Genomic DNA, 72089 nt, shown 5'->3' with positions numbered 1-72089 from the left:
CATGCCTGTGCCAGCTCCTTCAAAGAGTTCTCCAGTTAGTCCCATTCCTCTTGCTCTTTCTCCATAGCTCTGCAAACTGACCCCCTTCAAGAATTTATCCAATTTCCTTTTGAAAGTTGCTACTGAATTTGCTTTTATATGATCCCAGCTGATGTTACTACTGGACAAGTCAGATCCTAGAGTGCAACCCGGCTTGATAGATCCTAACTTTTACTTTTTGTTTAGATACATGGAGAGTGGCTACTGAACACGGGAATCAGCTGATGAACTTTTAACAAAAGAATAAAACATTTATTAAACAAAAAAAATGTACTACATTACAATGCTCCTTCACCCACAACCATAGTTTTACAGATATATACAGGTTTGTAAGGATAACACAAGTTACAAAAGCTATCTTAAACTCTAATGTTCACAGTAAGTACAGTCCATGTAAACTGATAGGCAACTTGTGGGTCAGACACATCACACTCTGGAACCAAATGACAGATGCCACCCCAGATGCTATGGATCTCTCATCAACTCCCCCCCCCAGACACTTGTCACTCTGTGAGCCAATCAGTCTCATTGAACTCCGTCCTTCACACGAGTTTCCTATCTCCACTCTCAAAGAACTCGCTTTGGAATCTTCTCCTAAACTGACGCTTTCTCTTAGACGCCTTCCGCAAGGGTTCACCTCCAGGGTTTCGAACTCTCCTTCCGATGTTCCTCTTCCCTGGGTTACCACATGCATTCATGCTTTCTTCTATGCACCCTCTCTCACTGACTCAGCCATGCCAACAAAACACCATTGCTTCACATACCCTTGATAAAGAGTTACAGACCTTCAGCTGTCCCCTTGGATCTCCTGGCTTCTCTCAAGCTGATATTGCTTTAAATTTGTGTCCTCTAGCTTTCTCTCTTTGAGCTTGAAGCTTGGAGCCTTCATCTCTGCTCCTCACTCTTAACTTTACTTAACAGGATCTTTTCCGGGTTCCTGTCTGTCCTTTGACTAGAAGGTCTTCTTGGGACTTTCTCCTGTTTCACTCTCTGGTTTTGGGGACTTTCTTCTTCTGTTCTTTGGGGAAATCTGCTTCCTCTGCAGTTCCCTCTCCTGTCCAGCCTCTCTGAAATCCTGGCTTCAACCCCAGTTTGGGACTTGCTATCTGTCACTCTGCTACACTGCTTCCAGCTGAACTCAAACTGCTTTCAACTGAACTAAAGCTACTTTTCTGTCTCTGCAACAGCACAGTTTTTTTTCTACCTTGTTTGTTTTATCTCCCCTTCAAGAGTCATAATATCTTCGATAAAATGCAAGCATCTTTTAAAGTGAAACTAAAACTGAATTTCTCATTTTCTTCACACACAAATACAGAAATACAAATTAAACTTAAACGTAAAGATATACCTTATTCCTAATGCACCCAAATACACATATAACTTACTTAAACTAACTCTATTTCCTAACAGCTTCCACCACCCTTTCAGGCAGCGTATCCCAGATCACAACAACTCACTGTGTAAAATAAATTCTCCTCTGCGCATCTATTCATCCATCATCCCTGTGTTCGCTGAACTATAATCATCATCCTGGTTTTCAAATCCCTCCATGGCCTTGCTCCTCCCTATCTCTGTAATCTCTGTTGCAGTATGTGCTTCATGCCACTATAATATATAATGTAAACGTGCTTGGCAGAGGTAATGGGGGACCTAGAGAATAGCACCATACACTGTAGGATGTATAGAGTCACATGGTAATAGACTGAGAGAACAGTCTAGCGAGAACACTCTGGAACCAGCCTGCATGGAGGTAACATCACCATGCATGACAGTAACCTGGGATCCATATACAGTTAAAGGTTAACAATAAATGGTTCATGTTTAAATACACAAGCCTCAAGATCTCATCATTGAGACATCTAAGGAACCCACAATACAACAACCTCCTCCAGCTCCCTAACCTTCTGCAAGGTATCAATACTCCTCCAATTCTTGAACACCCCTGATTTTAGTCGCTCCACCAATGGCAGCCATGTCTTCAGCTGCCTGAGCCCTAAGCTCTGGAATTCGCTCTTTAAACCTTTCTCTTTTCTCCTTTAAACTACTCGTTAAAACTTAACTCTTTCACCAAGCTTTAGGACACTTGCCCTGCTATCTCTCCTCATGTGGCTTGGCGTCAAATTGTGTTTTGATAACTCTCGTGTCAATTGCCTTGTCATGTTTTACTGTGTTAAAGGGGCTGTGTGAATGCTGTTGTTATTGTTCTGTAAGAGGAGTAAGGTCATAGATCTGCACTCCCATTACTGTCTACGGGAGAATTTTAACCCCCTAAATTGGTAGGATGTTAAAATGTTAAAAACCTCAAATCCAAACCCAGCTCACCTCAAACTTGCCCACTTTCAGTTTTGAGAGAGGTGGACCAGAAGGGAGTGTGACCAATCTACTCTCAGGAGGCAGGTCGCTCAACTAAGTGTCTAATGAAGCTAGGTGCCTTGGATTATATTTCCATTCTCAATCTGGCCAGCTGGATTTTCTAGGCCTTTGGAAATTCGACAGGGCCTGGGAGAAGTTGCCCCTCATACCTCACTCTCATCATGCCTGTCCAGGCATAGCAGGTAGCACTCTCACCTCTGAGTCAGAAATCTGTGGGTTCATGTCCCTCTCCAGAGATTTGAGGACAGCAGTCTAGGATTACACTCCAGAGCAGTAATGAGGGAATGCTGCACTGTCAGAGGTGATGTCCGAGACTTTAAACAGAGACCCGTCTGGCCTCTCATTGTGGATGCAAAAGATTCCGTGGCGCTATCTCAAAGAAGAGGAATGCAGTTATCCTAGTGTCCTGATCAATATCTACCCCTCAATCAGCATTACAAATAAAATAGATTATCTGGTAACCATCCCGTGCTGTTTATGTGATCTTGCTGTGAACAAATTGGCTGATGGGTTTCCTACATTACAACAGCGTCTAAGCTTCCAAAAATACTTAATTGACTGTAAAGCACTATGGGACACCTAGTGATTGTGGAAGGCGCTATATAAATGCAAGTCGTTCTCTTGTCTTTCTCCCTGGTCTCCCGGTAAATGTCAGATTCTTGGTGTATATCTGAGATGTGGCTGACTTTCGATCTTTTCCTGGTTACAGTGAGATTGCCCTCACCCAGTGGGTAACAGGGCTTGATCCAATAAACCGCACAGCTACGGACAGGAATAAAATCACTGACTTGTTCCATCCATACTATTCTTATTTAATTGCATGACAAACTGTCAGTGCTTAAATATCATTTTACAGTTTCAGAATGAAGCTTCTATACGCTCAAGTCAGTATAGTGGAACCTGAATTATGTATGATTATAGGGTCGACATTAAAGATGCATTTACATCTGGTAAGCTATTACAAGACAGGCTACCAAACAACACCATAGTGAGTTGGCACAGAAACCAGACCACAATATAAATCCTCTTGTACACTTATTATTTTGAATCTCGCTTATGATAAATTCGAGAAGAGTAAATCCTGCCTTTAGGAACACAGGAAAAGAGGGAGGCTATTTGTCCCCTTTAGCTTGGTTCACCATTTAATTAAACCTTGAATGATCTGAATTTTAACTCCATCTACCTACCTTGGTTCCATAACCCTTAAACCCCATTACCCAACAAAAATCTATCAATCTCAGTTTTGAAACTTCCAATTGACCTCCAGCCTCAACAGCACTTTTGTGGGGAGAGAGTTCTAAGTTTCTACTCCCCTTTGTGTGAAGAAGTGCCCCCTGACATCAGCGCTGAACGGCCTGGCTCAAACTTTAATGTTCTGCCCCCTTGTTCTGGTCTCTCCCACACCAGAGGTAATAGTTGCTCTCTACTTACCCTAGTGAATATCTTTAATCGTCTTAAAAACCCCAATTAGATCATCCCTTAATCTTCTATTCTTGATGAAATGTAAGCCTAGTCTATGCAAACTATCCTTAAAATTTAACCCTGCTGACCCTGAGGGTTAACAGGATTACAGGAGTTTTGTACTTCAGGCACATTCATCCAATCTATCCTAGGAACTAAACCTATCTAAAAATCCCCCTACAAGAAAGAGAAAAACGTTTTACATTTATATCGCACCTTTCACGATGTCAGGATGTGTCGAAGACTACTGGGTCAAAATCCTGGAACTCCCACCCTAACAGCACTGTGGCTGTACCTACACCACATGGACTGCAGCGGTTCAAGAAACATAGAAACATAGAAACTAGGAGCAGGAGTAGGCCATTCGGCCCTTCGAGCCTGCTCCGCCATTCATTATGATCATGGCTGATCATCCAACTCAATAGCCTGCTCCCGCTTTCTCCCCATATCCTTTGATCCCTTTCGCCCCAAGAGCTATATTCTAACTCCTTCTTGAAAACATACAATGTTTTGGCTTCAACTACTTTCTGTGGTAGTGAATTCCACAGACTCACCACTCTCTGGGTGAAGAAATTTCTCCTCATCTCAGTCCTAAATGGTCTACCCCGTATCCTCAGACTGTGACCCCTGGTTCTGGACTCCCCCACCATCGGGAACATCCTTCCTGCATCTACCCTGTCTGGTCCTGTTAGAATTTTATAGGTTTCTATGAGATCCCCCTTCATTCTTCTGAACTCCAGCGAATATAATCCTAATCGACTCAATCTCTCCTCATATGTCAGTCCCGCCATCCCAGGAATCAGTCGGGTAAACTTTCGCTGCACTCCCTCTATAGCAAGAACATCCTTCCTCAGATAAGGAGACCAAAACTGCACACAATATTCCAGGTGTGGTCTCACCAAGGCCCTGATTAATTGCAGCAAGACATCCCTGCTCCTGTACTCGAATCCTCTGGCTATGAAGGCCAACATACCATTTGCCATCTTTACTGCTGCACCTGCATGCTTACCTTCAGCGACTGGTGTACAAGGACACCCAGGTCTCGTTGCACATTCCCCTCTCTCAATTTATAGCCATTCAGATAATAATCTGCCTTCCTGTTTTTGCTACCAAAGTGGATAACCTCACATTTATCCACATTATACTGCATCTGCCATGCATTTTCCCACTCACTCAGCTTGTCCAAATCACACTGAAGCATCTCTGCATCCTCCTCACAGCTCACCCTCCCACCCAGCTTTGTGTCATCTGCAAATTTGGAGATATTACATTTAGTTCCCTCATCTAAATCATTAATATATATTGTGAATAGCTGCGGTCCCAGCATCAATCCCTGCGGTACCCCACTAATCACTGCCTGCCATTCGGAAAAAGACCCGTTTATTCCTACTCTTTGTTTCCTGTCTGCCAACCAGTTTTCTAATCATCTCAATACACTACCCCCAATCCCATGTGCTTTAATTTTACGCACTAATCTCTTATGTGGGACTTTGTTGAAAGTCTTCTGACAGTCCAAATAAACCACATCCACTGGCTCCCCCTCATCAACTCTACTAGTTACACCCTCGAAAATTCTAGTAGATTTGTCAAGCATGATTTCCCTTTCGTAAATCCATCCTGACTCTGTCCGATTCTGCCACTGTTTTCCAAGTACTCAGCTATTAAATCTTTTATAATGGACTCCAGAATTTTCCCCACTACCGACGTCAGGCTGACTGGTCTATAATTCCCTGTTTTCTTTCTACCTCCCTTTTAAAATAGTGGGGTTACATTAGCTACCCTCCAATCTGTAGGAACTGTTCCAGAGTCTATAGGATCTTGGAAGATGACCACCAATGCATCCACTATTTCTAGGGCCACTTCCTTAAGTACTCTGGGATGTAAATTATCAGGCCCTGGGGATCTATTGGCCTTCAATCCCATCAATTTCCCCAACACCATTTCCCTACTAATACTGATTTGATTCAGTTTCTCCCTCTCAATAAATCCTGTGTTCCCCAACGTTTCTGGTATGTTATTTGTGTCCTCCTTTGTGAAGACAGAACTAAAGTATGTATTTAGTTGATCAGCCATTTCTTTGTTCCCCATTATAAATTCTCCTGTTTCAGACTGTAAGGGACCTACATTTGTCTTCACCAATTTTTTTCTCTTCACATACCTATAGAAACTTTTAGTCAGTTTTTATGTTCCCCACAAGCTTACTCTCGTACTCTATTTTCCCTTCTTAATCAATCCCTTGGTCCTCCTTTGCTGAATTCTGAAGTGTTCCCAATCCTCAGGTCTGTTGTTTTTTCTGGCCAATTTGTACGCCTCTTCATTGGAACTAATACTATCTCTAATTTCCCTTGTAAGCCATGGTTTGGCCACCTTTCCTGTTTTACTTTTGCGCCAGACAGGAATAAACAATTGTTGCAGTTCACCCATGCGCTCTTTGAATGTTTGCCATTGCCCATTCACCATCATCCCTTTAAGTAACGTTTCCCAATCCACCATAGCCAACTTGCACCTCATATCATCGTAGTTTCCTTTATTAAGATTCAGGACCCTAGTCTCGGAATCAACTACGTCACTCTCCATCTTGATGAAGAATTCTATCATATTATGGTCGCTCATCCCCAAGGGGCCTCGCACAACTAGATTGCCAATTATTCCTTTCTCATTACACAATACCCAGTCTAGGATGACCTGTTCTCTAGTTGGTTCCTCAACGTATTGGTCCAGAAAACCATCTCGTATACACTCCGGGAATTCCTCCTCTACGGTATTGTTACTAATTTGATTTGCCCAATTTTTATGCAGATTAAAGTCACCCATAATTACAGATGTTCCTTTATTGCATACATCTCTAATTTCCTGTTTAATGCCATTCCCAACATCACCACAACAGTTTGGAGTCTATATACAACCCCCACTAACGTTTTTTGCCCCTTAGTGTTTCTCAGCTCTACCCATACAGATTCCACATCGTCGGAGCTAATATCTTTCTTCACTATTGCATTAATTTCCTCTCTAACCAGCAATGCAACTCCACCGCCTTTTCCCTTTTGTCTGTCCTTCCTAAATACTGAATACCCCTGGATGTTCAGTTCCCATCCCTGGTCACCCTGCAGCCATGTCTCTGTAATCCCGACTATATCATACCTGTTTACATCTATTTGCACGGTTAATTCATCCACTTTATTGCGAATGCTCCTCGCGTTAAGGCACAAAGCCTTAAGGCTTGTCTTTTTAACATTACTTGTCCTGTTCCCACTATTTTTCACTGAGGCCCTGTTTGATTCTTGCCTTTGATTTCTCTGCCTATCACTTTTCTTATTCCCCTTTCTGTCTTTTGTTCCTGCCCTTGATTCCCCTTCCTCTGATTCCTTGCATAGGTTCCCTGCCATTTTAGTTTAAACCCTCCCCAACCACTCTAGCAAATATTCCCCCTAGGACATCAGTCCTGGTCTTGCCCAGGTGTGTACTGGGTACATCCAGTTTGTACTGGTCCCACCTCCCCCAGAACCGGTCCCAATGTCCCAGGAATCTGAAACCCTCCCCCTATATTCTGCTTTTAGGACCTCATCCCTTTTTTTACCTATGTCGTTTGTACCAATGTGCACCACGACCACTGGCTGTTCACCCTCCCCCTTCAGAATGTCCTCTAGCCACTCTGAGACATCCCTGACCCTAGCACCAAGGAGGCAACATACCATCCTGGAGTCTCATTTGCAGCCACAGAAACGCCTATCTATTCCCCTTACAATCGAATCCCCTATAACTATTGCATTCCCACACTTTTTACTCCTCCCCTGTGCAGCAGTGCCAAACATGGTGCAACGAATTTGGCTGTTGCTGCTTTCTCCTGAGAGGCCATTCCCCTCAACAGTATCCAAAGCGGTATATCTGTTTTGCAGGGGAATAGCCACAGGAGATTCCTGCACTGCCTGCCTAGTCCTCTTGCTCTGCCTGGTGGTCACCCATTCCCTTCCTGCCTGTGGACTCTTAGCCTGTGGTGTGACCACCTTTCTATACGTGCTATCCACGATACTCTCCACCTCGCGGATACACCACAGTGTCCCGAGCCGCCGCCCCAGGCTTCCAGGAGCTGCAGCTGGAGACACTTCCCACACACATGCTGGCCTCAGGCACTGGGAATGTTCCCGGCTTCCCACATAGAGCAGGAGGAGCACACCACGGCTTTGAGCTCTCCTGCCATGACTTACCTCTTTAAATTAAATTAAACCCTTTGGAAGATACTTAATATCAAATAATATCAATTACTCTTGGGCCCTTCTTCCCTGCTCCTCGTTGTTACAGAATATAGCCCTTACAAATGATGAACCATAAAATAAGACCTTAAAAACTATAAGTGATAAAAGTAGTAAATACTTACCCGACCGTACTCACAGTACTCAAAGGATTACCTCATTCCCTCCTCACCAAAATCCCTCAGTCACCAAACTCCAACTTAAGCACTCTACTGCAGCCCAAAGCAGCACTCCAGTGCAGACAAAAAGAAGGCAGCTCACCACCACCTTCTCTAGGGCAATTAGGGATGGGCAATAAATGCTGGCCCAGCCAGCGACGCCCACATCTTGTGAATGAATAAAGAAAGTGCTTTACAGCCAGTGAAGTACTTTTGAAGTATAGTCATTGTTGTAAGTTGTGAAACACAGCTATCAATTTGCCCACAGCAAGCTCCACATATGATCAGATAATTCTGTTACAGTGGTGTTGGTTAAGGAATGGAATATCAGTCTGGATACTGGCGAGAAATACCCTGCCATTCTTCATAACGTCCACCCCAGGGGGCAAACGGGGCCTCGGTTTAACGTCTCATCTGTAGCACGGACGAAGTATTAAAGAATAAACTTTGAAACTTCCCACTGCCTTTTCATGTTTAAGAAATCTTGGAAAGAATGTTTTCCTTTTTTGACTGATTCAAGAAACTGCTCTCACATTTTGGCATGACATCTATCCAGAGCAGACATGAATTATTTATATTTTGCAATTAAAGAACTGTTCCTTTTTTATTAAAAGATGTTTAGAACAGGCTTTTGGCAGACAAGAGTCAGATAAAAGACCCAACATTGTCTGATGCTCTGCATCTCATATTAAAGTAGTCATTGTTATCAGCAGCAGAGCACAGTGTTGCTCTATGATATTATTGATAAACGGAACTATTGATTTTTTTCCCTGACATGTTCTCAACACTATCACCAGTCATCTGCCTTGTGAGGTTTAAGCAAGAGGCAACAAAACCTAACTAGTCCTTTGAAGTCAGGGGAAAATGGCACAATAATTAAAGACTCATTCTTCCCACGGATAACATATTTCTATGCTCTCTCCATCTGGACAACTCTTATTCTTAATCACAGACAGTTATCAGAGTTCTCTCGCTTAAAATTCTCTCGCCGAGAGATTTCATAGAATCAGAGAATCCTAGAACGGTTACAGAGCAGAAGAGGGCCATTTGGCCCATCTGGTCCAAGCTAGCTCTCTGCAAACCAATCTGGCTCCCCTAGCCTTTAGAATGCTCCAAGGGAAGCAAAATCTTTTATTTTAAAGGGTGGTTGAGTCATTGTCGGGCTAACAGAAAAATGTCATTTTTGTCAAAAAGTATGAAGATAAAGGCATAAAAAATATTCATTTTAATTGCTTTTCCAACCTACCATTCTTTTCAATATGTGAAATGAGTGTTTCTACCGAAACAATTGCTCACAAATGACTCAGTTATGATGGAAGGTGTCATCGACTGTGCTATCAAGCAGCACTTCCTCAGCTTTAACCCGCTCACAGATGCTCAGTTTGGAGCCTGCCAGGGCCACCCAGCTCCTGACCTTAGTACAGCCTTGGTGCAAACATGGACAAAAGAGCTAAATTCAAAAAGTGAGAGTGACTGCCCTTGACATCAAAGCAGCATTTGATCGAAAGTAGCATCAAGGAGCCCGAGTAAAACTGGAGTAAATGGGAATCAGGGGGAAAACTCTCCGCTGGTTGGAGTCATACCCAGCACAAAGGAAGATGGTTGTGGTTGTTGGAGGTCAATCATCGCAGTTCCAGGACATCACTGCAGGAGTTCCTCAGGGTAGTGTCCTCGGCCCAACCATCTTCAGCTGCTTCATCAATGACCTTCCTTCCATCGTAAGGTCAGAAGTGGGGATGTTCACTGATGAATGCACAATATTCAGCACCATTCCTAACTCCTCAGATACTGAAGCAGTATCCAACAAGAGAGAATCCAACCATCTCCCCTTGACAATCAATGGCATAACCATTGCTGAATGCCCCACTATCAACATCCTAGGGTTACTATTGAGCAGAAATGTCAAAAATGGATCATGTTCACAGGGACACAATGTATAAACTTACAGATAAAGGGGGAAAAAAACGTGCCCAACATCGCCCTCATACTGATACCACCTTTGTGTGCGGCTGCATCAAGCTGTGCGTAGACCCTCGGTACCCAAACACCAAGTGTCACTACGTGCTGAGGTTCTACCTGTCCCCGGTGTTGCGAAGGATGGGTCTGGCCACACTGCCGCGGAACGCTCCAAGTAGTTGACCCGTGCCGTACCACCTGTCCCTCGTGGAAAAATTTATGCAGAGAAGCACCTTTGACCACAAGTCCATCAGGCAGTGGTCGGCACGTAAGGTCTTAGAGGCCCTGCGGGAAAAGGAGAGGGTGGATCCTGTGGGATGGTTCCCCGAGCAGACTGTCAAAGTCATTTGGCAGAATGCCTCATCGCCAGAACTTTCCAACAAGCACCAAGACGTAGCTTGGCTGGTGGTGAGAAAGGCCCTCCCCGTCAGATCCTTCCAACACGCCAGGAGTCTCACCCCCTCTGCACGTTGCCCTCGAGGTGGCTGTGGTGGGGACGAGACCGTTGTTCACCTCCTTGTGGGTTGTGTCTTTGCGAAGAAGGTCTGGAGAGAGATGCAGTGGTTTCTGTCGAGGTTCATCCCGAGCAGTTCTGTGACACAGGACTCTGTGCTCCACGGGCTGTTCCCAGGGACACACACCGAGATAAACATCAAATGCAGCTGGAGGATCATCAACTCGGTGTGTGTGTGTGTGCCACATCTCCTACATTACACTCCCTCTGTGCTGAGGGAGTGCTGCACTGTCAGAGGGTCAGTACTGAGGGAGTGCTGCACTGTCAGAGGGTCAGTACTGAGGGAGTGCTGCATTGTCAGAGGGTCAGTATTGAGGGAGTGATGCACTGTCACAGGGTCAGTACTGAGGGAGTGCTGCACTGTCAGAGGGTCAGTACTGAGGGAGTGCTGCACTGACGGAGGGTCAGTACTGAGGGAGTGCTGCACTATCAGAGGGTCAGTACTGAGGGAGTGCTGCACTGTCAGAGGGTCAGTACTGAGGGAGTGCTGCACTGACGGACGGTCAGTACTGAGGGAGTGCTGCACTGTCAGAGGGTCAGTACTGAGGGAGTGCTGCACTGTCAGAGGGTCAGTACTGAGGGAGTGCTGCATTGTCAGAGGGTCAGTATTGAGGGAGTGCTGCACTGTCAGACAGTCAGTACTGAGGGAGTGCTGCATTGTTGGAGGTGGTGTCTTTGGGATGAGACCTTAAACTGAGGCCCTGTTTGCCCCTCAGGGCACTATTGGAATAAAAAATATAATGAAGTTCTCCCCTATATTTATCGCTAGAACAGGTTATCTGGTCATTATCATACTGCTGATTGTGGGAGCTTGCTTTACACAAATTAGCCTGTTACAAGAAGGTAAGAGCCAAGTGACATATCTCAGACATGTCCAGTTAAGTGCCTGAGTGGCAATTAATTTGGCGGACCTTCCCCTTAAAGAGGTGATGCAGAGTTCCCGCCGGCTCTCCAGTCAGGGGGTAAGACCCCCCATCACTCCCGTTAAATACCACTCAACACTTGCTCAATACCCAACAGGTTTTGAAGGAACTGTCACACACACATCGGAACTACACAGAACTGGAATAGACGGCAAGTTCTTGGGACTGATTTTCCTTCCCCATCACCTGGATGTTAAATCAGGTGTGATCCACAAAAAGTACACCCCCCACTAGCTTGACCACAACTTGCCCCCCCAGACTGATGGGCTTAGCTCATTTCAGTTGGCCCAATTTATAACCTTCGCCCAGGTCCATGTGTTGCGTTTGTCAATGGGAAGGATGAATCCTATCACAGTCCTGGCCGTTCCTGCATTACACGTGGCTACACTTCAAAAAGTCCTTCATCGGAGAAAAAGCACTTTGGGGCATCCTGAGGTCAGGGAAAGCGATATAAAGAAGTACGATCTTTCATGGTTTTACAGCCAATGAAGCACAGCAAGATCCCACAATCAGCAACATGATGATGACCAGATAATCTATGTTTGTGATGTTGATTGAGGGATAAATTCTGGCCCAGGACACCAGGTAGAAACCCCCTGCTCTCCTTCGAAATAGTGCCATGGGATCTTTCATATCCACCTGAAAATTAAGGCAGACAAGGCCTTGGTTTAATGTTTCACCCAGAAGATGGTTTCTCTGACAGTCCAGCACTCCCTCAGTGGGGGTGTCAGCCTGGTTTTTGTGGTTGAGTATCTTCTGACCCAGAAGTGACCTTGCTGTCCACTGAGCCACAGCTGACTCTGTGTAAATGCAACTCCTTTTTTCTTTCCTTCTTGGAGGCCTAGTGTTTACGCTTGTTAACAAACAGCCAGAGGTTAGGAGTTCAAGTCCCAGTATGACCAACTATGAAACTGAATTCAATAAACCTGATCATTTATGATCTGGTACCAGGAAAATGATCATGAGAATTGTAAAATTGTTATAAAAGTTAAGCTGGTTCAATAATGTCCCTCAGGGATTTGTTCAGCCATATGTCACTTGGATATCAGCTGTGGTTTATTGGACAACAGTCTCATCTCCGGCCTCAAGTTCCACTGGATTTGAGCACACAATCCAGGCTTCTTTCTCATTCATTCATGTGATTTGAGTGTCACTGGCTTACTGTTGTTGAAATGGTGTTGGTTACAGAATCTGTCTGTTAAACAAATCTTATAGCCTTCTGTATGTTGACAGCAAGTCTTTATTAACTGTTTGTAACTATATACATAAGTACAGTAAAGGGTACAGGCAAGGAGTTATCTCCATATCTAGGCCCTTGTGCAACACCACACTGCCCCTAGGTTTGGGTCATGTGCCCTCTTACATCATTGTGTGGGCAGTACTATACTCAGTCCCACATTAACCATGTATATGCCAGACCCTTATACTACATCTCCCACCAAGTCTTTATCCAATGAATTTGGAGTTACACTAGTTTACTTCATGTCTTACATTGTTAATGTCTTATGCATTTACCTTGCCACCGTCTTAATGATATTCAAACATCATTGCTATTACTGTATTAGCATTTTTACAACATTCTCACTACCCCACCTCGCCCTTTCAAGTCCTTGAAGTTAGAGCTTCAGGTGGTCTGGAGGCCTTATAACCCTTCCACATCTTGTTCGCTGTTCTGTTGGAGGAGGGGTAGGCTCTGTTGGATTTGGTTATTACTGTTGGTGGGGAGGTTGGACTGGCATTTGGGTATGCTTTCATTCCTTTCTTCCATTGCTTACTGCTGACCCACACCTGGTCAGTTCAGCTGTTGTGTTGAACCATGGTCACTGTTACTCTTGGTTGTTTCTTGCAGAGTAGATGAACATGGTATTTGTCTCCTTGGCACTGTTTTCTCGTCCTTCCCCTTATGGGCTGTCTCGATGCCCCCTAAGGCTGAGGAAGCGCGTTCCAGTGGTGAGAAGAATGCTCAGTGGTATGTTCATCTCTTCTTTTAGTTATCAATGGTGAGTGGCTGTTACCAGGTTCCAGCATCCCTTGTGGTTGTGGCATGCTGGCTGGAAGTTGCATTGTGTGCACAGTTGTTGCTGTGGTGACCAGCTGTACTATCATTGTAGTTGGAGGTAGAGGCTTCTCAGACTGTTATCATTCTCTGGTTTCGCTTCCACTAGAGGCAGCATTGTAGTCTCATGGGCAGTAGGTTGGTCTGACCATTGGGGACTTTGCAGGACCTGGAATGATAATGGACAAATTTGCTCCACAATAAGAGAAAAGAAATCAAAGGTGAAATCGAAGTCTGAACACTCTAGTGTTTGAGGACTCATGACCACCTGGCGGGCTAACAACAGTGGTAGTCTTGACATCCTCCACTGTCTGGACGAGATCCGGGGATTTGCAGGCATCCCTGCTCAGGAGAGGGAACGGCTGGTTGTAGATGACTACATCAGCTCAAAGATCTGTTTTCTACCATACCTCAGTGGTTCCAGGCATTTCTCACTACGTTTACTAGAGGAAACTGATGCTTGAAGCTCACCAAGTTTTAATTGAAGATCTCCTGTTGTTGATTTTGTTTGTACAAGTTCACCATTTAAGCATCTGAAGTCCTTTTTCAAGTGTTCTGCTTCCTGTGATCAACAGTCCAATGTTAACAAACATCTTTTGTACATGAAAGTTGATTCTCGACGCTGATCCTTCAAGCTTGCATCCTGTAAAAGGAAATCAAAGCAGGGAACTAAATATTCAGGGGCATGTGACTTTTCAAAAGTACAGGCAGGAAGGAAAGGTGGTGTAGCCTTGTTAGTACGAGGTGGAATAAGAACGACAATAAGAAAATATTCTTGGATTGGAAGATGTAGAATCCATATGAATGGAGATAAGAAATAACAAGGGAAGGAAGACACTGGTGGGAATAGTCCAAAGGCCCCGTAACAGTACCCATGCTGTAGGACAGAGAATAAATCAGGAGCTAATGAGGGCACGTGAAAAAGGTAGCGTATTAATTATGAGTGACTTTAATGTTCATGTAGATGGGGAAAATCAAATTGGCAGAGGTAGCCACGAGCAAGAATTCATTGAGTGTATTCAGGACAGTTTCCTAGAACAATGGATCCAACTAGGGATCAGGCTATTTTGGATTTGGTAATATGTAATAAGGCAGATTTAATAAATGATCTAAAGTAAAAGATCCCCTAGGAAACAGTGACCATAACATGATAGAGTTCAGCATTCAGTTTGAGAGTGAGAAACTTGGGTTGGAAACAACTGTGCTAAACTTAAATAAGGGTAATTACAAAGGAATGAGGGCAGAGTTGGCTGGAGTGGACTGGGAAAGGAGGTTAGCAGAAAAGACGGTTGAGGAACAATGGCAGATGTTTAAGAAAATAGTTCATGATTCACAGCAAAGATATACCCCAGTGAAGAAGAAGGATTCTAGGAAGGGGATAAACCAACCATGGTTAACCAAGGAAGATAAGTACAGTATCAAATTTAAAGAAAAAATATACAATGTGGCAAAGGTTAGTAGTAAACCAGAAGACTGGAAAAGTATTAAAAACCAACAGAAGATGACCAAAAAAATAATAAAGGGGGAGAAAATAAACTTTGAGGGTAAACTAGCAAGAATATAAAAATGGACAGTAAGAGCTTCTTTAAATATATAAAAAGGAAGAGAGAGGCCAAAGTCAATATAGGCCCCTTAGAGAATGAGGCTGGGGAAATAATAATGGGGAACCAGGAAATGGCAGAGGAGTTGAATAAATACTTTGCATCAGTCTTCACGGTAGAAGACACTAACAGCATTCCAAAAATACTAAATAATCAAGGGGCAAAAGGCAGTGGGGGGGGAGGAAATAAATTCAATTACTATCACCAGAGAAAAAGTACTAGGGAAACTAATGGGGCTAAAGGCCGATAAGTCCCTTGGCCCTGATGGGTTGCATCCTAGGATATTAAAGGAAGTAGCTGCAGAGATTGTAGATCACTGGTAGTAATCTTCCAAGAATCCTTAGATTCTTGATAAGTCCCAGAGGATTGGAAAACTGCCAATGTAACACCCCTATTCAAAAATGGAGGGAGGCAAAAAACAGGTAACTATAGGCCAGTTAGCTTAACATCAGTCATTGGGAAAATGTTAGAGTCTATTATAAAGGATGTAATAGCAGAGCATTTAGAAATGCATAATATAATCAAGCAGAGTCAGCATGGCTTCATGAAGGGGAAATCATGCCTGACAAATTTATTAGAATTCTTTGAGGAGGTAACAAGCAGGATAGATAAAGGGGAACCAGTAGATGTAATATATTTCGATTTCCAAAAGGTGTCTGATAAGGTACCGCACATAAGGCTTCCTAATAAGATAAGAGCCCATGGTGTTGGGGGTAGTATATTAGCATGGATAGAGGATTGGCTAACTAATAGAAGACAGAGAGTTGAGATAAGTGGGTGGGGGGTGCATTTTCGGGATGGCAACCTGTAACTAGTGGAGTACCACAGGGATCAGTGCTGAGGCCTCAATTATTTACAATATATATTAATGACTTAGATGAGGGAAATGAATGTACTTTCACCAAGTTTGCGGTTGACACAAAACAAAAACAGAATTACCTGGAAAAACTCAGCAGGTCTGGCAGCATCGGTGGAGGAGAAAAGAGGTAGGAAGGCAAGTGGTGAGGATGACACAAGGAGTCCACAGACGAATATAGTCAGGTTAAGTGAGTGGGCAAAAAACTTGGCAGATGGAATATAATGTGGGAAAATGTGAGATTTTGCACTTAGGCAGGAAGAATAGAGGAGCTGAATATTATTTAAATGGAGAAAGACTGCAGAAAGCTGCAGCACAGAGGGATTTGAGGGTCCTTGTGCATGAATCTGAAAAAGCTAACATACAAGTTCAGCAATAAAAAAGGCAAATGGAATGTTGGCCTTTATTTCAAAGAGAATTGAGCATAAAAATAAAGAAGTCTTGCTAAAACTATATAAGGCACTAGTTAGACCACACCTAGAATACTGTGAACAGTTTTGGTTCCCATATCTAAGGAAAGATGTATTGGCATTGGAGGCAGTCCAGAGAAGGTTCACTAGGTTGATCCTGGGGATGGAGGGATTTTCTTATGAGGAGAGGTTGAGTAGGTTGGGCCTGTACTCATTGGAGTTTAGAAGAATGAGAGGCGACCTTATTGAAACATATAAGATTCTTAGGGGGCTTGATGGAGTAGATGCTGAGAGGTTGTTTCCCCTTGTGGGAGAGTCTAGGACCAGAGGGCATAATCTCAGAGTAAGGGGGCGCCCATTTAAAACAGAGATGAGGAGGAATTTCTTCTCTCAGAGGATAGTTAAACTGTGGAATTCTTTACCGCAGAGGGCTGTAGCGGCTGGGTCATTAAATATATTCAAGGCTGAGATAGACAGATTTTTAATCAGTAAGGGAATCAAGGGTTATGGGGGAAAGGCAGGAAAGTGAAGTTGAGGATTATCAGGTCAGCCATGATCTCGTTGAATGGTGGAACAGACTTGATGGGCCGAATGGTCTTATGGTCTTATGCACTTCTGTCAATTGTTTTGAAAGACATCACGCTCTTTAGTGAGAACTTTTATCTTCGCTTGCCATTCCATGTTCTTGATTTTCATCTCTTCATGTATCTCTTTGAAAATGTAATGTGTTTTCTTCCAAATGTGCATCTGTTTCTTTCAGTGCTGCAGTCTCTTTCCTGGACCTCTCGTCTTCCTCCCAGAATAGTAAACATTCTTGAATCTTCTTTGAAAACTGGGTCATCGGTTATTTCAGAGTGGCATTAAATTCACTTTGTTTCACTTCGCAATTTTGACCTGAGGGATCCTTGTGGTGTGTGAAGGTCATTTAAAAAGGTTTTACTTTTCATTACAAAGCTCAATTACTTCACCTTGAGTTTTCTTGTAATTTAACAGGGTCTCATTGAGTTTATTCTGCTGTTCTGTCATTTGGCTGCTCAAAGTAGTCTTTATTCTGTCAAATTGCTGAAAGGTTATGTACTGGTTTTGAATTTGATTTTGAAGGATAAATAGCTGCTCTTTCAACTGATTATTTTCTTATTCAACTCGTGTCTTCTCACTCTGCATTTCAGTGTATTGCTTTGTCACTACTGATAGCTCCAACACAGCTTTTTCTGAATTAACATTCAACGTCTTTTTTAATTCCTTGTGTTTTTCTAGGGGTACATATTTGTTCTTCAAATAGTCTTTCAAGGCAATGACTTCTTTGACTGCATTTCTTGCCTGTACTTCAGGTTAAGTTCTTCCAACACAGCTCTGGTGCAAGCTGATTGTACTTCTGCCTTTTCTTGCTCCACCTGCCCCAGGGCTTTTCCCTTGTCGTTCACTACCGGCTGCTGGTACAGTTCTGAAAATATGTCCGAGTCATCAAAAAGGAATTCATTTGAGACTTCTATCTCAGGCTTCCCATAAAGATACATTACAGGGGCTTCCGGAGAGTTCTGTGCCTCTCTGGTGCTCTCGTATGGTTTATTCAGGTGCTGTCTTTTGCCACTTTGCTGGGGGGTTTCTGTGCGTTTTTCTTTTTAGCTCTGAACTCTTTTCAGCTTGGAGATTAAAATATTTGTCAAAGGCTATTAACAGTTCCCCGAGGCTGGTTGCAGATTCATCAGTGCCTTGCATCAGAACAACGTGATTTTCAGGATCACCAAACCATTAAAATAATTTGGTCTTCCTCTAATTTTTTACTGAGACATAATGTACTCAAAGTAATATGAAATGTTGCTTCTCAAGGGTGCCAACGTCCTGTTGGATTTGGCCTTTGTGTTGGTCCAAACCGATCTGGTAAGTTAGATTTTTGAACTATGGTAAAGATGTTTAAAGTGTGGGTACAGCTTTAAGAGCTTACTGGCTTTCGAGATGGCGTGGCTGGTTGCCTCAGAACAAAGGATTTCCCATATTTTCTGGTTTTGGCAGGCTTTGCAAAATGGAAACGGTGCATTTCGGGAAGCAAAGTTTTTAACACTGGCCGAGTAGGTCTGTCTGCCAATTTATTTCATTCATTGATTTACTCTTGCGAGTAGTGAGATGTTCAAATTCAATGCAGGCTTGCTGTTTTATGAATCGGAAAGAGGCTGAGTAATTTAATTAGTAACTTCCCCCTTCCTTTTCAAACTCAGAGGTCGCACGTTGAAGGTCAGAGTCAGGGATCGGGTTTAGCCACAGTTCTTGTTCAAACGATTTTTCTGACTCTGGATTTTAGTGAAAGGGGTTCTCGGGATTAGCCACTGCCTAGAACTTTAAAAAGATTTAGCTCACCCCTACGGGTTCTGTGGACTCTGCAAGCTGAAGCTGCTGCAGTAAGGAATTTTAAATCTCTGCCTTCAGCCCCCAGGGCTGTTCTCTGGAGCGTGTTCTGGTGATTTTTTTCACTCTGCACCCTCTCCTTCTTTCAGGTCAGAGAGCTTTACCGTTTTTCTTTTTCTTAGCCTTTCAGCATTTTTGAGAGGTTAGGTTTTTTGATCCTTAGCTGACACCATGTTGAGATGTTGTTCATTAAAGAATGTGCCTGTTAAAGGAGTCTTCATAGTCTTCTGTATGTTAACAGCAAGTCTTTCAGAACTATTTGCAACTATATACATATATACATTAAAGGGTAAAGGCAAGGAGCTATCTCCATATCTAGGTCTTAACATGTCCCTGCTCAGCACCACACTGCCAGTAGGTCTGGATCATGTGCCTTCTTACATCACTGTGTGGGCAGTACTGTACTCAGTCCCACATTAACCCTGCATGTGCCAGAACCTTATATTACAATTGCCCATCCCTAATTGCCCTTGAGAAGGTGGTGGTGAGCTGCCTTCTTGAACTGCTGCAGTCCATGTGATGTAGGTACACACACAGTGCTGTTAGGGAGAGACTCCCGGGATTTTGACCCAGCGACAATGAAGGAACGGGGATATATTTCCAAGTCAGGTTGGTCTGTGACTTGGAGGGGAACTTCCAGGTGGTGGTGTTCCCATGTGTCTGCTGCCCTTGTCCTTCTAGGTGGTAGAGGTCGCAGGTTTGGAAGGTGCTGTTAAAAGAGCCTTGGCGAGTTGTTACAGTACATTTTGTGGATGGCAGACACTGCAGCTACTATGCTACAATGGTGGAGGGAGTGAATGTTTGTGGATGGGGTGCCAATCAAGTGGACTGCTTTGTCCTGGATGGTGTCAAGCTCCTTGAGTGTTGTTGGAGCTGCACTCACCCAGGCAAGTGGAGAGTATTCCATCACACTCCTGACTTGTGCCTTGTGGTAGCTGGACAGGCTTTGGGGAGTCAGGATTCCCAGCCTCTGACCTACTCTTGTAGCCGCAGTATTTATACGGCTGCATGGTCCAGATAAGTTTCAATGCAACAGCCAAAAGCTATCAGCATCAGAGAAATCACATTACAATACTTTTACTAGTACAAACTTGGAGTTGGAGAATGTTCTATGCATTTTTAATATTCAGTGGTCTATTTGCATAATTTATTCATGTGCTAGAGGTTGGAAATATTTCCCTTTATTCCACTCTGTTCTCAGAGTTGCTTCAGTCAGTGTTTATTTTTAATAAAGTGCCATGGAATTAATTTAAATTTCTAGTTCTGTGACTCACTTTCTCTTTCTGTATTACAATAAATAGATTAGAGAATGATAAAGCACAGGAGGCCATTCAGCCCATCATGCCTGTGCTGCTTCTTTCAAAGACCTGACCAATTAGTCCCACTCCCATTGCTTATTGGGCTGCAATCTTTTTCCCTTTCAAGTATTTATCCAATTCCCTTACTGACTCTATTGCCAATGGAAACAGTTTCTCCTCATTTACTCCATCAAACCTTTCCTGCTTTTGAACGCCTCTGTTAAATCACTCTTTAACCTTCTCCGCTCTAAAGAGAACAATCCCAGCTCCTCCGGTCTCTCCACATAACTGAAGTCCCTCATCCCTGGAACTATTCTAGTAAATCCTCCTCTGCACCTTGTCCAGGTCCTGAAGTACAGTGCCCAGTATATTTGGTGACAAACTGATAGGAAAGCTTGCTACTATAATTAAATTGGATTATATTTAAGATTATTTACAGAAAAAAGCTCATTTGCATTTATGCAACACCTTATAGCATTTTGAAGTATCTCACATAAACTACTTTTTGAATTGAAAACAGAAAATGCAGGTCAGGCGACATCTGTGGAGTGAGAAACAGAGTTAACAGCAGTACTTAACGCAGGTGACAGGCTGGAAGGTGCGTTGAATTAAGTGCCCATCAGGCAGGCTTTCCCTGGATCAAGAGCCCTGCGGGTGGAAATCCCACCCCACGAGAGCTGCCGGCCTCTGTGCATTGCAGGTTTCACCAGCAGGAGTGGTGGCAGCTACTGGCAATGCACCCACCAGAGACCAGGGTCAGCGAGGGACCCAGGCCAGTGAAGGAGAGATGGAGGTTGTGGGATGGGGATCACAGGAGAGGGGAGGAAAGCTGGTTGGCAGCAGAAGTAGAGGTGTGGCTCTCAGTGGGTCCTCTCCCTTCCTGTTGCTGGGTCATTCCAGCAAGTGCCTTTGAACAAGGGCCTCTCTGGGATCCTGTAAGCAAACACAATAGGATTTTCTTTTTAGTTTTCTCCAGGGCATGACCCCTGTCCACCACTGGAATGAGGCCCTTAAGTGGGCTTTAATTGCTCACTTATGGGCCTTAATTGGCATTAGGGTGGGAAGGCTGTCCATGAGCCTTTCCAACCTGGACTTCATCGGGACAGTTGGCAGTCCCCACCCTCACCCTCCCACCCAATTAAATTTCCCCCACCACCAGGGGAGGGCATTAACTTCTACCAATGTTTCAAGTGAATGACCATTTGTCAGAACTGGGAGTGCGTAGATGTGTCATCCAATAGGCCAGACCATTTGGCCCAAAGGGTCAATGCTGGTGTTTGTACTCCACCCTCCATCTCACCCTTTAAACATATCCTTCTATTCCTTTCTCCAACACGTCTTCATCCAGTTTCCCCTTAAATGTCTCTATGCTATTCAACTCAACCATTCCCTGTGGCAGTGAGTTCCACCTTCTCACCTCTCTCTGGGTAAAGAAGTTTCTCCTGAGTTCCCTAATGGATTTATTAATGACTATCTTATATTTGTGGTCCCTAGTTCTGGGCTCACTCACAAATGGGAACATCTTCATTTTGCCTACCCTATCAAAATTCATTATTTAAAGACCGCTATCAGCTTTCTTTTTGGAGAGAAAAGAGCCCCAGTCTCTGCTCAGTCTTTCTGCTCAGTTCTGCTGTCATCCTTGTAAATCTTTATTTCCACAAACATTCTCCAGTGCCCCAATATCCTTTTTATAATATGGAGGCCAGGGGCCTGATTATAACTGACTCAAAACTCATCATCTTACACAGAGTTAAAATGGGGCCTCAGAACTGTGCATAGTACGCCGCATAGTCCACTGCCAAACTCCATGTTAATAACTGCTCACCCACTCAGTTTTTGCCCATCCGCTAGGTTTAACATCACCGCTGACACACATTGTGGATTTTGCTAGTTCCTTTTACAGCACAAAATGGTTTCTTTTATATCTTTGAAATCCATATTCGGGGGTTTGAGATAAAAATTAATTTGTCTTCTTAATGTCAAATGTGAGCAGTTAGAACAAAAAGTCTTCTTGTGGCAAAGATTTCCGTTTTGCTAATGATGGTATTTGGAGAGAAACTGTCGAGATTCTCTGTTCATTCTTTTGCAGTTTGACCCCAAGCTTGCTTGATTACATCAGTGCTCATAAGTAATGGGAACCATTGTCCTAATGAGGCTCTAACTGTAGACTGGCTACATTGGGATCGTCCTTTCAATGGTCAAAAATCTAAATGAATTTTATTCCGATGAGACACTGATGTATTATTTCCAGTCTGTAACCTGAGTTCAGATTCTGGAGAAGTTGTTCATTTAACAGCAATATCTTTATGGTACCTTTATGGTGCCAAGGCATTTCACTGAAACATTGTCTGAAAACCTCCACCTGGAGATATTAGGACAGGAAGGAGTGAGGGAGGGCAGGAGTTTAAGTAGTGTCTTTGAGGAGGAACGAGTGATAGACGGGTGGAGAGGTCTAGGGAGAAAATTCCTGAACTTAAGGTCCAGACAGCTGAAGACATGGCCACCAATAATGCAGCGATCAAAATCGGAGATGCACAGGAGGCCAGGGTTGGAGGGACGCAGATATCTCAGAGGACTGGAGGAGATTACAGAGAAAGAGGTAAGACTATGGAGAGATTTAAACACAACATAGGAACAGATGTAGACCATTCAATTGATCCCCAGCCTCAAGAGCTTTCTGGGGGGAGAGAGTTCCAGATTTGCACCCCCCTTGGTGTGAAGAAGTGCTTCCTGACATCGCCCCTGAACGGCCTGGTTCAAATTTTAAGGTTCTGTCCCCTTGTTCTGGATTCCTCCACAAAAGGAAATACTTCCTCTCTATATATCTACCCTATCAAATCATTTAGTTACACATGGTTGAGATTTTTCAATTTGAAGCATTGCCAGACCATGAGGCAATGTACGTTCATTCCTTAAAAGACACCTTGGTGCAGAATAGCAGGAATCTGAACCTATCCATGAATCGATGAGCTATTTAAACAAGAGTGAACAGCTGGACACTCAACAAAACTGATCCAGTACAACATGCAGAATCGAATGGAATTGAGTTACACTTTCCCAGTGCCAATAAAAAGAAAAGATTGTCAACATAAAACCTGAGATTTGTCAAACCCCGAACACAACAGCCAAAGTCAGCATGTAGGAGCCTGTAGGTGAGGCACACCCAATTGTAAGAAATTGATCGGTTTCTATTTGACACCGAGTTGAGTTCCTGACCCTGTATTCTCTCTGTCACTAAGACTGCCTATTTCTGCCTCTGTAGCATCACTCATCTCCGTTTCTATGGTTTTCCTTTAGACTCGATTATTCCAATGCTCTACTAGTTGGACTCCAACATTCCACCATCCATTAACCTCAGCTCACCCAAAACTCTGCTCCTTTTACCCAAACGCCCAGCAGGTCCTATTCGCCCATCACCCTGTCTGCTCGCTGGCCTACGCTGGCTCCCAGTCTAGTAATTCCAGGCAAGCAGTTGAGGATTGACTCCCTCTATCTCCATCAGCAGCCAGAAGACCTAGGGTAACAGGTGGGTCTGTAGCACTACCTACATTCATGACCCCACCCCACTCAACCTTCCAGCACAAGGCGCTGTCAGAGGTAAGAATTGTATTGGGGGGTGAGACCAGTATGGCAGTGATCCAACCCGCAGACCAGGGAGTGGGGGGAGCATGGCAGTCTTGTTAGGTGAAGCTCACTCTGCTTACCTTAGTCTGGGCAAGGGAGAAAAGGGAAAGAGCATCAGCGGCATTGGAGGATTTTGGACTGCTAAAGAAACAAAAAAAAAAGGCCTGAAACTTTGAATTAATTATCCAAAAAAGGAGCTGAGTTTGGTAAAAAGAAATATTAATTTGAAAAGGAATTGTTAAACTAACTATTCAAGAGGCATGCTGCAAAAGTTGACCAAATTGGAGAAATGTTATGCAGGCTGTCTGGAAGGACAAGGCTAAAGTGGCCTGGAGAGCACGGTGGGAAACAGTTCTAAACACTAGGTGTACTTTCTCGAGCAGCAGTCTGTGTAACCATGTAAAAATGAGAGAGGAAAGTTGCTGAACAATTCCATTTTTGCCAGCCGGTCTAAGATCATCCATTCTAAAGTGAAAGCTAGAAGGAGACCACAGAGACAGACCAGAAGAACGTCATGCAGGATGGCGATGGAGAATTTAATCTCTCAGACTCCCAAAGCAGGAGATTTGGACATTTTTGACTTTTGAGTTACATTGAATTTACAGTACAGAAACTGGTCATTTGGCTCGACTGGACCTTTCCAGTGTTTAGGCTCCATACTAGCCGCCGTCTACCCTGAGGCAGATTGGAATGTGATTGGAGAGGGTGAACAGGTTATGTGAGAGGAGAGATAGAATGGAAGCAGTTATAAAACACTGGTTAGGTGCCAGCTGGAGTATTCTGGCCAGTTCTGGGCTCCACACTTTGGGAAGGACATCAAGGCTTTTTGAAAGGGTGCACAGGGGATTTACTGGAATGGCGCCAGAGATAACAGTTTATATGGAGATGCTGGGATTGTTCTTCCTGGAGCAGAGAAGATTAAGTGGAGATTTGTTAGGAGTTTTCAAAACTTCAAGAGTAAGTAAAGAGAAACTGTTTCTAGTTGCAGAGGGGTTGGTAACCAGATTTAACAATAATTAGCAAAATAACCACAGGAGAGGTGAGGGGAATTATCTTTTCTGGAATGTGCAGCCTGAAAGGGTGATGGAAGCAGATACAAAAGTAATTTTCAAAAGTGAATTGGATAAATACTTGAAAGGCAAGAAATTGCAGGACTTATGGGCAAAGATCAGGAAGAGTGGAACTAAAACAAAAACAGAAAATGCTGGAAAAACTCAGCAGGTCTGACAGCATCTGTAGAGAGAGAAACAGAGAGTTGATGTTTCGAGTCCTTATGACCCTTCTTCAGGGTAGGAAGAGTGGAACTAATTGGATAGCTCTTTCAAAGAGCTGGCAGAGGCATAAAGGGCTGAATGGCCTCCTTGTGTATTGAATTGTTCTATGACTTTATGTGAGTAGACTGGGACATATGAGAAGAGATGATATTCTAATTAAGGTTAAGAATCTTTAAACTTGTATTTTAATGTTAATAAAACCAACTAGTTAGAAAAGTTTAAAGCTTTGGTTTGATCCTTGCTCTAAAGGGAATTGAAAGCCCTAAATTGTCACTTAACAGCTATGGAAACTTTTCTATTTTCCACATAAACAACCAAAATTCTGGAGCAAGATGAACAGTAACTTAAGATATCTTGCAGGTAGCATTGAAAAATTAATGTCAATGCATATTGATGCTAAAATAACAGCAGTGATGAAACAATAAATAAAACAACTGAGTTAGGAAAAATATCCACTGTTGACCAAACATTGAGGTCACTCTCGCATGCACAGCTTAGTCACAGATCCATCGGAAAGTTAGGTTAATGACAGCAAAGAGCTGAAATTACTAATTCATGCTCCAGGTTTTGAGCCTTACTGACAAGAGCACATAGTTTGCTACTTGGATTCCCAGTCAAACTATGGACTATATAATCAGTCTTAGCTGCACACTTTACTGGTTCAGACTTCACAGAATCATAAAACAGTGCAGCACTGAAGGAGGCCATTCAACCCATCAAATCTGTGATCAGTAATACAGTAGACACCCTTAACAATATAACATACATCCTATAACATAAACTGTAATACACCAAATACTATACAGCATGAACTTATTAGTCATACTAGCTCAAATATATATTCAGTAGTTACAATGAACCCACTAACAAGCCTGAAGGAGTGGTTCAAGTGAATAGCATTGATGCATCCGTGGAGAAGTTGGATAAACACGAGGGAGAAAGAAGTAGAAGGTTATGTCCAGCCTCTCTTCCCACAGCACCTGCACTTATAAACACAGGGGATACAATACTTGCCCTTTCACTTCCTCCTGTCCCACTGTCTAGGATCCCAAACACTCTTTCCAGATGAAAGCCATTTACATGTCCTTCCTTCAGTTTAGATTATACTGTGCATCCTGCTCATGATGCTGTTTGCTCTGCAATGAGGAGATCAAACACATTGGGAGATTTGTTTCATCACTTCCATTTAGTCAGTAAGGCTGACCCTCAGCTTCAGATCACCTGTTGTTTTAATTCTCTGTCCCACTCTCACTCTGACCTCTCTGTCCTTAGCCTCCTACACTGTTTCAATAAAGTTCAAAAGAAACTGTAGGAACAGTTACTCATCTTCTAATGAGGCACCTACAACCTTCCAGACTTGACACTATGTTCAATAATTTTAGATCATAACTTGCACTCTAATTTTTTTCAAACAGCAGCTTTTGATAAAGGACTGATTGCCATTTACACCTCCTCTCGCCCGATCATTTGTTTCTTTATTTGTCTCATTACCATCTCCTTCTGCCTTGCACCATCATCCTTTTGTCATTTAATCTTTCCTGCCTTCCACCCAATCACACACCTGGAAAAACTCAGCAGGCCTGGAGCATTTGCGGAGACAGAAACTGGGTTAATGTTTCGAGTCCATATGACTCTTCTTCAGAACTACACACCCCTTCTGTTCTTTCTTTTCCTCACCCCTTTCCCTGTCTCTGTATTTGTTTACAACCTGTCACTTCCCTAACTTTTTTCAGCTCTGATGAGAGGTCATTAACTTGAAATGTTAATTCTTGGTTCTCTCTTGACAGATGCTGCCAGACCTGCTGAGTATTTCCAACATTCCTGTCCTATTGGAATGTACATATTCCTGGTTCCCTGAACACTGACAGAATAACTTCGCACTAACTGTTACGATCAGGTGAAGAGGGTCCCCTTTTTTTCTTACTCCCCCATTGACTGTAACAGGGTTTTTTGTGAAAAGGATAGAGGTGCCAATTCAGTGAGTGTTTAACTGTTTACACGCTGTGATCATAAAAGACACAATCAGGCAAGTGTTCTTGAGTTTTAACAAAATAAGAGGTTAGCTTTATTATATTTAACCCTAAGTAAAATAATAAAATATGCTCTGACTTTCATGCGCGCACACACACAACTAGATTACAGGATGAGGAGGATAAATTGAGTAAGTAAGGGTTCATTGTATACGCTTTTTATTTGCGTGTGTGGAGGCTAGTGACTTGGCAGGCTTCAGGATGATTTTGGTGGTCCTGCTGTTCCCCTCATCATCGCAATTTAAAGATGTACAGCTGATTTGGCTGTTCTTCCGCAGACAGTAGTGCGGGCTTGATTTCCTTCAAGAAGTCTCTGTCTACAGCAGGGGCGTCCCTGGGTGCTCATGGTCAGCAAACAGGGTTCGAAAGCTTGCAAGATGGATGGGAGAGAGAGGGAGGAAGGAGGGACTTCACTTGGGTCTTCTCGCATCAACATCTCAAATGCGTGTCCTCCTACTGCAGAGAAAGCAGTGGGTGGGCCTGTCACATGACCATCTGTTGTAGGGTGGCTGAGTTGTACTATTAACGACAGAGTTGATCAGCAGACACTTCTTGGGTGGAAACATTATGTTTATTTACAATATACTCAGCAGCAATGACACGTGTGCTTTTAACTCCAACTCTATCTCTACACTGACTGCTGAGGTAGCCAGCGCTACTCTCCCATTGGTGACGACAGATCATGTGATCTTCCTTATAAGTACTATTCTTAAAGGTACATTACACTAAATAAAACCATAATTACTACATTCCTCCCTCTTTAACTCAGCTATATGTATTATATTTACAAGTACATATTTTTCAAGGCAACATAATATTTACACTGGGTAAGGAATTTACAAGTTCAGTCTTTCAGGTGGTTTCCTGGTATGTGTGGAACTCCGCAGCTCCACAACTTCAGATGCTTTGTCAGGAACCTCCTTTTGCGGAGTTACCTGAACATCAGGTGCTTCAGGATGGGCACTCGCAGTTCTGTATCCTCAACTCTTACAGGAACATCAGACATGTCAGTCCTGGGTTGAGAATCCTCAACAGGAAACGCAGACCCGGTCACGGTCACTGGTGGAACCAAATCTTGATGATTTGTCTCTATCTTCCTTAAATGGTCCATATGTTTAAAGATGATCTGGCCTTCCACCTCCACGTGGTAGGTTAGAGGTCCAGTCACCACACTTATTTCACCTGGTAACCACTTTGGTCCTTCCCTGAAATTTTTCACGTCTCCCATGGTAAATTTCCTCTCATGACTGTGCCAGTTGTGTCTAGTTTTCTGGCTTCCCTGACTCCTTTCCACCTTCCCCTCTAAATTTGACATTATTAAGCTCAATCTCATCCTGAGATGGCATTTCAACAATAACTCCGCAGGTGTGACACCTATTGTTGTGTGAGGGGTGGTCCTGTAATGAAAAAGCACACTAGCTTGGTTACCAAGGAAACGCCAGCTGTTTTCTCATGCCTGCCCTTTGAACATTTGAACCACCCTTTCAGCTAATCCATTTGAGTAGGGGTGGTACGGTACAGTTTTCATGAGTGATACTGTTGAGGCTGATAAAACATTGAAACTCAGCACTCGTAAATGCTGTGTTGTTATCGGAAAAACTACTTCTGGTGGTCCGTAAATGGCAAAACACTGACCTAGTTTCTCAATTGTAGCGGCCGACGTTGGTGACTTCACCTCATATACGTCCAACCATTTTGAATGGGCATCAACAATGAGCAGAAACATTGTTCCCAGGAAAGGTCCAACGTAGTCAATGTGTAACCGCACCCAGGGTCTACCTGGCCACTCCCATGGGTGTAATGGGGCTGTCACTGGCAACTTTTGCAGTTGCTGACATTGCACACGTCTTTACTAAACTCTCTATTTCACCATCCATCCCAGGCCACCATAGATAGCTGCGTGCTATGGTTTTCATTTAGGAAATTCCTGGGTGGGCACTGTGTAGTTCAATTAAAAGTGGCTCCCTTCCCTTTGGAGGAACTATCACTCATGCACCCCACAATAAGATGGCATCCTGGCTGGTTATTTCATGTCTTCTGTTGAAGTACGGTTTCATTTCGTCAGATACGAGCTCCTGTGACCAGCCATGCAGCACTTGTTCTCGTACCTGAGATAGGACTGGGTCCCGACTTGTCCAGTCTCTGATCTGTTGAGCACATACCGGCGCGGAACCTAAGAAATTTAACAGTAAAACAAGTTCCTCTGGAACTGGGGCGTGTTCATCATTTTCTTGTAAAGGCAAACGACTAAGGATATTGGCATTTGTGATCTGATTGCCAGGTCTATGTATGAAAGTTTATTCGTATGCTGCCAGAATTAAAGCCCATTATTGCTGAGGCTATGGGTGGTATAGCCTTGTTCTCACTAAGCAATCCTAGCAATGGTTTGTGGTCTGAAACGATTGTAAAATGGTGGCCGTTTACGTACTGGTGAAATTTCTTGACACCAAATATGATGGACAGGCTTTCTTCTTCTATCTGCGAGTATCACTTTTCCACTTTGGTGAGAGTTCTTGATAGGTAACCTATTGGCCGTTCCATGCCATCATCCATCCAATGAGAGAGCTCTGTTCCCACTCTGTAGGGAGATGCGACACAGTCAGCATCAATTCTTTCATCTGGTCATGATGCACTAATAGATTGGACAAGTGCAACAATTATTTCACTTTTATGAAAGCTTCTTTCTGGGGTGAAATACAAGACCAACGTTGGTTCTTTTTGAGTAAAGAATGCAGGGGGAGGGCAGCACTGTAGACAAATTGGGCAAGAACTGCCATAATAGTTAATCATTCCTAGGAATGATTTGAGCTCTGAGATGTTCTTGGCGCAGGTGCCTCTCTTACGGCTCTCACTTTCTCCTCAACCGGGTAGAGGCCATGAATCTACTCGGTGACCCAAACAGATTACCTCCCTCGCTTGGAACGTGCACTTTTCTTTTTCCTAGCACAGGCTTTAATCTCGGCCTTCTTTTTGACTTCACTACTGGTCAGATTTCTCTCAGCTGCAAGCTCAACTTGTCTGAGCTCAGTGGCTGAATCTCCCAAAATATCATTATCTGTCTGCTTCTTGGAAAATTCTGCGACTTTTGCTTCCAAAGCCTCTTTAGCTTCATTTAGCTGATTCTTCAGCACTTCCATCTCTTCTTCACATTTGTTTGCTGCCTCCTAGAAAATTGAGCATTGTTGTGTCTTCTCTACCAACTCATTCTTCAGTTTATTCACGGAGGTGCTGAATTCTTTCTGTTTCTCTTCATACTTTTCCAGAGGTACAAACTCCGACCTGAGGGAATCTTGTCGTGTGTGAAGGTCTTTCAACAGGTTTTCTTTTTCCCTGCAAAGGATGCTCACCTCGTCTCAAACTCTGTCATCAAGCAGGGTCTCTTCGAGTTTCTTCTGCTGTTCTTCCAGGTTTTGGTTTAAGGCAGCCTGGACTTCTTCAGGTTGTTGAGTCCTTACACACTCGTGTTCCAAACCAGGAATGCTTCCAGCTTCCTTTTGGAATCTCAGTGGCCAATCAAGGTTGATTTCCTTTAGTCAATTTCGCCCCAGAAGGCTTGGTCCTCTGCCTCACAATATCAACACTGGTAGCTTTGCCGATTGGCTTCCATAATGGACAGTTACTCCGCTTATGCCTTTTACTTGAATGTCTTCACTCGTATATGTTTTTAGCTTGGCAGCTGTTTCTTCTAAACTTTAACTGATGTTCATTATTATTCAGGTATCTGAAGGTATGTTCCCCAATTACTGTAGTGGAAGCTCCCGTGTCCACTTCCATTCTAACAGGTCTGCCATTTATTTTCACTGTGACAAATATTGGTTCTGTCTTTCCAACTTTCAGCTAAAACATTGTCTGAATTTGTTGTTTCAGGCTCTTCTACATTGTAGATTTCATTGGGCTTCTTCTTTTGTTTACAAGCCGGCCTGAATCTTTCCTTGAACTGCCTCATTATATGTCCATTTCTGTGACAATAGTAGCATTCAATTTTATTAAACTGCCAATTGGTAAAAGACTGATTGTTTCTATCTCTATTAAAATTATTCTTCAATTTCGCTACCAAGTTATTTTTCTTTATTCTTCGGCTAGCGGGGGTTGTTTCCCGCTTCTCGGCAGAGTCTCACTTTTTCGTAAGGGATGACCTGAAGTGCAACTGTGGCCATGAGTCCTAGACCATGGAACGCATCACATCAACCTTCCCAATGAGATCAACTGTGTGAGGCGCCTAATTTCCCCACTAGGCATTTCAATGAGCCTTCGAATGGATTACCAAACCAGACATCTGATTATAAACTTTTCCAATCATACTAAAGTTGTAGTACTTGCTCGTAAAAACACCAAAAGCGTTATAAGTTTTAAGATGCTGCATTCAAGCTTTTTCCAACATTATTTTCACATTTGAGCAACCCAATGGAGCCTGGACAAAAACAAAAATAAAAATAAAAATACCTGGTAAAACTCAGCAGGTCTGACAGCATCTGCAGAGAGGAACACAGTTAACGTTTCGAGTCCGTATGACTCTTCAACAGAACTAAGGAAAAATAGAAGGGAGTGAAATATTAGCTGGTTTAAGGGGGGGGGGGAGGGGGGGACAGGTAGAGCTGGATAGAGGGTCTGTGATAGGCGGAGATTGCCAAAAGATGTCATAGACAAAAGGACAAAGAGGTGTTGACGGTGGTGATATTAGCTAAGAAATGTGCTAATAGGTGACATTAAGGGTAGAAAGCAGGACGAGCAAGGTACAGATAGCCCTAGTGGGGGTGGGGTGGGGGGAGGGGATCGAAATAGGCTAAAAGGTAGAGATAAAACAATGGATGGAAATACATTTAAAAATAATGGAAATAAGTGGGAAAAGGAAAATCTATATAAATTAATGTAAAAAGGGGGGATCGGAAAGTGGGTGGGGATGGAGGAGAGAGTTCATGATCTAAAATTGTTGAACTCAATATTCAGTCCAGAAGGCTGTAAAGTGCCTAGTCGGAAGATGAGGTGCTGTTCCTCCAGTTTGCGTTGAGCTTCACTGGAACAATGCAGCAGGCCAAGGATGGACATGTGGGCATGAGAGCAGGGTGGAGTGTTAAAATGGCAAGCGACAGGGAGGTCTGGGTCATGCTTGCGGACAGAAGAGGCCTGTAGCTTTGATTTTCTATATTACTGTAATCTCCTCCAGCCCAATAGGCCTCCAAGATCTCCACACTCCTCTCATTCTGATTTTCACCAGTGTATGCTGTACTTCCAGCTATCCTGGCCCCAAGCTCTGGAATTCCCCCCCTCAACTTCTCTGCCTCTCTCTTCCCTTCTAACATGCTCCTTAAAACCCACCACTTTGCCCAAGATTTTGATCACCTGTCCTAATATCCCTTATCTGGCTGGGTGCCAAATTTTGTTTGCTAATATTCCATCAGCGCAGCACTCCTTCAGTACTGCACTCAGTGTGTCAATCTAGACTTTGTGCTGAAATCTCTGGAGCGAGACTTGAACTGACAAGCTTTTGACTTGCAGGCAAGAAAGCTACCTCGTGAGCCTGGAAGGCAAGAGATGTAAAACATTGAGAGTTCTGCCCTTGGGTTTTCACTGGGACACTGAACTAGGGTAGAGCGGGTAGGACGAAGTGATAAAGAAGTGAACATATCACCACGAACCTTAAACATTAAACCCTTTCTCTCTCCACAGATGCTGAGTTTTCCCGGCATTTTCTATTCTTATCTCAGATTTCCAGCAGCAGCAGTATTTTGCTTTTGTATCAGCTTACAGATGCTGCCCTTTCTCATTCACTACTTTCATTTCACAAGAAATGAAAGTTTCCTTTTCAACAGAATATGAAATCCAATGGGTGTGTACTGTATCGGTTTTCTGGTTCTGCCCCGTAAAGGGCGTATATTAGTCATTCCCTGACCTTCCTGTTACAATTTCACAATTAAAACATGTCAATCACTCAGGATTGTAGATTATAATAATGAGGTCAGTATTGTAGCTTTGTCATTGATATAACTAAACAAATAGCTTTCATCTCTTATCTCAGTTGCACTACAACAGCTCCAGAATCCTTCAGGATCTGGTTACCCAGCTGTGTCCTCATCTAAGTTTTCTTCTGAACTGATCCAAGGCGGGAACAAAGGCTTCAGGCAAGCAGGGGCAAGCTGCAATATAACCAGCAACCCATTTGGCTTCTGATGCTATGCAATGCTGTGATGTTGTCACAAAGAGGGTGCAAGAGGAGATTTACCAGAACAGTGCCAGGGATGTGGGGCCTCAGTTAACGTGAAGAGACCGGAGAAGCTGGATTTGTTCTCCTAAGGATGCAGAAGGTTGAGGGGAGATTTAATGGGGGTGTTCAAAACAATGAAAGCATTTCCACCTCTGCCACATCACCCGCTCCACCTCACCCTCAGCTCTCCTGCTGCTGTAAGCCACATCCACGCTTTTGTTACCCCCAACACAATTCTAGCCAGCCTCCCTCTATCCTCCAGAAACCCGACATTATCCAAAACTCCATTCCTACCCATGGTCCTAGCTTGCACCAAGTTCCATTGCCCTATCACCCCTGTGCTTGCTGACCTACATTGGCTACTGGTTAAGCAACGCCTTGATTTTAAAATTCTCATTCTTGTTTTCAAAGCCATCCACGGCCTCACACTTCTGCATCTCTGGAACCTTCTCCAGCCCCACAACACCCAAGATGGCTGCTCTCCTCAATTCTGGCCTCTTGAGCAACCCTCCATGATTAATTACTCCTCCACCATTGATGACTTCAGCTGCCTGTGCCTTAAGCTTTGGAATTGCCTCCCTAAACCTCTCTACATTTGCTTCCTTTACGACGCTGAAGAGCTACCACTTTGACCAAGTTTTTGGTTGCCTGTCCTAATGTCGCATTTGGTTTGCTGGACATACCTTGTTTGATTATACCCTTGTGAAGCACCTTAGGTTTATTATGTTAAAGGCACTTTACAAACGCAAGCTGCTGTTGTAAATAAGAGACAGGGCTTCCACTGACAGGAAGGTCAGTAGCCAGAGGACACAAATTTAAGGTAACTGGTAAAAGAGCCAGGCGGGAGATGATGATCTGGAATGCACTGCCTGAAAGGGTGGTGGAATCAAATTCAATAGTAACCGGATAAAAAATTTGCAGGGGAGTGGGATTAATTGGATGGCTCTTTCAAGGAGCCAACACAGACACAGTGGACCCAATGCCTCCTTCTGTGCTGTTTGATTCCATGAGGTGATTTTGTGGCACAATGGCCGACCAGTCGAGAAAGGGAGTTGGGAGTCAGGAGTTGGGGGGCGAGGAGTGGGGGGAGAGGGGCGGGGAGTGGGGGGGGCGAGGAGCGGGGGGCGCGGAGTGGTAGTGAAGAGACAAACAGAAAGGAGGCTTGGGAAATTAACTCCTACAGGATAAAGTGGGTAGCAAAAAGAAAGTCTTGCATTTATATAGTGCCTTTTATGACTATCAGAGGCCTCAAAGTGCTTTACAGCCAATGAAGTGCTTTTGAAATGTACTGAAAAATAGGTTTCATACAAGGTTAGTTCAACTGCAATATAGAACTTATAGCACAGAAACAGGCCATTCAGCCCAACTGGTATAGGCCAAATCCACATGATCTGCTATGCTTTGTCCTTATCTCACCCTATTAACACAACCTTCTTTTCTTTTCCTTTCCTCTCATCTATTCATCTAGCTTCCCCTTAAGTGTATCGATACTATTCGCCTCCACCACACCCTGTGATAGTGAGTTCCACATTCTCACCACTCTCTGGGTAAAGAAGTTTCTCCTGAATTCTCGGTTGGATTTATTAGTGACTATCTTATATTTATGACCTCCCCCCCGCCCTGCCCAAGTGGAAACATCTTCTCTATATCTAGCCTATCAAACCCTTTCATAATGTTAAAAAGCTGTATAAAATCACCCTACTCTTTTCTAAAGAGTCCCAGTCCATTTGGCCTTTCCTGATAAGTATATGAGAAAAAGACAATGACTAAGTGAGTAATTCCCAAAGAGAAAGTGAGCACTGCAAAGGATCGCAATGCCACAACACACAGAATCATGTCGTGTTCATGTTTCAAAACAATAAGTGAATGCAGAATCTTGCCAGCAAATAGTTGATTACATATTGGAAACTTGACCTTGTTAAGCTACACTGCAATCCTTGACATTGGAGGTAGCTCTGTATTGTCAGAAAACAAGCCCAGTTAATACTGAGATTATGCAACTTAAAGCTATTTTCGTGCCTGTTAATAATTTAGGCTTGTCAGCTAATTATATACACCTCAGTACTTTGTGTGTTCCTCAATGTTTAAGCTCATCATATTACTATGCTGTCATAACTTCTAAGCACTGTTAGTTAATATGTCCATGTATATCAGGTTTATCATTAATAACTTGACACACTGTCACGCTCCATCCATGGGGTGATTCATTTAGACTTTGCACCTTTTTAAATATAGTTTGGAGTGGTGTAAGATGGTTTAACAGAGGCTATCGTTTCAAGCCCGTATGACTCTTCTTCAGAGCAAGGCTTCAGACTCTGAAGAGGAGTCATACGGACTCGAACCATTAACTGTCTTTCTCTCCACAGGTGCTGTTAGACCTGCTGAGTTTTTCCAGCATTTTTTGTTTTGGTTACTAATGGACCTTGTTTAACTGTTAACCAGAGACTTATTTTAACACGTGCAGTGATAATATGGGAATATAGGCCACAAAAATTGAGATATTCACCATGCAAAAAATTAACTGTTTATAAACTTAATTCGAGTGCAATTGCAAAATTCAAATTCCACATATGTCCAACCAACAATACAACTCTGGTCTTCCAAATTGGAATATTAAGCATAAGATAAAGAATCAGCTGCAAAGTTGTGAGAAATCTATAAAATATGCACATATGTAACTTAGAAATCAGGTTTTTAAATTAGAATACATAGATTATTAAACATTGAAATGATTTTTCTAAATTGTAAAGAAACAATTTCAGTGTAAGTGAATACAACCTACTACACTTTAAATATGTTGCAAAATAAAATCTATCCTGTCTTTAAAGTTTGACTAATATAAGCTGTTTAGTCAAACATGCCACCTTACTCAAGTTTAATAGAAAAGTTATCATTTATAGACAAACAGCTCACAAAATACCCAAATTCACTCCAGCAACAAAAGGTCAATTCATTTCCCAATCAGATCGTTCAATTTTGATATTTTTTTAATGTTTATTCCTGAAGCCAGTAGACTATATATGCCTCAAATGTAAGATTTAACATAATACATAAAAACACAATTTAAAAAATGTTAAACGTACCCATAGATATTCCTTTCTTGAAATCTGCCCAATCAGATTTTGTTCCCAGAGGCTTAAGATGAGTTTTGCTCCATTCCTAGACTTTGAATTCTTCACCAAGGCCTTCCCTTTCTGGCCACTGTGCATTCCTGATCTTACAGGACTCTGCACACACATGCCCTCAATGCCCACAACATCACTCTTTAGCCTCTGCGTCAGGCCCAACTCTCCAGTTCCAGTTTCGTAACTAGTCTAAAGCCTCTGCTCCTGCTATTACTTGTGACAATACATTGCCATTAAGCTTTGCTCAACTTCCTTGCTCACTTCAGTTGAACTCCTGGTTCAGGTATTATAGTGCCAGCTCCTGGTAATTCTGGTATTATAGCAGAGTTGATAACAATTCAGAGCCAACTTCTCAGTATAATAGAGAAAAAAGACAAATCCAAAATATCAAATAATGAATACTTAAATACTGAAAAAAAGGTTCAATAAAATCAAATGCTCAATGGGGAATAACGTTTTATTCATTTGTGGGATGTGGGAGTCACTGATAAGGCCAGCATTTATTGCCCATCATGAACTGTCCAAGAGGTTGGTGGCAAACCCTCTTACTGAACTGCTGCTGCTCACGTGGAGCTTATTCTACTTTGTTATCATGGTTTGGTATATCTGAATGGCTTGCTAGGCCATTTCAGAGGGCAGTTAAAAGTCAACCATAGTGCTGTGGGGTCTGGAATCACGTGGGCCAGACCGGGTGAGCATAGCAGGTTTCCTTCCCTAAAAGACATCAGTGAACCAGATGGGTTTTTACAACAATCCAAAAGTTTCATGGTCATCATCACTGATAATAACATAAGAAATTCGGAGTAGACCATGCGGCACTTTGTGCCTACCCTGCCATTTAGTGTGATCATAGCTGATCTTTTGCCTCAATTCGTTACTCACCTACTCCCCATATTCCTCAATTTCCTGAGACACCAAAAATCTGTCTATCCCAGCCTTAAATCTATTCAACAATGGAACATCCACATACCTCTGGAGTGGACAATTTCAAAGATTCACAACTCTCTGAATGAAGAAATTTCTCATCACAGTCCTAAATGATTGAACCCTTATCCTGAGACTGTACCTCCATGTTCTAGATTTCCCCAGCCAGGGGAAACAGCCTCTCAGTATCTACGCTGTCAAGCGCCTTCAGAATCTTGAATGTTTCAAGGAGATCACCTCTCTCTCTTTACAGAGAGTATAGACCCAACTTACTCAGCCTCTCATTATAGGACAATCCTCTCATCTCAGGGACCAATCTAGTGAACCTTTGCTATCCCATCTCCAAGGCAAGTACATCTTTCCTCAGATATGGAGACCAAAGCTGCGCACAGCATTCCAGATGTGGTTTCACCAAAGCCCGCTACAATTGTAGCAACACTTCCTCATTCATGTATTTCAATCAGTTTGAATTCTTCTCCAGGGCCTTCCTTTTCAGGGCTCTGCACATTAGCTATTGATACTAGCTTGCTGAAGTAAAGATACAAACGCTAGAGGTCATGAAAAGACAATTACAGGTAGAAAAAGTCAGGGCAAAACAATTTGTTGTCCTGGGTTTTATGTACAGTTGCATTGAATGAAATTCAGAGAGATTATGATCAGTCTACATTGGAAATCGGTTAAGTCACAGTTTGAGTACCTTGTGCATTCATATCAAATTTCACCGTTATCATGAGTGAATAAACAGCATCTAATCAGCGACTGGAGTGTCGTACGTTTTTTAAACCCAGACTGAGCCTAAGAATGACCACTATGTTGCCAGGATATAAACATTTGCCACATGTGGTACCTAAGCACCCACAGGCATAGCAAAAAAAGAGAATTGCAATTTTATAGTGCTGTTCATGAGTTCAGGGCAAGCCAAAATGCTTTACCGTCTCGAACTGAATGACGTACCTTTTACAATGAAGTACTTGTAAAGTGTAGTAACTGTTGAAAAGCAGGAAAAGTGACAGAAATTTGCACACAGCAATCTCCCACAATCAGAAATACAAAAACGATCAGGTAATTTGATTTAGGTTGGTTAATGGATAAATATTGGCCAGGACTGGGGAGAACTCCCCTGCTCTTCTTTGAAATAGTGCCATGAGATCTTTCACGTCAACATCAGACAGCTCAGTTCAAGGTCTCATTTGAAAGACAGCACCTCCAACAGTGCAGCACTCCCTCAGTACTGCCAGCCTAGACTACGTAATCAAGTCTCTGGAGTTGGGATCGAACACACAGCCTTGTGATTTAGAGATGAAAGTGCTACCTATTCAGTCACAGTTGACACATGCTAAACAGGGAAAACATTGCGGGTGGGTAACCTATGATTTTCTTGGGTTGTGCTCAATGCAAACTCATTGCCAATGGGGGTGTCGCAGGACAAAAAGACCCATTTAGAATTAAAGGACAAAAAGATACCAAAAAATTAAGACATCACATAACGAAATACTAAAAGTCATAAATATGTTCCTGGAACAATGATGTTGAAAACTGTAGAAATCAGTTAAAGAGTCAAGCGAGGGTGCGGACACAAATGCCAATGCAAACACTGTCCACAAACTACCATTATTTTATACCTTTATAGGGCTTGAATGATACTTTAAGAATGTACGATGTGTACTGATACAGCATTCATGTTTGTTGCAGTGAGCTGTTGGACGTTATACATCTTGCACAAACACACAATCCTCAACATTGTTTCTTTAAGCAACAATCGACTGTCTGAGGCAAGAATGACTTATAGGATCAGATAAAACCTGAAGACAGTTCTAAACACAGAACTCACCCAGAGCATGGATTCAAAGAATGTATTACAGGTATTACCATTGGCTCTTAGCTGGAGCTATTGATGAAAGAATTCAGTGTGTTACTGAATAGTGAAATCAAGAAATTCCATTTAAGGTTTTGAGCTACAAGATACACACTGTTTTCCAATAACCATGATTGCAGGGCATATAGATGTGCAGCCACATCAAGAAGTAACCTAGCTTCTCCCAGTGCACTAAGCTGAATTGAAAGGTCAGTTATTCTAGATATAAGACAATGGCCAGATTCAATGCCCTAGCACAAGCTAGGAAACCATTTCAACTTTACCTGGCATGTACATAGCAACTGAGGAAAAACGCAACAAACAAATCCAAGGATTTAAGTGGGTTATTGGCCCCCAAAACTATCGAGTTACATCATATGATTGACAATTATGGATGTTTTCAGCTTGCTAGTTGGAAAACTGTCAAAAGGAAGTTTGTGAACCAGGTATTTCAAATCCATTTTCAAGAGGTTTAATTGAGAATCCTACAGGGTGGCAGGCTGTGCATCATTGCTGTCCCTATGGTGTGATCAGCCCTCCATCTTGGGCAGTGTTGTAAGACCCACATCCGCTGCACTTCAGACCCAACACATGGAACGGTGTGGTGCTATGGAGCTGGCAGTCATTACACATGATCTGTGGAAGAAATCGCACAATCACACACACATTCCAGATGGATGACGGAATGCACTACACACGCTGGAAAGGAACGATTTATAAGTATTTACTGGCTTTTGTGACCTTGGGATTCTCCAAAGTGCCTTACAGCCAATGGGGTACCATTTGAAGTGTAATCACTTCTGTAATGCAGGAAACATGGCCACCAATTTGTGCAGAGCAAGATCCCACAAACACCAGTGTGACAGTCAATCTGTTTTTAGTAATGTTGGTTGAGGGATAAATATTTCCCAGGAAACTGTGGAGAGCGCAGCTGCTTTTCTTCAGGTTAATGTAATAGGGTCTATGCCCACCTGTGAAGCCTTGGTTTAATGTCTTATTTGAAACACGCTATCTCCAACAGTGCAGCACTCCTTCAGTCATGACATCAGAAATATCATCCTCAATTATGTGCTCAAGTCTCTGGAGTGGAACTTGAACCCACAACTTTCTGGCTCAGAGGAGAAACGACCTGACTCTACTTTCAGAACTGGAGTGTCATCACATACATGACCAGCTAAACAGTCATACACACAGCAGAATTCAAGTTACTGGTTTGCAGGATTCTGAGTGAAAACGGCAAGGCCTTATTTAATTACCTCAGCCGTAGAAACTCAATGTCTCGTTAGGCCACTTCAGAAGGTGTCACAAGTCAAGCATGTGGGGTCTGCATGGGACTGCAGTCACATGTAGATCAGACCAGGTAGGAGCAGCAGATCTCTCTCCTCCTTTAAGATGCTCCTGACTCATGACTATGGTCAACGGCCCTAATTTCTCCTTATGTAGCTTGGTGCCAAATTTTGTCTGTTAATGTGTCTGTGTAGGGGTGGGATGTTTATTAAAGGTGAAATATAAATACAAGTTTTGTTTGCTTGCAGATTGCTTGTGCAAATCAACATCCATCTGAAAGGAATAAATGCTCTGAACTGAAATACCTTTGCAATACCGGGAACAGCTCCTTGCACGTGTGAATGTTTCACAGTGACATTAGTAAATTAGTTCAACCTTACAGAGGTGCAAGGCCTTAACAGGGCTTTTACTGCAGTTTAATCCTAGGCATAAAATGTACACTTTTAAATATCTCTTGAGGACTATTGCTAGTACACTGGCCGTTAAATATGTGAAGTAAAAGTCAGCTTTTACCTTAACAATCATATTCTGATAGTCTGATGGCATAGTAGTCTGGGCTATTTCTGTATCTAGTTCCTCCCAGTATTTTGTCATGTCAACAGCCGACCGCATACACAAAGGACACCGGTAGGCTCTGAAAAAACAGGGTTACACAGATCAATTTGTACAAAGGAGAGTCAAAACATAATGGATGGATTTTGGTGTAAGAATAACCGAGAGGCTAATGGCACTCACTGTTATTTATGCACAAAGGGCACAGCAACTTGCTATGGGCGCACATACACAGTTAAACCAGAAATGCAGGCGGGCTGTGTGAAAATGGTATCTCCCCATCTGGCTCCCCTTTCACAAACATTGAATGGTATGAGCTTCTGGCACTGAACTAGTAGCTACAGACTAAACTTGCTGCAGAGTATCAGGGTTTATCCATTCCAGTCTATGTACCCTTTTTGGCGTAATCAGTCTGAATTACTACCAAACAACCCCTAACACTGAAAATGAACTTTTACATGTATAGAGTTTCATTCCATTGTCATTCAATTGTTGGAACTTTTTAAAGATTAACTAAATTTCTTACTTATTCTTCCAGCGTTTTTTATATGTTTCTTGTTCTTTCTTTCCCTCTGTATTTCACTTTCTGTACACAACTTGACACTGAATTCTAATTTACATGTCCTGGTTTACATTTTGGTGCTCATCAACGATTCTTCAATCTGATTAGTTAAGATGATCATTTTCTTAAAATGCTGAAGGAATGAGTCCACATTGTTCAGTGTTAATGTTCAGTGCCAGAAAAACTGGTTGACAGTAATTATCATTGATCACACTGTTAAAAATTCACTTACAACCAAATATATCAGCCCCAACTTTTTCTGGCATGTTTAGTAGATAACTAACAGGTAAGCACTAGAACTTCACACCCTTAGAAGGATTTCTGCATTTAACCATGCACATGCAGAGTCCAGTAGTTGATGTCCAATTTACTCCACAGTAACAGTGAGGGTTGATAGCCTCAACACTGATATTCCAAAGCACAATGCAGGCCAGTTTCCTGCCCTGTTCACACAGGCCCCAGATACTCTGTAGAGTGTGTCACGCTGACAGCAATGTGCAAAATCCCATTGAAAGCCAGTGGGCAAGAACAGGTCTCATAAATCAGCAGCTGTTGCTCATTCACCACTCAAAGCAAAATCTGGCCCAATATTAAAAAAAATTAAAATTCCGAATTGTTAATTGCATAAAACTTTGTTACTGTATCGGTAAAAACGATTCCAAATATTTGCTATAAACAACGCGTTAACAATTGTACTCTAGGTGTTTTCGGTTTACTACTTAGCTGTACAACACAAAAGATATTTTGATAACTGGCAGTGGCAGCCTTCTGTCTCATTAGACGATGGTTTGCACCGTGGTGGTCAATTCTGTGTTAAGAATCGCCTGCTGTGGCTCAGGACTCCACTCTGGTCTGGAAGTCTCTGCCATATTCGCCAGAGGAAGACAGTGGGGCTGAGAAGGTGCACAATTCACTGGCCTCTGTTTTCTCTCAGCCCTCTCCTCAGTCAGCTGAGCTTTTCATTTCTGCTCACCTCTTCCAATGCCCTTCCAAACAGTCAGTTCCAGAGGTCATGGCTGTCAGCGGCTGTCTCCAATTGTCAGTGTCAACGTCCCCATCTTCATATCTCGCTTGCAGGTGTCCTTGAAACTCAGGTATGGACGCTAAGAAGGTCAGCACCCAGAGGCCAGTTCACTGTACAGAAGGTCTCTGGGTATACTGCTATCATCCATCCGATGACCAAGCCAGCACAGGCATCGTTGACTCAGCAATGAGTGTATGCTGATGACCGAGCACGTTCCAAGACCTCAGAGTTGGTGACCCGGAGTTGCTGCCAGGAGATGCCGAGGATTCATCTGAGACTGCAAACGTGGAAACTGTTCAGCCTTTTCTCCTGCCTGGCATATGTTGTCCAGGTATCGCTGTAGAGGAGTGCGCTGAGGATACAGGCTTGGTAGACTCTCAGTTTGGTGTTCTCAGTCAGGTTGCTGTTGTTCCACACTCTTACTCAGCTTACATTGTGTGTGTTGATTTCAACATCAAGGGATGGATTGCTGGTGATTGTGGAGCCTAGATATGTGAAGCTATCAACAGCCTCCAGTGTCACATTGTCAATGCTGATAGATGGTAGTATGGCAACATCCTGGATCATGACATGTGTCTTTCTGATGTCGATGGTCAAACCAAACTCTCTACAAGTGTGGAAGAGTCTGTCCATTAGGTGTTCCTCAGTTTGGAATATTAGTGCAACTCTCTGATCAGGACTTGGTGCAATTTTGACTTGGATTTCAGGTGAATGAGGCTGAACAGCTTTCCCTCAGTTCTGGTATGTGTGTAGACCCCTTTGTAGATGTCCTGAAGGCATATGACAGAAGCAAAGAGAAGAATATGCCACAGTGTTGGTGTCAGACACAACCCTGTTTGATCCTGCTGCACATCTTAAGGGTTCCGATGTTGCCCCATCATAGCTGACCTTACCCATCATATTGTCTTGAAAAGAGATCACATCAAGCAGTTCCAAAGATCACATCTCCTCAAAATGTTAACTGTTTCTCTCTCCACAGATGCTGCCAGACCTGCTGTGTTTTTCCAGCACTTTTTGTTTTAATTTCACATTGTCCAGCTTCAGCAGACAGCCAATTTTCTCCAGTAGCTTAAATAGGCTGCCTCTGCTCGCATAGACAGTAATAGATCGGTTGTAACTTTTTTTTCCCTTGAACTAACTTGTATTGTTTTTGTTTGATGTTTACATCAGGTTAAACATGGTATCATTCTTAGTTGAAGGGTTAATCATTATCAGAATGAGAGACACCAAGCTCTCATTTCTCTATGTTAATTTATCAACATGTTTTAAAATATCGTTCCAAATTCTGTGGTGTTGATTCCCCACATTGTGGTGTTGATTAATACATGGATGAAGCATATTTATAATAAATCACCAAATGGCACCAATGTCATAACTCGAAGTGTATGTGTTATGGCAGCCGTGACACAACAGGTTTACTTCTCATAAACTGCCTAACCCCAGTCTTGAATCACAGTGTGAATGATTAATATTTTTAATTTAAGTTGTAAGAAGTAGCTTAAATTGTAATTTTCAGACATTGCTATTGACTTCAGTGACCTTGTGAGACCAGACAGTTTCAGATGTTAAAAGTGGAGTTGTAGGTGAGTTGGGCTACAGTTTTTTTTCCCAGGTTTGCAGAACGGCAGGGGGATTGCTGTTGGGGAGGATTGTGGGGGGGGTGGGGGGGGGCGTTGGTGGTAGTTCCAGAATTTTGACCCAGCAGCAGTGGAGGAACGCTGATACAGTTCCAGGTCAGGATGGTGCGTGACGAAGGAGAACTTACAGGTGGTGGTGTTCCCATGTGTCTGCTGCCCTTGTCCTTCCAGGTGGTAGAGATCATGGGTTTGGAAAGTGTTGCTGCAGGTCATCTTGTAGATGGTGGACATTGCTGGATGATGTCAATCTTGAGTGCTGCTGGAACTGTACTCATTCAGGCAAGTGGAGAGTGACTTGTGCCTTGTAGATGACGGACAGACTTTGGGATGTCAGGGAGTGAGTTACTTGCCGCAGATTTCCTGGCCTCTGAGCTGCACTTCGAGCCACAGTGTGTATGTGGCTGGTCCAGTTCAGTTGGTAACTCTCCGAATGGTGATGGTGGGGATGCAGCGATAATAATGCCATTGATTGTCAAGGGGAATTTATCAGATTCTCTCTTGTTGGAGATGGCCATTACCTGCCATGAATGTCACTTGCCACTTAACAACCCAAACCTAAATGTTGTCAAGGTCTTACTGCATTTGGGCACGGACTGCTTCTTTATCTGAGGAGTTTCTAATGGTGCTGAAGGGAATACATACTGAGTATTAGACATCGCCGCGCAATTGCTTTTGTGTGATGTTGTTATCATGCAATTAGCAGTATCTGATGACATCACCACACCACAGGCAACAAGTAATGGCACTAGTGAATAGGTTAATGGGTGAGTTCCAATGACTTAATCAGTGGGAAAAATTGCACGCATGGGCGAACATAGTGTGATGCGAGTGCACGTGCACAGAGATGCCTTCCAATCGACATCATGGATTTATGAAGGGAAATCATGTTTGACAAACCTACTGAAGTTCTTCGAGGATGTAACTAGCAGATTAGATAAGGGAGAACCAGTGGATGTGGTGTATTTGGATTTTCAGAAAGCTTTTGATAAAGTCCCACATAAGAGGTTAGTGTGTAAAATTAAAGCACATGAGATTGGGGGTAATATACTGGCATGAATTGAGAATTAGTTAGCAGACAGGAAACAGAGAGTAGGAGTAAATGGGCCTTTTTCAGAGAGGCAGGCAGTGATGAGTGGGGTACCAGTGCTTGGGCCCCAGCTGTTCACAATATATATCAATGATTTGGACGAGGGAACCAAATGTAATATTTCCAAGTTTGCTGACGACATGAAACTTGGTGGGAATGTGAGCGATGATGAGTGTGTAAAGAGGCTTCAAGGCGATTTAGACAGGTTGAGTGAGTGGACATATACATGGCAGATGCAGTATAATGTGGATAAGTGTGAAGTTTTCCACTTCAGCAGGAAAAACAAAACGGTAGAGTATTATTTAAATGGCGATAGATTGGGAAATGTTGATGTATGAAGGGATCTTGGTGTCCTTGTACACTAGTCACTGAAAGCAAGCATGCAGATGCAGCAAGCAGTTAAGAAGACAAATGGTATGTTGGCCTTCATTGCGAGAGGACTTGAGTACAGGAGCAAGGATGTCTTGCTGCAGCTGTACAGGGCCTTGGTGAAACCATACCTGGAGTATTGTGCGCAGTTTTGGTCTCCTTACTTAAGAAAGGATATATTTGCCATTGAGGGAGTGCAGCAAAGGTTCACCAGGCTGATTCCTGGGATGGCAGGGTTGTCGTATGAGGAGAGATTGGGCTGACAAGGCCCTGTATTCACTGGAGTTTAGAAGAATGAGAGGGAATCTCATTGAAACACAAAATTCTGACAGGGGCGGACAGACTGTATGCAGGGGTGATGGGGTGATATTTCCTCTAGCTGGGTGTGGGTGGTGGGGGGGGAGAGCAGGTGGTGGTGTCTAGAACGAGAGGGTCACAGTCTCAGGATACGGGGTAGACCATTTAGGACTGAGATGGTGAGAAACTTCTTCATTCAGAGGGTGGTGAACCTGTGGAATTCTCTACCACAGAAGGCTGTGGAGGCCAAGTCACTGAATATATTTATGGGAATAGATAAGATTTCTGGATGTCATGGGTAAGGGGAGAGCGCAGGGGTATGGTGTTAAGATAGAGGATCAGCCATGATCATATTGAATGGCAGAGCAGGCTCAGAAGGGCCCAATGACCTACTCCTGCTCCTATTTTCTATGTTTCTGTGTTTCTACATGGTCTAATGCCTTGGTGAGATCGATTAAGACAATATATTTGTTCACGGCATTTCTGTTGCAGCTGCCAGGCTGAGATGGCCATGTCAATTATAAATCTTCCAGTTCTGAAACCACACTGTGACTTGGGGTAAATATGACAGGATCATCAGCCAGGATCTGTAGTCTGACAAGTCTGTTAATACATTACTTATATTCCTTCCATGACCATACCCAATACTACTCACGCTTCAAAACACTTACCCTTTGCTAAACAGCGTTTCATAGCATGTCCTGGGGAGAGATTAAAGAGAAATCAAATGATTTTAGGTTAACATTTAGATCTTCCAACTTTCATTTGTTACCCCTGCCATCCAGTCAAATGATTGGGTGAAGTCTGTGAGTAAATACACACCTTTTCAGAATAAAACATAAAAGTTTTGTAATCGGAAAACTTCAGGTATATTCAGCAGATCAATTTCAGAACTGGTAAGATATTCTAAATTAATGTTTGCAAATATCCAGGGATAATGCTAAAAGCAGCTGAGTATATCTCAAAGCTTTCTCTCCCCCCGCTCACAACCAACCCCTCCTGTGAAACTTCATTCAGTCACCCATGGATAACACAGGTAACTGAAAGTCCCACTCAGCAATGTGGAGAGATGGGGAAAATCTGTCTGTGTTAAAACAGAGAAAACGCCTGTGAGTGAGCGTCAAACAGCAATAAAAGCCAATGCTGATGTTTTGAGGTTGTTTCAGGTTTAATCCTAATTTTGGAAATCCCTTTTATTTGACGTTATGGGGGCCCCAAGCCCAAATTCAGAACTCTCATTATCAAAATAACTGTTAAAAGGAGAGAAGGCCTGCATGTCTGCACTGGCGCATGGAGCATATCTGTCTTAACCACAGTCCAATTTTGAGTAATTATTTGGTAAACACTTAAGCTGACTTTGTTGCAGTGTATTATATAATCAAATCATGGCATGAAGGAAACACCAGGGAACAAAGGAATGATGAAGCAAAGAGGGAGGCCATTCGGTCCATCAAGCCTGTGCTGGCTCTTTCCAATTAGTCCCACTCCTCCCTGTTCTTTTCCCATAGTCCTGCAAATTTTTTCTCTTTCACATATTTATTGGATTGCGTATTATTGAATCTGCTTCCACCACCCTTTCATGCTGCACATTCCAGGTCACAACATCTCACTGTGTAATTTTTCTTTTACCCTTATGTTGCCTCTAGCTCTTTTGCCAACTATATTAAATCTGGTCACTGAGCTTTCTGCCGCTGAAAACAGTATCTCCCTATTTATTCTAGCAAAATCCTTCGTGATTTTGAACACTTCCATTAAATCTCACCTTAACCTTCTCTGCTTGAAGGAGAAAAATCCCAGCTTCTCTGGATTCTCCAGGTAACTGAAGTACCTCATCCCTGGTATCATCCTAGTAAATTTGTTCTGCAAACCTCTCCAAAGTCTGCACATCATTTCTAAAGTACCCAGAATTGGCCACAATACCCTGGCTGGGCCTAGCCAGTTTTATAAATGTTTACCATAGTTTTTGCAGATGTAATTATTCAGAATCACAGAATCACGGTGCAGAAGAGGCCCTTCGGCCCATCGAGTCTGCACCGACATGTGAGAAACACCTGACCTACCTACCTAATCCCATTTACCAGCACTTGGCCCATAGCCTTGAATGTTATGACGTGCCAAATGCTCATCCAGGTACTTTTTAAAGGATGTGAGGCAATCCGCCTCCACCACCCTCCCAGGCAGTGCATTCCAGACCGTCACCACCCTCTGGGTAAAAAAGCTTTTCCTCACATCCCCCCTAAACCTCCTGCCCCTCACCTTGAACATATGCCCCCTTGTGGCTGACCCTTCACCTAAGGGGAACAGCTGCTCCCTATCCACCCTGTCCATGCCCCTCATAAACTTGTACACCTCGATCAGGTCGCCCCTCAGTCTTCTCTGGTCCAATGAAAACAACCCAAGTCTATCCAACCTCTCTTCATAACTTAAATGTTTCATCCCAGGAAACATCCTGGTGAATCTCCTCTGCACTCCCTCCAGTGCAATCACATCCTTCCTATAATGTGGTGACCAGAACTGCACACAGTACTCCAGCTGTGGCCTCACCAAGGTTCTATACAACTCCAACATGACCTCCCTACTTTTGTAATCTATGCCTCGATTGATGAAGGCAAGTGTCCTATATGCCTTTTTCACCACCCCACTAACATGCCCCTCCACATTCAGAGATCTGTGGGCACACACGCCAAGGTCCCTTTGTTCCTCAGAACTTCCTAGTGCCATGCCGTTCATTGAATAATTCCTTGTCAAATTACTCCTTCCAAAGTGTATCACCTCACACTTCTCAGGGTTAAATTCCATCTGCCACTTATCTGCCCATTTGACCATCCCGTCTATATCTTCCTGTAGCCCAAGACACTCAACCTCACTGTTAACCACCCGGCCAATCTTTGTGTCATCCGCAAACTTACTAATCCTACCCCCCACGCAGTCATCTATGTCGTTTATATAAATGACAAATAATAGGGGACTGAGCACAGATCCCTGTGGAACGCCACTGGACACTGGGCTTCTTTCTTTCCCCAATGGTTAAGGGAGGGTTCTAATAGAGGTTTCAACATTATAAAAGGATTAGGAAAAATGGACAGTGAAAGGTAGCTTTCACTGGTTAGCAAATTGGCAAGGGAAGCACAGACTCAGGAAAAAAAGGGTGAAGTTAGAAGAATCTTACCGCACAGATTGACATTAAAACACAGGTTGCTTCAACAGAAGTGGTTATAGGTGTCAGCTGCCTCAAACTCAAAAGGTTCACTCCACTCCAGAGATCGGGGGATAAAATCTAGGCTGACACGCTGATGATGACCATGATTGTTGTAAAACCCCATCTGGTTCACTAATGTCCTTTAGGGAACCATCCCTCTTGAAGAGAATGTAAAAGACTTTGAAAAATAGCAGGGGGGTTTTGTCAGTCTTCTGGCCAACTGACATTTACCTGATTTCTTTTTTCTTATTATTATTCATTAATGGAATGTGGGTGTCACTGGGCAAGTGTTTATTGCCCATCCCGAATTGTTCAAAGGGGCATTTAAGAGAGTCAAGCACACTGCTGTGGGTCTGGAGTCACATGTAGGCCAGACAGGCCTATTTCCTTCCATGCAGATGGGTTTTTACAACAATCATGGTCATCATTAGGCTTCTAATTCCAGATTTTTATTGAATTCAAATTCCACCATCTGCCGTGGTGGGATTTGAACCCAGGTCTCCAGAGCATTACCCTGGGTCTCTGGATTACTAGTCCAGCGACAACACCACTACATCATTGCCTCGTGTTGCTCTTTATGGGACCTTGTTGTGTGCAAACTGACTTGCCTGTTTCATACATTAATACAGTGGCCAGGCTTTTAAAACAACTTCATCTGTAGGATGCTTTGGGGAGTTTGGAGGTTGTAAAAGGCACTGTATAAATGCAAGTTTCTCTTTTATCGAGACTATAACTATCCCATTAAACAGGATGGGTATTGAAATTGAAGCTACGTGGTTACAGGGAAAGAGCGGAGAAATGGGATTAATGTAGATAGACCAGTAGTTTGAATAGGTAGAGTGTAAATTCTAACATGGAAAGATGTGACTACAAAATAGATGGTGTGAAACTTTCAGACTGTTACTGGTCTGTATAGTTATTGAGGGGAGGCAAAAGACATCCAATATTGGAATATCAATAGGGCTAATGACACAGGTTAGGATTTATAATGTAAACAGGCCATTCAGCCCAACTGGTCTCTGCTGGTGTTTATGTTCCACACCAGCCTCCTCGCATGTCAATTTAAGGCGACTCGCATAATTCTCCCCAACTGTCAATCTTTGAAAAGCGTTGCTGGCAATTAAAGCATCTGAAATGAAGCTATCAGCAGATATCCTCCAGTTTGGACCGACTAGTCCATAGGTGTCCAGTACATTCTAACCCTAACCTGAACATTTCTCTCTCTTAATCCAGCCTGTACCTCTTTAATTGTCCTTCTGACCTGAATTTGACTCCAATTCCCCCCAGTTGCCTTCACCATTATTCCTCTGTCTCTTTCTCAATCCTTACATCTCACTGATTAAGGAGACAGACTATTGATCCTGTCATTCACCAAGATCCCAGATGCCCCTTTACCCATGCTGCGCAATTTGCACTTCCAGAACCATGAAGGGCAAAACATTTGAACATAGCAAGATGTCACACTCCAGTAAACTCTGGGCCTTTTTATTCCTCTCCAAACTATTTTGCTCCCTCCCGCCACTGGACAGATCATTAACTTTTGCATGGTTCACTAATAGCCTGGCCTAAACTCAATCAGCTGAGCTCAGATTCATGTCATGAGCAGCCTTGTGACTCCAACTCATGATCCTCAGTTGGCTAAGCAGAAAAGCTCCTAGAAACTCAATTCATACATCTCATTCGTAACATACTGCCAGCTCAAATAATGAGAGAAAAATAACAAGGCATTTCAGCTTTAGACACGCCAACAAAACATGTCTCTAAAGCTTTAATGTATTGTGAGTTGCCTCTATATTCACGTGAGGTATTTTCTTTAGGAGCAAGGGAAGACTGGAGTGTAAAAACAAGTTGCCAATTTGTTATTCTCCCTTTTGTGTTCCTACAGACGATGAATTTCACCCCAGAGCACCTACAGGACCCTGATCAAGAGCCTGGTTGTGATCATTCATCTTACATCCAACCCTCTTCAAAATCTCAAACACACTGCTCCAGGCATTGACTTTGCTCATCAATACCTGGAGGGCTCTTATGCACACATGCCTGGAACTTTAGTGTTGCTGCAAATCAATTTCTGCTTCACACTGATGTTCATGTTACAGTGTAAACCTGAAGACAGGGCCTAGCCCTAAAGTTAGGATAGAGAGACTGCTTTAGGGTAGGGGTAAGGCAGGGGGGCTGCTGTCTCACTGCTCAGTTAGAGCAGGGAGGCTGCTGTCTCACTGCTCAGTTAGGGCAGGGGGGGCTGCTGTCTCACTGCTCAGTTAGAGCAGGGGGGCTGCTGTCTCACTGCTCAGTTAGGGCAGGGAGGCTGCTGTCTCACTGCTCAGTTAGGGCAGGGAGGCTGCTGTCTCACTGCTCAGTTAGAGCAGGGGGGCTGCTGTCTCACTGCTCAGTTAGGGCAGGGAGGCTGCTGTCTCACTGCTCAGTTAGGGCAGGGAGGCTGCTGTCTCACTGCTCAGTTAGAGCAGGGGGGCTGCTGTCTCACTGCTCAGTTAGGGCAGGGAGGCTGCTGTCTCACTGCTCAGTTAGGGCAGGGAGGCTGCTGTCTCACTGCTCAGTTAGGGCAGGGAGGCTGCTGTCTCACTGCTCAGTTAGGGCAGGGAGGCTGCTGTCTCACTGCTCAGTTAGGGCAGGGAGGCTGCTGTCTCACTGCTCAGTTAGAGCAGGGAGGCTGCTGTCTCACTGCTCAGTTAGGGCAGGGAGGCTGCTGTTTCGACCTGGCTTGGTGATGATAGGGATGAGGAAGTCCTCACACTGCTTGTGTTTGAAGCCCAGTTTAACACCAGTGCATCAATCAATGGATTTAAGTGCAAACTTTTTAATTCCTTAAGTTAATTTAAATGTTTAGACAGCATACATGCTGTCACAACCACCCAATGTGAATTTTGACTTTGGGAAAAGAGCCATGAGTAGGAGTGTAACAATGCAAGCCTACAGCACTCTCTTTAGCAGTTAGTTCCAGACAGCAATACATCAGCCAGCTGGAACCCACAGTGTATCTACAGGTCTGAGAGTGGCAGCGGCAGCATTAGGATGAGGACAGAATCCAAGGTTCAAATCCTTAATCTGTGCCATACTTTTCATCTAATTATTTAGTATACTTTAGACAGCACCCTACAGGTGCTGACAAATTCCTCTGATTCTGAAGACAAGTCCTTTTACATCACTGGACCAAGCATTGCATTTATTAACAAACCGGTTTAACGAGCGGCTGCAGGTCTCGGGCTTTCACCAGTTCCTCTCAGTCTTGGTCCCACATCACAAAGCATCTTTGCTCTACAGTCCAGCATTTGGGCAAAGTTAGAATTTAGTACACTTACTTGTGAAGGAGATGACCGCAGGTCAGAACGTGAGCCCCAATACGAGAAGTATGAATGTCCTTTGACAACAAGAATGAAATCAGCAAATCATTAAACACAATAAAACAAAGTGGTAAATATTAAGTAGAAAGCAGGTAATTTTAGATATAGGGTAAATTCAGCAGTTTCAACAGAGTCCTACATTCAAAGGGAGCATAAATCGGGGGAAGCTACACAGCACTCTTATAGCCCATGGGGAAACACAATCATCTGATCCATTATGGCCATCACAAGTTCATAAACTTCCCAATCCATCACATATAACATGGATAACATGAACAGCATATCTAAGGTTTAGAGTTAGCTTGCTTTGATCATTTCATTGGACAATTTCAGAGTAAGGTAAATAGGGAAATACATGTGTACTTAGCAACAAAGTGAAGACCAATTCCATATTCAACAAGCAGTCTTGGTGGTTTTGAGCTTACCTCCATGCACACTGGACAGTTCTGTCGGGAGACGTTTTCAACACACTACACAAAAAGGAAATCCAATGTCAGTATGCAAACGCTATTAACCACACATTCATTTTTAAATCACAACCTATGGCAATGACCAGCAGAGAAAGGTTAAACACATCAGGAAAAAATATACTGGTGTAATTCTAACCATAACTGAAACCGATATCAAAAAATTAACATAACTTTGATGAAATTCCAATTATGAGCAATATATGTGAAATTTCTCTGGCATTCCTTGAGTACAGAGCGGTCTCTTCGAGCTTTTTACAGCGTAGTGGACATAGAACAGGAAGGAGAAAGGTAAGGGAGGGGTGAGAACAGTGAAATCATAAAGGCATGAATCATTAGAAGATTTTTGGAGACAGGAGATGGGGGGGAGGCGGAAAGATGAAAAGTCAAGAGAATTTGAGTAAGATAATTGGCTGAAACCACAACTGCTAACAGGGAGGAGGAAGCATGGAACAAGTAGATAACTAGGTCAGAGGATTGCAGGGTATAATGTATGGATTCATACTGAGGGAAGGATGGGGAGAAAGGGCTGAGACCTTGAGGAGGTTCGAAGGTGAGGACAAGAATCTGAGACCTGGATATCAATAAGGGAGAAGTTTTGGACAGGAAAGTGTGGGTTGCCACACACAAATGAGTTTGTGTGGGAAGGCAATAAGATCAGAGGGAATCAATGCTTACCCTCATTTTAACTGCCCACTCTACCTGGCTTGTTACAGGCTGGGAGAACCTGTAACAAACATTATTATTATTCTAATACTCTCCCAGACATCTTCACATCCTTCATAATCTTTAGTTTATCCAAATCCCTGCTGCTCACCCATCTCGCTCACGCATTACTTCTTCCTTACTGACCGACATTGGCTCTTAGTCTCCCAAAGGATTATCTTTAAAATTCTTACCCTTTTCTTTAAATCCCTCCACTGCCTCGCCGCCTCCCTAACACTATCACCTTTCCAGCCAGGCCACAAACCCCCAACTTATGAACTCTCTCCATCTTCTTACTCTGGCCTCTTGTGCGTTACCTTTCTGCATTCACCCAACCTTCAGCAACATGAAAATTTGAGTCTTGTGAAATCCCCTCCCTAAGCACCACAGTCTCTCCATCTCCGGTTCCGCATCCTGCAAACCCATCTTTCTAACCCAGCTGTCCTAACCTTCATTTCCTTGGCTCAGAATCCTTTTATCCTCATGCCTTTGTGAAGTGCCTCTGGGCATTATTCTACTTCAATGGTGCTTGTTATATAAATGTTGTTTTCCTCCTCTCAGCTCGCCAAACTCAGCTGGCCTCAACTTACACTCTAGTGCTATTCATAGCTTCTTCTGCTCCCATCTTAATTCCCAATAAACAGAAGCACAGCACCAGATTGAGACGTGAAATTTAATTATGCTTAAAACTAATAAGAACTTCAGCTGACTTCTGCCTTTAGCTACAGGTTTGATTAAAAAAAGAACTGAAGTAACTTTTGATGCAATTTATTACCCTATCTTCAGTTTATGAAAACTGACATTAAGGGTTTCACTTTTCTCAGTTCTGGGCTTGGCATCCATTTGCTGATGTTGTTCCCCAGAGGGTGAAGGTCCCTGCGAGTATCTGTAATAAACTGCTTTTGCTTTTCATAATAAATTAGAAAAGTCATTTTTCGTAGGGTTTTGGTATGATAAATAAGGAGAAACATGCCACTGACAGAAAGGGTGGTAACCAGAGGACACAGATTTAAGGTGACTGACAAAAAAGCCAGGGGAGAGATGAGAGTTTTATTTACACAGCCAGTTGTTGCAATCTGGAATGCGCTGCCTGAAAGTGTGGTGGAAGCAGATTTAACTTCCAAAAGGAAATTCAATATATTCTTGAAGAGAAAACATTAACAGGGCTCCGGGGAAGGAGCATGAGAGTGGGATTAATAGAACAACTATACCAAAGAGCTGACACAGGCTCAATGGTCTCCTGTGCTGTGATGATAACCAAAATTAAAGTCAATTTTTTCTGGATTGTGGTGGCAGCTTTTTCTTCTGAAGGGGTCATCAAGTAAACCTATTCCTATCGTGTAGTCTAGTTACTTAAGGATTCTGTTATGTTGCATTAATGCTCTAATGATACTTATGCCAGGGAAGCAAAGCTGTATATGAGCCACAGCCTGTCAGGTTAACCTGAAGCATTTTGAGTCTCACCCTAAAGTCAGTATGTGCCTGATCACCTGCTAATTTTGTTTCAAGCTCTGATCTCATAGCCAGGGAAGAAGTTGGGAGGGTGTGTGGAGCAGTTGGATGGTCAGTGAATTCAGTCACACATTGGTAGCAAAGCTCAAATAGGAAGTTTTGAGTCTTAATGCAGTTTCAATTTGGTATTATGCCCATCAATTACTTTGGAATCTACAGCTTTTCACTTTCTTCCAGACTCTCTCTGGTCAAATATGAGTAAACATGTTTTAAAGTGATCAGCTTCAGCTTTGAAGAACAGCAACTGGCACAGTTATTTTTTCAGTATCAATGTACCACAGCCGCATTCTGCACAATATCAATCCTCAGCCAAGGCTCAGTGGTCTTAGTCTAAGTCAATAACATTGTATTTACATAATGCCTTTAACATAATAAAACTTCCCAAGCTGTTTCACAGAAGCATTACAAAGCAAAATTTACACCGAGTCACATAAGGCAATATTAGAAGGCCAAAAGCTTGGTCAGGGGTGGGTTTTAAGGTTCCTTAGAGGAGGAGGAGGAGGAGGCAGAGAGGTTTCAGGTTGGGGGGGAGTGGAGTTCCAGGTTTTAGGGCCCAGGTAGTTGAAGGTATGGTTGCCAATGGTGGGGATACTCAAGAGGTCAGAATTGGAGGAGCACAGAGATCTCAGAGGGTTGCAGGAGGAGGTTAGAGATAGTGGTGGTTGGTTGGTGTGTGGGGGAGGGGGGGGGGCCATGCCATGGTGGAAGTCAGATAGTTGTGGGTTCAATCCCTATGCCAGAGTCTTCAGCTTGAAATCTAAGCTGACACTCAGTAACAGGATTCTGTGCTGTTTTATAAAGTGGAGAACAGTTCAAATGAACAATTTCTACTCTTGTGTTGTGTACAGCAATTTGTAAAAGGATGCAGGTTATGGTTCTTACCGCTTGAATTACATTACAGGCAGAGAAACTAATGTTTAAATTCTGATACTGTACATGGAAAGCGAACATTTTCATTCAAAGGGTTTAATTAACTTGCCAAAATAATGGCCAGCTGAGAGGTAATAATTAATTCATATTTAGAGGATAGTTTAATTGGGCCCAAGTAGAGTTTACACACAGTATCACACCCATGGTTAAACAAAATTGCTCAACTATACAATCAGCTTGCCATTTTAACATTTATTTGATTCACCTTTTAACTAAGAATATTTGTAGCATGATTTAAAGCAGATAAGGCAGCCAGTTTGCTTTTTAAACGTAGAAAGGTACTACCCCAAAAGCTTCAGAGTAAACCTGCTGCCAGGATCTGCCCAGTGTTTTACATTGAATTAACAGCAGAGAAACAGGCCACGAGCTGCTACTTCACCTCACCCTTTCAGTACATTCTTCTACCTAACTGTGCCTCATGTACTTATCTAACCAGTTCCCCTTAAATGTTCCTGTTGACTGTCAGCTATTTACAACAATCTGAAATTTGTTTTCAATCAAATTGTATTTTTTTTAAAAGCAGTGATTTTTCTTCCTACTCTCAGCCTTTGATGTTTGTGCTCCTGCTGCCACCTCCGGGCAGGAGTATGTACAGCTTGTGCTGCAAGTCTCTGCTCAGCCATCATCACTGCTCAGCAAATGCCAGCAAAAATCAAGCACTCCAGAAGCACAATGATATATTCAGTCTTTTTCTCTCCACCCACCTTCAACAAAGTAAAGGTAAGTGGTGCACAGTGAAACCCTGATATGTCAGTAAACAACAGATCTAATTTACCTTGTGGTTCCCACGGAGATGAATAGCTAGACACAAGTTACATTTCACACAGTGGAAAAAATTATCTTCTGGCCCAATCCTGTGCGGAAGATTTAAAGAAAATATATAAAACAGTATTAGGTGAATACAACAAAGTCTTGATGAATTTAATGCTATTGGTAACCATCGCACCCCTCCAAAAAATCTCTGTCCCATTGCATTGATCACCTTTATAGAACCAGAACACGATGAAACTGGAAGTCAGTGTACTAAGAGATCAGTATACCTGTCTCTTCACTACTGCAAACAGGACCAAACATAATCTTCTCAAGGACAATTAGGAATGAGCTACAAATGCTGGCCTTGCCAGCGATGCTCACATCCCATGAAAGAAATTAGCTTTCCATTATTTTCCCCAGGCTCAAAGAGGCGAAGAAAACAAAAATCCAGTTTAGTTTCAGGTGTCCTAAGGAGTTTTAAGTGTCTCTTATAGCCCATTGAAACAGTTATGTGGCCCACATGTGTGAAACACATCAAGTATATTGCACATTATGCTACATACCATGAAAAGCATGATAATACATTGTTAGCCAAAGAATTACAATTTAAAAGCAAACAATTTTATTTCATAGCTCATGCAAAATATCTTTATCTCATAATCTTGGAAAACTGTTACATGAATAATGATTCTGCCAAGTAATGTTATTTACTTAACCATTCTAATCCTTTCACTGTTTTAGCTCCTGTGTAAAGTGTGGTAAAGAGCTAACAATGGAATGCAAACATCAAAACAGTCATGCTAAAAACAGTTATGTAAAATTCAACGTGTATTTATACCATTTACTTCATTACAATATTCACATTGCAGTGCAGCATGACACATCCTTAAAGTGACTAGTGACACCACTGTGTCATCCAATCAGCTGGAGCTTACAGCAAACAGAGGCTATTTAAGAAGATAAAAGCAAAATACTGCGGATGCTGGAAATCTGAAATGAAGACAGAAAATTCTGGTAAAACTCAGCAGGTCTGGCAGCATCTCTGGCGAGAGAAACAGAGTTAACGTTTCGGGTCCATATGACTCTTCTTCTTGACGAACTACAGCAAACAGCACTGAGTGTACCTACACCACACAGACTACATCAGTTCAAGGCAGCAGCTCATGACCATCTTCTCAAGGGCAATTAGGGATGGACAATAAATGCTGGCCCAGCCAGCAACCCCTGCATCCCGTGAAATAATAAAAACAGAACTCATAACTGGAACAGGAAAGTCTCCTGAAAAAAGCAGGATTATTTCTCCAACAAAATGGAGTGAGTGGAGGATAATTACATAATACAATTTACGTGCATAAATCAATCCCAATTATTTACTTCCAGGTGAGTCGACGGGGGAATTTACCCAATCATCTCCAATCTGGCTGGGACTTGGAGATTCAATATCACAGAACCACAGGATTTTAATAGTACAGGAGGCCATTCGGCCCATCGTGTCTGCACGCTCTCTCCAAATGAGCATTATAACCTCGTGCCATTGCCTTGCCTTTTCCCTGTACCCCTACAAATAATTATTCAAATAATCATCTAATTCCCTCTTGAATACCTCGATTGAACCTGCCTCCACCACACTTCCATGCAGTGCATTCCAGACCCTAACCACTTATTGTGTGAAAAAGTTTTTTCTCATGTCACATTTGCTTCTTTTGCAAATCACTTTAAATCTGTGCCCTCTCGTTCCTGATCCTTTGACAAGCGGGAACATCTTCTCCCTATCCACTCTGTTCAGCTCCCTCATGATTTTGAACATCTCTATCAAGTCTCCTCTTAGCCTTCTTCTCTCCAAGGAGAACAGTCCCAACCTCTCCAATAGTAACTGAAGTTTCTCATCCCTGGAACCATTCTTGTAAACCTCTTCTGCACTCTCTCCAATGTGTTCACATCCTTCCTATAATGTGGCGCGCAGAACTGTACACAATACTCCAGCTGTGGTCTAACGAGTGTCTTATATAAATTCAGCATCACCTCCCTGCTCTTGTACTCAATGCCCCTATTAATAAAGCCCAGGATACTATATGCTTTATTAACTGCTCTCTCCACCTGTCCTGCCACCTTCAATGATCTATGCACATATACACTCAAGTCTTTCTGATCCTCCACCCACTTCAAAATTTCACCCCTTATTTTACATTGTCTGTCCATGTTCTTCTCAACAAAGTGCATCACCTTACACTTCTCCGTACTGAACTTCACCTGCCACTTATCTGCCCACTCCACCAACTTGTCTATGTCCTCTTGAAGTTCTATACTGTCCTCCTCGCAGTTTACAACATTCCCAAGCTTCATATCATTAGCAAACTTTGAATTTGTCCCCTGCACACCTAGATCTAGATCATTAATATATATCAGGAAAAGCAAGGGTCCTAATACCGACCCCTGGGGAGCTCCATAAACCTTCTTCCAGCCCTAAAGATATCCATTGACCATTACTCCCTGCTTCCTATCTTTTAGCCAATTTTGTATCCACATTGCTACTGTCCCTTTTATTCCATGAGCACTAACTTTTCTCACAAGTCTGTTGTGTGGCACTGCATCAAATGCCTTTTGAAAGTCCATGTACACCACATCAACTGCATTACCCACATCGATCTTTTCTGTTATCTCTTCAAAACACTCCAGCAAGTTAGTTAAACACGATTTCCCCTTTAGAAATCCATGCTGGCTCTTCCTTATCAACCCACATTTTTCCAGGTGACTACTAATTCTATCTTGAATAATTGTTTCTAGAATCTTGGCCCACCACTGAAGCAATATGTGCAGCTGGGAAAGTTAGTTCAGGTTTCATTAACTCGCACAAACACATGTAAAGAAATAAGCTACAAGAACTGGTTGTGAGTACAGTAACTAGCCTATCTTCACCGGAAGTTCAATGTATTCATGTGATTAGCAGCTACAGTATTGTATCACATAATATCCAAGTAACAGTTAAGATCTAGTGTATACAAGAACTAAATGCTGAAGTCATTCAGGTCGAGCAGAATGTGTGGAGAGAGAAAAACAGAGTTAACAAGTGAAGAGGGCACTCAGTAGAGGACATACTCCACCACTAACTCAACGTTATTACAATGACACAGCTCCTTCTTGAGGCTTTTCCCTGCCTGGTTGATGGTCTGTAACTACAAAGCGGAAAAAATAACTCTTTTCATTAAGAGCCTCCATTTCACTGAGGTGGCTTCAAGCCAATACACATTCAACAACCTGGTCTGAAAATTCTGCTCACATTTTGACAGCTGTGCCCAATTCCACCACAGCAGCTGAGACAATCCACAACGCTCTAAAACAATCAACATTCTAAAATAAAAAGTAACTCAGCCCGCCTCCCAATTTTAACGGATCATTTAAAAAATTCCTGGGATCTGGATCAGATCTCCAGCTTTGCCAAAAAACTAATCACTTCTTCCCTGGGCCATACCCTATCTGTGCACCAAGTTGCATTGAAATCCATCCATTATTTTTTGAGATATATTGTTTACAGACAAACAAACTAACGGGGTGAAAACATTACCTCCACCCACGTTCACTGCCAGAAGTAACAATTCAAGTTGATGACCTGTAAGAGCTCAAAGCATTAGCTGTCTTTCTGAAGATGCTGCCTGAACTACTGAGCTTTTGTATCATTTTCCATTTTCACTTCAGATTTCAGAGGAGTGGAACTAATTGGACAGCTCATTCAATAAGCCGGCAGACACAATGGGCCAAATAGTCCCATTCTGCGCTGTACGATTTTCTATGATTTCTAGCATCTGCAGTGTATTGCTTTAGTTTAAAAGGGAGATTTACTGCAATAAATAAAACTACCTGAAGTAAAACTTAACTTTAAGCAGCATCTAAATAGTTAATTAAATGGGGGTTTAAAAGGAGACACTTCACTCTGTCAATAGCTGACCTGCTGAAAGTCCAGACTGAGTATGTCAGTCAGTCATGAAGACCTTCAGCTTCCTAAATTCAGAATGTTACCTGGATATTTCACCATGATCCAAAACAGACTAACCACAGAGTTTGTAGAAAATACTATAATCTGAAAATTCCTTTCTGTAGGTCAACCGGAATAAACACTTAAAAAAAAATGGAGGATAAAGACAGACTGCTTGGACCAAACAGGTTGTTTCCAGGTTGTAATTTACATAGAATTAACCAGCACACAAACAGGTCATTCAGCCTAACTGGACCATTGTGGTGTTTATATTCCACTCAATATTCCTCCCACTCCTCTTCATCTCACCCCAACAGCATATCCTTCTATTCCTTTCTTCCTCATGTGTTTATCCAGCTTGCATTTAAAGCTATTCATCTCAACTGTTCCATGTGGTAGTTCACCATTCTCTGGGCAGACATTATTTCCCAAGTTGCCTTTCCGATTTATCAGTTACTATCTTGTATTTAATTATTCATCATAGAATCATCCCTGGGATGTGGGTGTCACTGGCAAGACCAGCATTTATTGCCCATCCCTAATTGCCCTAAGGTGACAGTGAGCTACCTTCTAGAGTGCCTGCAGTCTGTGAGGATCATAGATTTTCCTGGCAGTTTTTGACAGTCAAGTACCTTGCTAGGCCAATTCAGAGGGCACTCAAGAGAGTCTGAAGTCACATATAAGCCAGATCAGGTGGGGATGATAGATTTCCTTCGTTAAAGGCCATTAGTGAACCTGATGGGCTTTTACAACAATCCAATAGTTTCATGGCCACCATAGCTGATGCTGGCCTTTTATTCCAGCTCTTATTAATTGAATTTAAATTCACCAGCTGCTGGGATTTGAACTCATACCTCCAGATTCCTAATGCAGACCTCTGGGTTACCAAAATAAAAACAAAATACTGCAGATGCTGGAAATTTGAAACAAAACCAGAAAGTGCTGGTCTGGCAACATCTGTAGAGAGAGAAACAGAGCTAATGTTCCAAGTCCAATATGACTCTTCCGAACTCTGAAGCTCACCTACAAATTCCACATGGTAGGCAATGGTACTGCTTCTTGTCCACATCGAAGAGATGGCATGTGTCACAATAGTATTCTCCAAACACAGTTTCACAGCTCTCACAGCTCCTTTTCACCTGCAGGGAAAAGCAAAGTGTTCAAGGGAGCATTAGCCTTTTATACAGCAAACACAAAACCACAGTGCGGGGCAAGTTAATTGTCATGCAGTTAAAGTATCAAATTATCAAATAATGTTAAACAGAAGAAAATGATGCTGATAAGAAAAAAACTTCCAGTCTCTCCATATTTTTATTATCTGAATCAGTAACATTGATGAAAGCAATCAATTCCTTTGTATACATTTGTTTCCTAAGACACATTTCTTCCACAGCACCTCCTAAACCCACGATCTCTACCATATGAAGAACAAGAGCAAATGACACATCAGGCACATGGGAGCACCACCCCCTGCAAGTTCCCCTCCAAGCCACTCACCATCCTGACTTGGAAATATATCACTGTTCCTTCACTGTCGCTGGGTCAAAATCCTGGAACTCCCTCCCTAACAGCACTGTGGATGTACCTACACCACATGGACTGCAGCGGCTCAAGGTAATGGCTCATCACCACCTTCTCAAGGTCAATTAGGAATGGGCAATAAATGTCGGCCTTGCCAGAGATGCGCGCACATAATTAATTAAAAACTCTGAACCTTTAGTAACCCAGCGTGGTTATTAAGCTAGCCTGGCAGTTGCGATATGGATGGTTTCCTTTGCGTAATGAGCTAAAATGCAAATCCAAAGTTTGGATCCAAAATTCATCGTTCTAATAAATGCTTACAGTAAATCAAGTGAAAATGCTAAGAAATGTAAGGTGATTGGTAGCAGGATTAGAGGCGACATGAGGAAAAACCTCTTCACCCAGAGGGTGGTGGGTGTTTGGAATTCACTGTTTGGTTTGGTGGTGGAGGCAGAAACCCTCAACTTATTTAAAAGGCACCTGAATCTGCACCTGAAGTGCTGTAACCTGCAAGGCTACGGACCGGGTGCTGCATTGTGGGATTAGAATAGACATCTAGTTTTTTTTTTCTTTTTCGGCCAGTGCAGACACAATGGGCTGAATGGCCTCTTTCTGTGCTGTAACTTTTCTATGGCTCTATGGTTCTAAGTGGGTAAAGGAAATCAGCCATCTTATTGAATGAAGGAGTTGGCTCAAGGAGCTGTAAGGCTTACTCCTGCTTCAATTTCTTACATTATTAATGGCGTTGCATAAATACAAATTATTGCAGAATTATTAAAAGCAGCATACTCTTCAATGACAGAAAAGTGGTACTGTTGTACTAGAGTTGATTCCACTGTAGAGATGATCACACACACACACACACACACACACAGCACCTGCTACATTTTTCACACTTAAATCTGTACACAGGTGTTGAGACAGATTGTTCAGTATTTACCAACCTGCTGGACTGTTTTGCACTTTGCACACTGAACCTGTGTAACCTTGAAGCGATCCAGCTGATGATTTTCTGCATCATCGTGACACAGCCGGCAGGTGTAAAATTTCCCACAGCACAGTGCCTGAAAGATCAAAACAATCCTCTTCTCATCTCTCCACGTAATACTTCCTCTATCATATACATATACTGATGGATTTTCCATGGTGCAGGCCCATGTTAAGTGTGTTACTTTATAAGGACAGGTCCATTCTCATTTACACATGGAACTGTGTATCCCTTTAAGGCTGAATGTGTAAATACCATTCTGAATGTAGTTCAAGATCAAGCTGCAGATCAGAATCCTGGCTTTGTTTAATTGACAGAAAGATTTGTATTTCAACAGCACCTTTCATGACCACAGGACATCCCAAAGTGCTTCACCGTCAACTACTTTTGAAGTTCTGTCACTGTGGTAACATAGGAAACGTGGCAGCCAATTTGCACACAGCAAGCTCCTACAACCATCAATGTGATAATGACCCAATAATCTGTTTTTGGTGATACTGGTTGAGGAGTAAATATTGGCCAGAGTAGCGGGGAGAACTCCCCTGCTCATCTTCGAAAGACAGTCCGGGGATCTCTTACCACCTGAGGGGGCAGATTTTGGGCAGGAGGAATTTGTAGATGTGGTAGTACTGGTAAATTCTTGGACATAAGTGCTGAAATACACAGCATTTTAAGGCTTGTTTTGTCACTTTGACAGGCAGATTAAAAATTCACAGAAGCTTGCCACGCACAGCTTTCAGATCATTAGCCTTTGATGCGCTTGCATAAAATGTTGGATTTGAAAAAGCAAATCTTTCTTTTGTGATGAAGCAATTAACCATTGCCCTTTCAGCAGCCTCTGCTAAAAAATTAAAGCTAGCCAGTCTCAAGGCTTGGTTAATCCATGCATGATGAAAAGGTATCTTAATGTGAGAGGAATAAAACACCAAGTAAAATTCAAAGTTAAAAAATAAATCTGAAAGACAATGGCTCACAGAAAAACTAAGCCAACGGCAGAAAGCTCAAGACCTGTTCCACAAGTCATCCCATGGCCAGATTCTGCAACTGCTTCATGTGGCAAGCGTACATCTGCAAAACCTGTCAAATAACTTGCATTTATATAGCACCTTTAAGGTAGTAAAATGTCCTAAGGTGCTTCACCACAGCACCATCAAGACAAAATTTGTTGGTGAGCCACTCGAGGAGATTTCAGGACTGGCGACCAAAAGCTTGATAAACGAGGCAGGTTTTAAGGAGCATCTTAGAGGAGGGAGAGAAAGAGAGAGAGAGAGAGGAGAGTGGCTTAAGTAGGGGGTGGGGGGTGGGGGGGGGGGGGGCGAATTCCAAAGCTCAGGGCCTGGACAGCTGAAGGCACATCCAATAGTGGGGCATGGGAAATCAGGGATGTGCAAGAGGCCAGAATTGGGGGAGCACAATGATCTCAAGAGGTTTGTAGGGGTGGAGGAGGTTAGGGAGGGGTGAGATCATGGAGGGATTTGAAAACAAGAATAAGAATTTGAACATTGAGATGTTGCCAGACCAGTGGTCAATGTAAGTCAGTAAGCACAGTGGCTGATGAGTGAACGGGTGCCAATGTGGAAATAGGAATTTATAAATTAAATGGTGACATGCAAAGCATGAAGAAAATGTGACACCAGGAAGTCAAGCTGTGCACCGATACAAGATTATATATAACATATAAACAGGCATTGTGCATAACCAGAAGCATTAGTAACAAGGACAGATATTTGATCAAAATGATAATTTAGAACATAAAATAATCTTTGAGAAATCGCATTCAAACTCTAGATATCTTAATCAGGAAGCAACAAGCTGCTGTTAAAGCCACAACATTGCAGTTACACAATCCTCTGTCGCAGGGTCAAAACAATTTTTACATTACTTAACAGCTATTTAGCAAAGATTTTACTGATTATGACATTTTCTATCTCTGTCAAAATCATCATTTCTGGAATCAGGTCTCTGGGCTATTTTTCCTTGCACTTGAGGTGATTTCCTCACCAAATCCAGATAGCAAGAACTGCCTAAGTTTTTGCCTCCTAACTGGTTTCAGAGGATAATCCAGAGCCCTAACCCCTTAAACAAGTTCAAGAACTAGGAATGAGATGCCTGGCTAATGCTTTTTATTCATGTTGCACAACCCACTGTATACACTGATCACAAGATTGATTACTGTACCGAATATCAGGTTGGTCCTATACTCATTGAGAATTGAGAAGAATAAGAGGTGATCTTACGGAGACACACAAGGTTCTGAGGGGGTTTGACAGGTTCGATGCTAAGAGGATGTTTCCCCAAGTGGGAGAATCCAGAACTAGGGGGCACAATTTAAAAATAAGGGGTCTCCCATTTAAGATCGAGATGAAGAGTTGAAGCCACAATCAGGTCAACCATGATCTTTTTAATTGGTGGAGCAGGCTTCAGGAACCGAATGGCCTACTCCTGCTCCTATTCCTTATGACCTGCCACATCTGCTGGCTATTACCATCACTTTCCGTTTTTATCACAATAACTGACTTTGACACCAGGGTGACCAACCTGTCCCGCGTTAGTTCCGTGTCCTGGGCCATGCCTTCCCGGGGCATGTTTTGCCCCAGAATTAATCTGCATTGACAAGTTATCTGTGCATGTGTTGGCCTTGGAAGTGATTTGTGCTTGGGGGATTTCTAACACCCCAACCCCCTAATTACACCCCCCAACCTACAACCCCCAACCCCCCACTGACAACCCTCCACTTACACCCCCGAAACCCCCTACTTACACCCCCCACTGACAACCCCTACCCCCCACTGACAACCCCTACCCCCCTACCCCCCACTGACAACCCCCACTTACATCCCCCACTGACAACCCCTACCATCCACTTACACCCCCCCACTGACAACCTCTACCCCCCACTGACACCCGCCACTGACAACCGCTACCCCACACTTACACCCCCCACTGACAACCTCTACCCCCCACTGACAACCGCTACCCCCCACTGACAACCGCTACCCCCCACTTACACCCCCACTGACAACCTCTACCCCCCACTGACACCCGCCACTGACAACCCCTACCCCCCACTGACAACCGCTACCCCACACTTACACCCCCCACTGACAACCCCTACCCCCCACTGACAACCCCTAGCCCCCACTTACACCCCCACTAACAACCCCTACCCCCCACTGACACCCCCCACTGACAACCCCTACCCCCCACTGACAACCCCTACCCCCCACTTACACCCCCACTAACAACCCCTACCCCCCACTGACACCCCCCACTGACAACCCCTACCCCCCACTGACAACCCCTACCCCCCACTTACACCCCCACTAACAACCCCTACCCCACACTTACACCCCCCACTGACACCCCCCACTGACAACCCCTACCCCCACTGACACCCCCCACTGACAACCCCTACCCCCCACTGACAACCCCTACCCCCCCACTGACAACCCCAGGCAACACCCCAACCCCCCCAGACACCCCCACTAACACCACCCCCCCCCCAACCTCCCCTTTTACATGCTCACCACCATGTCAAAACATCCCTTAAATTTTCCGCGGCAGTTGGTCACCCTGGTTGTCACATTGCTGCCTGTGGGATCTTGCTGTGCGCACGCAGGCTGTAAATCGCTGCGATCCAGTGGTGGTGAAAGGCGCCATATAAACGCAAGTATTGCCTTTCTTCCTTTAACGCTGTGGTGTCGGGATTGCGATCCATTTCGCCCCCTTTGCTTACCTTGAGCCGGCAGGAGCGGGAGTAGTGGCCGCAGTTGAGGAGCGGGGCTTCAGCCTCAGCCTTAGCCCCAGGCCCAAGCCCAGGCCCAGCCGCCGCCATCAGCCGGTAACCTGGAGACGGGTCCGAACGCGCAGGCGCAGTATGCCGGCGCAGGCGCAACGTGAACGGAGCGGGCCGCGATCTGGCCTCGGGCCGTCCCGGTGAAAATGCGCGTGCGCACACCCGGCCGGCCCATTCGGGGCCGGCAGGTGCAGTCTGCGCAGGCGTCATACCGCCGGCCACTGGCGCCTGCTGTTCGCGCAGGCGCAGCGCGGGAGGAGTTGAAATTGGAACATTGGAGGGTGGAAGGACTGGGGGGAGAGAGATAAGGTTTAATGGTTTGGAACTAAAACCCTGCAAATAGAGTTAGGTTACAAACTAGCCATAAATAAAAACAGAAAATGCTGGAAATGCTCAGCAGGTCTGGCAGCATCAGTGGAGAGAGAAAGAGAGAGAGAGAAAGAAAGAGAGTTAATGTTTCAGGTCAATGACCTTTCATCAAAGCATCTAACCTCTGAGCCCCCCCAGCATGGGATTGGAGGGGTACCCCAAAGATGTGCTGGGGAATCCCCTTCGGAGGTTCCCGCGTAAGGTTTGCACAGCAATTGCCCAGAAGTGCAAGCTTCCCCTGGGGAATTGTCCTGCACTGGGAACCATCTGGAAATGTGATTTAAATTGCAAACTTCAAATGGTTTTGACTGGTTTGCACTAACAGTTACCCTGGAAAAGTTAGAATGAATAAAACCACTTCTAACTTCTTGGTAACTATAGTACCAGACCCAGATCAACACCCCCCATACCCCAGGGGACCCCCCCAATGACTCCACCCATGGGATTCCCCCAGACCCTGACCCCCCTCCCCCCAGTGATCTCCCCCCACCTCCTGACTACCCCACTCACGAGACTCCCCGCAAACACTCCAGGGGCCCCCTCCCACACCCCAACTACCCCACCTCTAGAATTCCCCACACCAGACCCCTTTCCCCCCTTACCCCAGTGGGCCTGACTCTCACGCCACCCCCCCCAGTCAACCCCTTCCAGGCCCAATCAGACCTGACCCAAGGCCCAATCTCCCAACCCCACTCTGAGGCCCGACACTGTCCTGGGACGCATCTCCTTCACCTCTGCCCTCACCCCTTCCCCTCCCTCCCATAACCATACTAGGGTCCCCTTTGTCCTCACTTTTCACCCCACCAGCCTCCACATTCAAAGGATTATCCACTGCCATTTCCGCCAACTCCAGCATGGTGCCACCACCAAACACATCTTCCCTTCACTTCACCCCACCCCAACCCCCTCCACTCCCTCCAGCATTTTATTGGTTCCCTCCAGGACACCCTGGTCCACTCCTCCATCACCCCGAACTCCTCATTCCCTTCCCACATCATCTTCCCATACAATCGCAGAAGGTGCAACACCTGGCCCTTTACCTCCTCACCCTCCAAGGCCCCAAACAATCCTTTCAGGTGGAGCCCACATGTCCTTCCTTGGTCTGTTGCATTGTTCCAGTGAAGCCCAGCGCAAACTGGAGGAACAGCACCTCATCTTCCGACTAGGCACTTTACAGCCTCCCGGACTGAATATTGAGTTCAACAACTTCAGAACTTCAGACCATGAACTCTCTCCTCCATCTTGACTCCTTTTTTAATCCAGTTTTTATGTATTTTTTAATTTATTTATTTATTTTATTCTTTTATTTATTTATTTATTCATTTTTTAAAATCTTTTTTCCCCAACTCCCCTCAAGACCATCTGTCACTTGTTTCGATGTTGTGCTTTCACAGAGCGCTGATCCTTGTTCTGCTATTAACACCTTCTGCTATCTGTCCTTTATGGTAAGGGAAGATGGTGGTGTAGTGGTCTTGCCACTGAACTGGTAATCCCCTGAACCCAGGTTAATGTTCTGAGGACCCAGATTCAAATCCCACCATGACAGAAGGTGGAGTTTGAATTTAATACAAATCTGGAATTAAAAGTCTGATGACAATTGTAAAAACCCATTTGGTTCACTAATGTCCTTTAGGGAAAGAAATCTACCATCCTCACCTGGTCTGGTGAGGATCCTACATGTGACTCCAGACAATGTTGACTCTTAAAAATGCCCTCTGAACAAGGGCAATTAGGGATGGGCAATAAATGCTGGCCTGGCCAGTGATGCCCACATTCCATAAATGAATAGAGAAAAATGCCACTATCAGTACCCTCTTTACCACGACCATTAACACTCCCTTTGTCCTCTGTCCATGACATCTTTGTTAATCTCTCCTTAGCTGCCACCTATCCCTGACCTTTTATCTTGCTCCACCTGCTCCACCTCCTCTTAAACACTATAAAATCCATCACATTTCTACTTCTCTTTAGTTCTGAAAAAGAGTCATATGGACTCGAAACGTTAACTCTGTTTTCCCCTCCATGGATACTGCCAGACCTGCTGAGTTTTTCCAGTATTTTCTGTTTTTATTTCAGATTTCCTTGCCCATATTTGACCTCTGCCATGCAACTTCATGGTGTCTGGAGTCAATGCTGAGGAGTCCCAAGGCAACTACCCCCCCCAACTGTATAGCACTGTGGCCCAGCCTCCGCTGAGTCTGTCCTGCTAGTGGGACAGGACATACCCAGGGACGGTGATGGTGGTGTCTGAGACATTGGCTGTAAGGTATAATTCGGTGAATATGACTCGGTCAGGCTGTTGCTTGACTAGTCTGTGGGACAGGTCTCTCAGTTTTGGCACAAACCCCACCCCCCCCCGATGTTAATAAGGAGGACTTTGCAGGGTCAGCAGGGCTGGGTACGTTGTTGTTTCTGGTGCCTAGGTCGATGCCGGGTGGTCTATCTGGTTTTACTCCTTCTCGGTTTGGTAGCACTCGCTCGGCCATTTCAGAGGCAAGTGAGAGTCAACCACATTGCTGTGGGGTCTGGAGTCACATGTAGGTCAGGCCAGGTAAGGACAGCAGATTTCCTTCCCTAAAGGACATTAGTGAACCAGATGGGGTTTTACGACAATCAATGATAGATTCATGGCACCATTACTAAGATTAGCTTTCAGTTCCAGATTTTTATTAAGTAATTGAATTTAAATTTCACCAGCCGCCGTGGTGGGTTTTGAACCCTTGCCCCCAGTGTATTAGCCTAGGCCTCTGGATTACCGGCCCAGTGACATTACCACTAAAGCACCATCCCCATCTTTGTGGGATCTTGCTATGCCATTTCATAGTGTAGTGACTACACTTCAAAAAGTACGTCATTGGCTGTACGGGCCTTTGGAACACGCTGAGGTTGTGAAAGGTGCTATATAAATGAAAGTTCTTTCTTTACTAAAATGTTGTTCAGAAACTTGTATCAAAACATTCCGACAATCACTTGCTTTGAATTGAAAGTGGTATTGGCTGTAATTACTATTGCTGAAAATTATATGCGAAATTGTAATTTACCACTCACACAAAGCTCAGGATATGTGAAGTCGTGGCTCCATGGAGAATTCAGATTCTACCTCTAGAGGGTGCCTATACATCATATCGGAGAAGAAACCACAAATGACTGTGACCCGGGTTTAGAGATGGCATAGTTCTATTCACCCACTTTCATCAAGGATGACATTTTAAACACAGGCTGGAAGATCCCAGCCTGTCCTGGTGGGACTCGCTGCGGGAGACTCAACGGCCGAGCCAAAAGCCCATTGAATTTCGGCGGGACCAAGCAATGCTGGAGGGGGTGCAGGGCCGGAAAATCGCACCCACGGTTTGAGGGAGAAAATTCAGTCCGTTCCGATTGATCCGCACAGCAAAAGACAAACAATCCGCCTTTCATGTTATGTAACTGCAGCTTGAATGAAGTAAAGGTTTCCAGTTTTACTAGCTTTCCAAATTTGCTTGAGAAACTTCTTCCTGGCAGTTGGGTAACTCTTTCAAAGAGCTGACACGGGCATGATGGGCAGAATGGCCTCCTTTTTGGGCTCCATGGTCCTATGACCTTTCACCACGTTTCACCCAGAGCGCATCAGTTACAGAAGCTGAACACAGGAACATTTAACAACGCCGTGGTCACTTAAGGCTGCAGTTGTATTGCAGAAGAATATATGGAAAGTCATGCACAGTTGGTAGACTATGGTTATACTGCTGTCTGAGCATTACTGTGGTAGCAATGTGCTCTCTACACATGCTTAGATATAAGCTGAGCTCTGGATATGGACAACTAGCTCTTAGCACGGGGAAGAATGGATAGGGGTATCTATATTCTCGTTATATTAAAAAGGTTCTGTTATAAAGTTTTTTTGAAAAAGAACAACTTGCATTTATATAGCATCTTTTACATCCTCAGGATGTTCCAAAGTGTTTCACATCACCAACAATTTGAATTTATATAGAACTTGTAACATAGCAAAATATCCCAAGGTTTCCCAGGAACGTTATCAAACAATATTTGACACTGAGCCACAGGAGATATTAAGACAGGTGACCAAAAAGCTTGGTCAAAGGCGTAGGTTTTAAGGAGCGTCTTAAAGAAGGAGAGAGGTGCAGCAAGATGGAGAGGGTTAGGGAGGGAATTGCAGAGCTTAGAGCCTCGGTAGCCGAAGGCATGGCCACCAGTGGTGGAGTTGATTAAATTTGCGGATGCTCAAGAGGCCAGAGTTGGAGGAGTGCAGAGATTTGGGAGGGTTTCTGGGCTGGAGGACATTTTAGAGATAGGGAGGAGCGAGGCTAATGAAGAACACAAGGATGAGAATTTTTAAATCAAGGTAAAACGGGTGGGGAAATCGTCCC

General features: G+C 43.5%; 1 protein-coding gene across 1 annotated transcript; it reads right to left on the bottom strand.

Moving 5' to 3' along the window:
• Nucleotides 1–39083: 39083 nt before the first annotated feature.
• rchy1 (ring finger and CHY zinc finger domain containing 1) lies at nucleotides 39084–67424 on the bottom strand. The gene is made up of 9 exons (XM_078566573.1): nucleotides 67291–67424; nucleotides 63511–63630; nucleotides 62069–62184; nucleotides 57098–57176; nucleotides 53134–53178; nucleotides 52667–52725; nucleotides 46819–46848; nucleotides 41133–41253; nucleotides 39084–39968 (listed from the first exon to the last, which is right to left on the bottom strand). Exons 1-9 carry the CDS (start codon nucleotides 67387–67389, stop codon nucleotides 39852–39854), a joined length of 786 nt encoding a protein of 261 aa, XP_078422699.1. The 5' UTR covers nucleotides 67390–67424; the 3' UTR covers nucleotides 39084–39851.
• Between the last annotated feature and the right edge of the window lie 4665 nt (nucleotides 67425–72089).

Source organism: Cetorhinus maximus, chromosome 1 (genome assembly GCF_964194155.1).
Source record: "Cetorhinus maximus chromosome 1, sCetMax3.hap1.1, whole genome shotgun sequence".
Classification (NCBI taxonomy): Eukaryota; Metazoa; Chordata; class Chondrichthyes; order Lamniformes; family Cetorhinidae; genus Cetorhinus; species Cetorhinus maximus.
Note: the sequence above shows the minus strand (reverse complement) of the source record. Positions and strands in the feature narration are given on the sequence as shown.

Excerpts from the sequence above, each read along its gene's own strand:
- rchy1 (XM_078566573.1), bottom strand. The coding sequence starts at position 67,389 with ATGGCGGCGGCTGGGCCTGGGCTTGGGCCTGGGGCTAAGGCTGAGGCT. Across the intron at positions 62,185-63,510 it reads AGTGCAAAACAGTCCAGCAG|GTGAAAAGGAGCTGTGAGAG; the intron begins GTTGGTAAATAC and ends TTTTCCCTGCAG. Across the intron at positions 46,849-52,666 it reads TGCGGTCATCTCCTTCACAA|GACATGCTATGAAACGCTGT; the intron begins GTAAGTGTACTA and ends ATCTCTCCCCAG.